Source organism: Athene noctua, chromosome 9 (assembly GCF_965140245.1).
Source record: "Athene noctua chromosome 9, bAthNoc1.hap1.1, whole genome shotgun sequence".
Lineage (NCBI taxonomy): Eukaryota > Metazoa > Chordata > Aves > Strigiformes > Strigidae > Athene > Athene noctua.
The window spans coordinates 23,872,718-23,935,678 of NC_134045.1; the positions used below are offsets into that span (position 1 = coordinate 23,872,718).

Genomic DNA, 62,961 nt, shown 5'->3' on the forward strand with positions numbered 1-62,961 from the left:
AATAATTGAAATTTTCATGCGGAATGAAAACTGTGAAAGTGAATCAAAACGAACTTTGAACATTTCCTAAACCAACCCAGGAATGCAGAATCAAAGTTGCATCCAAGGTAATGCTAATTCCTTTGAAATCAGGGCCCCTAAGATGCAGATATTACCAACAAATTTGGGGGTCTCTAGATGAGTCACTGATCAATAGTGGAAACGTTTACCATTGTACACAGGAATCAGTATTTTAGAAATCTCCATGGAGATAATTGTCATGGCAATTCAGCAATGCCTAGTATGTGAAACACATTCATATTAATACCTCTAATTTGTCTAAAACGCCCTTTTTCCATTCTTGCAATGTGCTAGAAGAAGAAAAAGATACTGCATGTTGCATTAGATTTCCAATTGCTAGCAGAATACTCGGTTGTTGACAGATACGTCTTCCTGTTGGAAATAAATGTAAACCAGAATAGAAAAGCTGAACTGATCAAACTGAGGTCTTTTCAAAGTGAAAAATAGAACAATTACCGGATGCAAGTAGATAAAAAATTTTCCTATGGGACAAAAATTGCTTGGAACATGCTGTTTTTGCAAAATTAAATCCTTCCACGGGAATGCATCAATTCAATTTAGTATTGAAAAAAAAAAAAAGATAAGTTGAATTGTTTACATTTTTTATTTGTCATTTATTACTTTTTGAAGAAATAACAATAAAAGAAATGTCACTCTTAAGGCATTATTATTATATGTCACTATTAAGAGCCAATTTCTGTGGCTTGCTTGATATATACATATGTATTGAAATCAACAAAAAACAGTTTGGTTTTGTCAAAAAAAAAATATATATTGCTTTGCTAGAAGCATCAGAACTTTTTGGTCTTCAGTTTGGAACAAAGCAAATTGGGAATTAAGGCCTTATAGAAAAACTGAAGTTGGAAGGGACCTCTGGAGGTCCAAAGCAGAGCTAATTTCTGAGTTAGATCAGGTTGCAGAGTACCTCATCCTCACAAATTTTGAAATTTTGCAAGAACTGTGCTTCCACAGCTTCTCTGGATCCCTGTTCCAGTCCTTCACTACTCTCTTTGTGGAGATTTTTCTCCCCTTAGATTTGATCAGAATTTCCTTTTTTTGTAACTTGTGACCATCTCTTCTCAAACCACAGCACAGCATCATGCCAGGAAGTTGAGCTGGAAAAGGATAAGCATGGAGGATTCTCCTGCCCAGGCATCCTGGAATTCAAATTGATGTTTATGCCCATGAAGTCAGTCAGCCATAACAGCAGGGCTGGGGAATGCAGGATGTTGTGGTGATGAGGAAGCTAATGGTGTTGATTTGCTTTTTGACTGTTTCTGTGAAGTATCATTTGAAAAAGAACCTGAAAAAGAAAAGAAAAAAAATACTTATTACACCAAAAAGTCAAAAAGGCAGGGTGAAACACAGCCCAACGTTGGAAGTGTCTCACTTGCCAAGTCCATGTTTTTCAGCTGCACTCTCTTATTCTCCCTGCCCAGTGTTCCTTCACCATCTTCACCTCCCTGATCATCGACACCTTTCAGAGTTAATCTTTATCTCAGCAGCTGTTCATCAGCGCAGATCACTTTAGAGACAGATTGTAATGTGCAGAAAACTGTAATCCAAAATGGCTTTTACCCTTCTGCCAAGGATCTGGATCAATTTTAAGTGGACAATATGAAATGTTAGGGGTTTTTATTTCCTGCAGACTTGTAGCATTCTTTCCTCCGATTTTTTTTAGCTCCGGGTGGATCTGGAAAACTCTTAACAGCCAGGGAAGTGCCTAGTGTCTGAAGATAAAGACAGAACTAAGATGGTTTCCTGAGCGCATGAGGAAAGGTGACTGTCTAACACAAGAAAAGCTGGGGAAGGACTGAGCTCTCAGATTAGTTTAGAACTGGTTGAAATGGGAGACCAGAGCACATCATAAAACGCAGACAACAGCTTGCAGGTTTCCTTGGGGGGGGTTGATGCAAAATGCAGTTGCTGCAGTTGCGCGTGCAGCCAGTGACATAACACAGCTTTCATTAAACTTGGCAAACGTATCAGCTGCAGGGTTGGGGAATGCAGCAGTCAGAAGTGGCTCGCTTTACACTGTGCAAATGTAAGGCCATACATCTGAGGAAGTCCCTTGTAAACATTGGTGAGTGTACACTAAGCACCCTGCTTCATCAAAGGTTTCACCTTGCTACACGCTTTGAGACAGCAGTGATAATTTCATTAAACAGTGAGTATTTTCTGAAACTGTGGCTGTGTTTAAAAACTTTCATCATTTCAAATGCAGTCAAATTGAAACAGAATATATGGCTTTAAACTGCAACAGGGGAGGTTTAGACTGGACATTAGGAAAAAATTTTTCACGGAAAGAGTGGTCAGACTGTGGAGTCCCCATCCCTGGGTGTGTTTAAGGGTCGTTTAGGTGAGATGTTGGGGGATGTGGGGTAGGGGAGAACTTTGTAGAGTTGGGCTGATGGTTAGACTCAATGATCCCAAAGGTCTTTTCCAGCCTGAATGATTCTGTGATATGTCCTATTACCCTGTTACCTTGGGGGTGTATGAGGGAGAAAGAGGGGGACTAAATGAATAATCTTTAAAGACGTTCAGTTCCTGTTTTCTGGCAATTTGGGCTGTCAGACAGTACATGAAACCTTGCACATTTTTCACTGTCAACTTTCCTGCTTGTGAACTGACATTGAAGTCTGAAGATTTCCTGTCTGAAACACAGATTGCTCATCTGATGGGGGAGTGATGTTTCTCCTTGATGTAGGTCACAGCTGAAGAAAGGATGGCAGAACCAAGTCTCAGGAGAGCCCAGCGTGCTGGGCTTTCCACAGGTACATATGAACACAAGTGGGATGTTAATATCACTCAAGGGCCAGAAATACCTGCCCAGACACACCTGCTGAGGGAAGGTGTCAAAATGTTTCTTCTTCATGTTTAAAAAAGAAATTCTGAAGGCTGGAGAGAACCTGCTCAGCAATTATAAGACTAAGATAGCAAATAAACAACGCAAATACCTAAGTGCCTTACATGAACAAGGACAATTCTCCATAGTACAGATTAAATGCAAGCCTGTACCATTACAGACACTGCAAACTGTTTGGCACATGCACAGTTCCATTACTAGTTCAGTTCAAAGCAAGATACTAAGACAGAAAATGCTAACTCGATCGGTTGGAGAAGTCAAGCACCACTACCATTGCCTGTGGCTGAGCAAAATTAAACCATCTGATTCTGCCAAAGCAAGACACAGATCGGAAAATTATATTATATTATATTTATATTATATTAATATTATATTATAGTCAGGCCCACTCAAGTGATAAGGATATTTGGACACATGAGGATATACCAGCAGGGAGGATTTTCTGTTAAACTGGAGCAAAGTAGGTTCCTTTGTTACTTACCCTTGGTATTACCATCAAGAGGTGCAGGAAGGCAAACATAATAGCTGTAGCACAGACCCCAGCACTTATCGTGGCCCTTTAGCAACCAAAATAAGTTGAAGCCAGCCTCAGACAGATCTGAGGAGGTGCAAGGAAATTACAGAGTCAGTGGCAATGATGTGGAACAGAATAATGGAATTTGAGGGTCTGCAGATGAGTCTCAGTGCTTGCCATGGTCATATATCACACACCACAGCTGCACCTCTGTCACTTGTGTTTTGGGCAGATAGTCTGGAGTCCTGTATCCCACAGTAATGAGAAAGGGACTAGGATGATCAAAAAGGGTTTTTCCACATCTAACTTGTCTGATGCTGTTCCTTTTGAAAAGGACTGTAGGGTATTGCATTATTTCCACCTTTGGAGAAAAATTTTATCTTAAAAAGATTCTTATTAAATAGTCTCCTGCTGGGATTGAGTTGCAGAGTTGGGTTATCTGAGCACTCCAGAGCGCTCTGAAAATAGAAGAGGGAAAATGCTTCAGTGAGGGAGAAAATGCGTGTCTGTTCATAAATGTTAATGTGAAATTTCCCAGAGTGTTGGACATGTAGAGAATTGTGGCTACTGAATTAATTTTCTTACTAAAAATATTCTAGTGAACTCCAAATAGTCTCCTCTACTCATCTGTGTTTCCAAAGGCCTTCTGAAGAATTTCTCTCTGAAAGCAACCTTCCTTTCATCTTTTGCTTTATCATCTTTGGTGATGCTTTTGGGGTCAGTTATTTTTTCTGAACACATTTCATTCCTTTGTCAGGCTGGCTCCCATGTAACCATTGTTGTGTCTTCCATTGAAAACATAAAATCACAGAATGGTTTGGGTTGGAAGGGACCTTAAAGACCATCTAGTTCCAACCCCCTGCCACAGGCAGGGACACCTTCCACTAGCCCAGGTTGCCCAAAGCCCCGTCCAACCTGGCCTTGAACACTGCCAGGGAGGAGGCAGCCACAGCTGCTCTGGGAAACCTCTGCCAGGGCCTCACCCCCCTCACAGGGAAGAATTTCTTCCTTGTATCTAATCTAAATCTACTCTCTTTCAGTTTAAAACCGTTACCCCTTGTCCTATTGCAACAGGCCCTGCTAAAAAGTTTGTCCCCACCTTTCCTGTAGCCCCTTTAAGTACTGGGAGGCCACTCTTAGGTCTCCCCGGAGCCTTCTCTTCTCCAGCTGAACCCCCCAACTCTCTCAGCCTGTCCTCACAGGGGGGCTCCAGCCCCTGAGCATCTCCGTGGCCTCCTCTGGACCCACTCGAGCAGGTCTGTGTCCTTCTGCTGTTGGTGCCCCAGAGCTGGACCCAGCCCTGCAGGGGGGGCCTCATGAGAGCAGAGTAGAGGGGCAGAATCCCCCCCTCACCCTGCTGCCCACCCTGCTCTGGGTGCAGCCCAGCACACGGTTGGAACATTGCTGGGTCAGAGTCAGTTTTCATGCATCAGTTGTGGAAGCATCCTGAAGTCTGCTCATGAGCAAGGCCTATGTGGTTTAAAGCATTGTACAGCCATAGAAAAGCAGTCCCTCTGCCAAGGAATTTGTGATCTAACCCCCAATCAGCAGTTCAATCCTCAACCTGCTCCACCCAGCCTAACCCTAACAACTTAATTTACAATATATGATGTCAGATACAAACACCTAGTGACCAGTTTCTGATTATGTAGTCACAGTCTTCCTTCGATCCAGCATGGAAGTTTCCCTTTTAAATCCAGGCTGCTGTAGATTCATGTCATACTAATGACTGAATCCTTGCCTTGGCACCTCAAAGGTATTCAAGGTGAGCTGGTAGAAGTGTCTGCATATACTGGGCAGCTGGAGTCCAAGGGCAGCTCTTGTCTACTGTGGTGATGTTGGAGAGGGTGTGCTTCTAGGAGTTTGATTTGCTTTTGTGATGATGTGCAGATGATTCTGCTATCACTGTTCTGCACCGTTTTCTTACTGGTTTGGTGTTATGAAGGGAGAGAACAACTGAGGAGACCACTAAGGACATCCCTGCTAATTGCTCAAAGTTAATCTGGAATTTAGGACAGGAGATAATGTAAGATTCTGATAAAACAGCGTATTGCTTATTGTTCCTGAAGGGAATCATTGTTTAATTTTTATGAACTGTGCTGGGAACTTTGTTTTTTTCATGTGTCTTCAACAGTTTGGGGAAATTAACTGATCCCTAGCCATATCAATGTCCAAACATATTATCCCCAACCACTGAAGTTAGAGAAAAGTTAAATGCTAATTTAGAGGTTCTAATTGTGTCCTCTGAATTCAGCTACCTCTCTCCATTGATCCATGGGTGAGCTAAAGGAAGTAAGAAGTAGAGAGGAAGGTGATCCAGTCTGCGCCATCATCTGTCCTTTGATGCACTGGGATGGATGCCCAGGTAGGATGGAAGTGTAGGAATTCTCTATGTTCCCTCCTTTATCACTGGGTAGCAAACAAATATGGAAAATATCACTCTGCCTTAGAGCCTTCATCATAGGCTTTGCAAAGATCAATGACTGAAGAAAACAATAAAAATCTTATCACTTCTACATTTGTAAGTTATCCTGAAAAACCACTTCATTGTGTAAGATACTATTCAAGGAACTACATCAAAGAGGAGATTACAGCTACCAGAGAAATCAGAGCAATGGAGATGACCCATTGTCAATATGAAACTTCTTAAGTCAATATGAAGCTGTCACACTGAATGGAAGGCGTAAAAATGCAACCATGCTGCAGTGATGAAGCTGTCAGTGTCACAGCACTATAATACATTCCTTTTAGAGATCGTTTCTTCCTGAGCTCATCAAGCAGAACATCTTGGCTCAGTGATCTTGCTGAGAAACACCATTTAAATTTAATAGATACCCAGCATGATTCCCAACCTCCAGTCATCTTTTCTGTAGCATTCACTGCTTGAAAACTAGTTCAGGACACCTGGCCCTGTGCTCTAGATTAATCTGATCTTGTTTTTAACCAGCATAGTGGGGAAGCTCTGCAGCATCGCAGATGTGTGCTTGATGCTCTGTGCGACTGATTTATGGTGAAACCAAATGTACCTTCTGGTGTGAGTGGAGGTAGAGGAAAGATAATGTTACTTCTGAATCAAATTATCCTTCTTTTTTGTACTTAATTAAGGCTGAAAAGCTTTGGCTTCGGTTTACACGGACACATTGTATCTGTCTGCCTGTCCAGATTTTTTGCCTTTACACATTACAGCAGTATCTCTGTATCTGGTCCTATAAAAATTGATGGCAAAAAGCCTATTGATTTCAGCTGAGCAGGAGCCAGTAGATGCTGATTTCACCTGGACAGTGTTCTTTAACTGATGTAGCTCAGGAATAAGTTATGTAGTTAAATCCAACATAAAACTATGAATGCACAGTAAAAAAAAAACAAAAACAAAAACAAAAAAAAAAAAAAAAAAAACAAACAAAAAAAAACCACAGTCTGTTTTTTTCCTTTCCACTTAACAGGAACAGAGAGAAGGACCAGATGACCTGTAACAAAAGGTCTTTATCATTTTTTCTGTACTTCATTGCTGAAATGAACATCACCTTTCTCTCTGAAAGAGTGAGACGGTAACACAGTACTCAATTACTATTTATAAGACATTTTCTTTGGTGATGCTTTTACCACACCACATTTGTAACTGTTGAAACATAATCTGGATCGGAAAGCCTGGTAAAGTGGAAAAGGTTGTTGTTCTGTAGAAGAGGATGCTGAGGTACAGTTTCAATTATGGGGTAACAAACAGAGCTTGTATCAGATGACACAAGGATAGGAGACATCGCTGTGACTTACTTGTGCAAAGCAATTGTGGAAGTACATTAGTTAATCACTGCAGCAACCTACAGGGTGTCCAGCCACAGGGGAGCTGTAAGTGTGTGAGCAGACAGAGAAGAGTTCATCAGTTCTGTCCTGGAAAATACTGGAGGTCTCTGGGAGAGTCTGAGTACTCTCTGGTATTTTCAGGGCTCCGTGGAGGTTTATCCTGAATCGATCTCATGCACCAGTGGATCTCGTACACTGGGCTGCTGAAGCAGGAGCTCCCTGATCCCTTCTTAATGCTCAGTCATATCTGAACATAAACTGAGGATGTATCTTTCTCCCTTCCCTTGAAATGGAGTGGAAGGTCAAATCTGGCTGTGGATTCAAATGCTGTTTCAGACCTATTTGTGATTTGTATCGGTCCATCATGCTTGTAACATGTTTAATAAGAAAGTGGACTCTGTCCCCATTCCAGCTCCCATATCCCCGATTCAATCTAAACCACATTTCCCTCACAAAGAACCTTTCAAAAGCAAAGAATTTCAAACATCACTGCTATGAGTGGTCCAAGAATCTAAATTGTAAAGAAGTCTCCAAATGATCTATCGCCATTGCAGATTTGTTTGGTAGCTTGTGTTTCTTGGTCCAGCAATGGGTCAATTTTCACACACACACAAAAAGATCTTTTGTTTTCCCAAGTATGTGTGAATCTTCTGGAATCCTTTTAGAAGAAAGCATATCTTGAGTTTCAAAGTGTAACGTACCAGAACCAGTCGCTTTGAAAACATCCTTGTCACTAACGTGTTTTTCATTAGGAAAATGTATTCCCAAACTGAAATTAGTACCAGTTTTCAGAAAAGACTCAAGTGTGTTCTTGCCTTGACATCTGTCGATATAAATAATGTAGTAAAATGTGAATTCAGAAGAATTATTTATATGTTTGAGAAGGTAACTTGTAACTGGGTAGTAATTCTGACAGCCTGCTTTTAAAGGCAGAGCTGTACTCAATTCAAATACTAAACCCTGCATAAAGAAATAATATAATTATTGCTGGATCACACTTGCAGATGGGTTTTACAAGTTGCAACCAAATAAAAGAGAGAAATTGCAGACTGGCACAGAAGTGTCACCAGGGAGCAACCTTGGGAACAGTTAAGCTTGGAAAGGAAGTTTACAGTGAAAGCTGTTTTGTTGTTGTGATTTACATTTCCAATAAAGCTAAACCGCAGGAGAATTTTGGCCTGTGTGGGGTGTTTGCAAGCTGGTGAACGCAGAATGTGGACTTTCTCCACTAACCAGATTTTAAAACTCGCCAGAATAATATCCTTGCAGAATGAAAAGCTATAGCTGTGCATTAATATTAGGGATAGTTGTATTAATAGGGCAATAATTAATTGGAAGCTGCCCTAACACCACTCTTCTGACCTCAGTTTAAGATTCAATCATTATCATTTTGCACAGGGTTTGCTATGCAAAATAACTAGTGAGCAACCTCCTCCCCTTTCCACGTTTGCTGCGTAAGGGTTTGGTAAGCAACGTTCTTTCTGCAAACAGTGAGACTGACTTGCTGGGAGCAGTTTAAATGCTTGAATGGAAAAAACCAGAAACTTGAGTATACATTTCACTGCTTTTACTTCATTTTTTTGAAGGGTCCTACTTTATGGTGCCCATAGCAAGAGTACAACCAGAACCTCTCCACCCAGCTCCACTGGCACCATTTGGGTTGCTGCTCGGTTTTGTGCCTCTGGATTAAGTGAAGTCTCTGTGTGTTCTGGCTGTTTTACCCTGTTCAGAGACTTTCAGTTTCTCTTAGTTTGCTGAGAGAGAAAAACTCAGTGATCTGCAAGCAGAGTCAGAGACGGTTGTGTGGGATGGCAGCACTTGCCAGGAGGGCAGAGCAGGCGGCGGGGGGCCAGTGACCAGTTTCATGCCTTGTTTTAATCTGCCTTTACATTTCTATTGGAGCTCTTTCCCAGCACATCACGCAGACTCTTTTCTAAATTTCAGTCCAACATGCACTAAACCCAAACTTTCTTGGTTTCTTGCCTGATTTACATTTAAGAGGATGAGCCTTGTGCTGGTTTAATTTAATTCCACATAAATTCTTAAGTTCTTTTCCTACTGGAAGGCTTCAGCTTTTTTGGCTGTGCTGAAAGTAGCATTTGGCATAAGTCATAAACCCTACTTCAGACAACTTAATCTATTCAAAATGGTGCTGAAAGCAAAAAAAGAGCACTGTTGAAAACAAAGGCTTGTGTATCCCTATCTAAGGCTGAGAACTTTTCTGCTGTGAGAGACAAGTTTTGTCTTTGGATCCAGCTGTAACACTTTAAGACATTACTATTTCAGCTGTTTGCTCTGTCCGTCTGCTCAGTCTAGAGTAGAACGGGCTCATTTATGCCTTGTGACTGCAAATGCATCTAAGCTGAGGGAAGATAACACTTTGAATTAGTTCTTATATTATTGTACCTGAGGCAGTGAAGATGCTTGGAGATCAGAAGAGAAATGAGATCAAATCTAATCATCCATGCACGGCAGACAATTGTATTTCCCCCATTTGTTGAGCCCAATAATTGGTATTTTGTTCAAGCATCTATTCCAGAAAGAGAGTGTTCTTACTTTGTGTAGTAGAAGAAATGGTGAATCAGTTAAATTCCCTTGACTGTTTCTTCCAGAGGTTAATCACCTTCTCTTACAAAAATGCATGTCTAGTTAGTTGTTTCAATTTGTCTGATTCTTGTTCTGTCATGCTGTGCTCAGCTAAAAGATATCAGTTCAGCCCCCAGCAAACATCATCATCTTCTCTCTTCATCGCCCAGCACCAGGTATTCTTGGAATATGCCATCCCATTCACTGCAATTAAATCACCAGCTCGGGCAAAAATGTGCTCAATTTATGACTGACTCCTCCGTGCACTCATGTAATAATCCTCAGATAAACTGATCAGGAGATTGTACTGCTTAAAGACAGTGTTTATCTTTCCAAGCACTTAAGGCATTAAGTATCAGTATGAAAGGAAAATGAAACGTTGGCAGAGAGTTTTCAGAAACAAACATGAACTGGAATATTAAGAGGCTTGGTTCAAGGAGGGCCATCTAGCAGATTTATGGTTTCATCTGACAGGTTCTAGCTTTTAAACAAGGAAGATGAAGGTAATAAATTTTGTAGTGTCTCTGATTTACAGCTCTGATGTAAGATATACTGCTCTGTACAGATCATGATTAAGATTCTCTATCAGATCACCCTGTATTTGCATCCATATTAACCCAGTGACAGTGTGATTCTGGAAGCTTAAAAATTCTGCAGAAAGTTTGCCTAAGTGTGTTAGAAGGAAAGATGTAGCTGGATGCAAGATGCTTCCTGGAAAACAGCTTAAAAAAGAAAGGAAGTGCTTATTTCTGACTTTTAAAGTTTTTTGTGATTCTGCCTGAAACGTTTTTTTTTGTTAACCCTGTAATTCTACCTGAACTGAAGGTGTTTGAGGGGAAAAAAATGTCAAAACATTTTCAAACAGAATACAGTATCTGGTGACAGCCAACACAAGGGTATTGAAAACAGCTGCTTGTCTAGGTAGTACTGTGAATACTGATACATTGATACGGATACTGAAACCCTTCCTCTGCAAAATAGACAAGAGTCACTTTTCATCTGCAACAGAGTAGAGTGCTTCTCTCTATTCTTACTAGTTATTTTCAAATGCTTTTAATAGCCTACAGATATCAGAATATAACTTTATAACAGGAATAAAAATTTATGATAAAGAGTTGTGATTCTTTTTCTGAAAAAAAAGCTAGTAATTTTTGTGTAAACCCTTAGGGGGTTTTCAGGATTTCTACTCTCAAGAATTGTGACAGCTTTTATTTTTATTTTGGTTTGGAACTCAGCAAAATTGAAACATTGAAATCTTAAGTGAAAGACACTTTTTGTGCTGTTTGGTATAACACACCCTTCGTTCTTATATTCTGCGTGAAAGGGAGCTGAAAATTCAGACTTTGTTACAGCACACTTAAAGTTTAATTTGGGCCCTATATTCTGTAGTGTACATTTCCTATAAATTTCCTCACATGAAACTTCTCCTTGTGTGTAGTAACCTAGAAATCAGTGTGAGAAGGCAGCATTCACACCTCTGCATAGGGATGATCTCATCACAGTTTCTTTGCTCTTAGAGTCTCGGACTCCACTGAGGACACCCCTGAGACCTGTTTGATTTCTGATTTTGGCAAAACGCTTCCTCCCGTGAAAACCAACGTCAGAGGGGACAAGATTCAACTCTTATTATTTTTAAATCATGTCACTAATATACTTATTGGAGTCTTGCCCTGGGTGTAATAAAGCCTAGTTTAAATTGCTGAAGGGTTCAGCTGCTGCCTGGAACAGCTGCATTGCTGTAATTTGCCAATAGGATGTATTACATCCTGATTACAGTTTCTGTTGAGTGATAGGCCAAAATTACAAGGCAGAAATGTGGCTAATCATGATAAAGGAGATAAGTCTATTCATCTACTGCCTGCATTTAATATTTACAGAACAGATGCTGTTTGTTCCCTTTCAGCTGCATTTACATGGAAATGTGCCTTCATTCTGAAGATGTCTTAAGGTTAATGAAAAACATTATTGGACATTTTGATGAGGGAGGGAGGGAGGGAGAAAGCTGAAATATCTTGGAAAGTTTCTCGTTGTTTCCCATCCCTGATAAACTTACACAAATCAATCAGTCGTAGTAAGATGAGCAAAGTGAGCTACTCCAGTCCAGAAACAGACGTCTGTGAAAGCTGAAGAGACCATGTTTTTAGCAGATGGATTGCCAGCATAGGTGTAAATCACACTAGGAAAGACTGTACCGCTCCAGGGGTGAAGGCCTGAGTGGGCTATGAATGGTCTTTTATTGCACTTATTCCCAGTGAGTAATAGGCAGTTCATCATGCTGCAATTAAACCATCTCTGTCGGTGTTTTGCCTCATGGGCTGTAAAGCCGAGCCTTAGATGAGGACTGCATTAACACATTGCTCCCGCTGTACACCAGAGAGGTCCCGAAAGTGTGAGATTTGGGGGCAGAGGAGGCCTCGCTTCATAGCTCAGTAAGAGATATATTCCACTTCCACAAGCCCGTGGTTCCAGTCTGGGGACATCTGTGAGAGATCCCCCAGTTCCCCGCTTTCAGCCCCCACCCAGGCACCACGGTGACTGTAAGAGGTGCAGCGCCAGGAGTAAGCGGAAACGCGTCCGCCAAGGACGAGGCAAGAAAATGAGCTGCTGTCGTCACGCCTGGAGCAGAGCTTATAGCTCATGTAGTGACGGCGATTAAACAATGTCCCTTTTTGTGCTGCATCGTGGAGCACTGAACTGAGCCAGACTCATGCTGTAACGCACTAAATATCTTGCATCTCCTCCTCACCCCTCTCTGCAGCTCCTCCAGCGCCGTGTTGTTAAATAACTGCAAGAATTCAAACTGGAGAGATTAGGTCACCCCAGGCGGTCCGTGCAGCAGGGTCTATTTAACACCAGCCAGTAATCTGGCATTATGCACAATTTGGGAGAGCAGTCTATAAAACCGTGGGGCGGTTTCCATGGGCCAGTCCATGCAGCCAGGGTTGCCTGGTTCAGTTATTTTCTATTCTGCAAAGGCCCACTTACTCCTCAGAGTGAGAATTTGCTGTTCATGTGTTGCAGCCTGCTATGACTCAGAGCAGCCTTGCTGTCCTCCCATGCTCAAACCACAACTTCGCCCCTGGGTACTGAGCCTTTTTCTCCCTGATGGCTACCATGGCCTCCTAAACACTTCTTGGGGGGTCATGCATTCACCCCATGTCTTACCACCATTTTATGCACTGCATAACACCCCCCCCCCCCCCGATCTGGGCTTGCTAAAATGAAGTCATCTGCTGTGTCTGACTCTCTGTATTAATCAAGAAGATTTTGGAGGATAATTCGCTCAGCTTTGCTGCTCCCTCCCTGCTAAAAGGGATGCTGCCTCGTATCTGCTGCGCTTGTAATGTGGAGGAATAGAAAATCCTTTGGCGATGCCAAATATAAAGCAGCCGTTGAACCGTTTCAATCTGTTCCTTGCCAGACACAGCCCCCAGCGTGCTGTCGCCGCTGCTCATGCTCTCCCTCGCTTTGTCAGAGGCAGAGCAGAGTCTCCCTGGCCCCGAGCCCCGACATACGGCGAAGCCCCCGCTGAGCTGTGGAGCGAGGGACACTGCAGGCTCCAGTGAGGCAGCCCACAAGCCTTTGTGCAGCAGCAGGTCTTTAAAACCTGATGAAAGGGCTGATAAGGCAAAACCAGGCTTTGAATACTAACTGGTCACAAAACAGGGCACCTAACTGTATAAAAAACACATTAAAAATGAAAAAGAAACCCTGTGTTTTATATGGTCATTAGCATAAATCCCAGGATGGAGCGTTCTCAGCATTGCCCTGATAAGGTGAGGAATGCATATATTAGGAGGCCAACTCCCCAGGCTGGGCTGTGGGGCCCTGTAACACATGGGCTGCTATTTCTGCTTCAATTCCATGGTAAAAGGCCCTTTTTTACACAAGGGTATTGTGCTCCAGGAAAGACAGTACAGTCTGGTTTATACTAATCTTTCTCAAACACTCTGAGACCTCCTGATGAGAAGTATTACAGGAAAAAAAAAAAAAAAAAAAGCGCTATTCTTAATTCCTTCTTTGTCTCCACCACTCCGGCTGCACAATACAGTCCATAAGAGACTCCCTAATATATCTGATCAGAGCATTAGCCACTTACAGATATTCAGCTACACTAATGTGCTGCGAAGGATAATACCAAGGAGGCCTGGAGTCTTAAAATAGAGACAGTTTCCAATTTATGTTGTGTTATTGTGATATGTCAAGCGTGAGCTCCCAAATGCATCATGAATAATTGGTTTTACCCTTTTACTCTTCATGTCCCAGTCTTTCTTCTACTCAGTTTTTGTCAATTGTTTCTTGCGTTCTTAATTATTAGCAAGGAAGGATAATGCATGCAAACACTGTGGGGTAAATATTTTCCAGCCAAGCAACAGCAGACTCCAGAGATAAATTTCAGCCCGCAGAGCAGATGATGAGTTACACCAGGCATGTTCAGCCCCTGTGCCTAGCTGAGCTGCTCCTCTTACAAACATAAAAGTTTGACATAATACCAATAAAGTCACTCTCTTGAGGAAAATGAAGACCATTTGGTAATGCTGAAGTATAATCAACATTTTAAAAACAAAGCCATTTAATTTTTAATTCAGATTACTCTTACAGGAGTGATGAGTAGAGAGGGAGGGAAGCATTGAATTCTGGAGACACATTTTGCCCCTAAGAGTTTAGGCAGCCATGTGGGATGTACATTCATCAACTTAGGCTGGGGTCAAGGCTGGGTGTGTTTCTAAGACATTCTTTGTGACAAAGATAATCTTATATTTGACTGAGGGTTTGACAAGCACGAATTTGATTAACTTGGCTGTTGCAGTGTTGTCAGAGGAACAGGACTGTACAAACAAGAACTCCCTGGTGGGTGTTTCAGACCTGACCCAACCGTGCTCCAGTGAGGCCAGAGACAGACCAGCAGCAGTGCTTTTGTACATCTCATCCTGTATTTTCCTCACAAAATTCTTCAGAGCACTAGCAAGAGGGTCTCATTAGGTGAGCAGATGAAATTGAGGCTGGAAACAAAACCAAGCCCCACTAATTCTCTCTCATTAGTATAATTCGTTAGGCTACTTTTCTTCCACAAGGATTTATCCTGATGTCTTACCACAAATGAGTAATTCCTTCTCTTCCTCATTTTTCTCATATTTATCTAATGTTGCTCATGCAATTGCTGTACTAGTGACTACAAGCTTGATACTCCTGTGGTCAAAATGGGACCACATGTGCCAGTACATCATGGAAGCGGTTCAGAGAGGGAATTCGGGATCTTTTACGTTCTGAGAACTGGACTAAGGGCAAATGAGATGGTTATCTTGTAGGAGTACTTCGGAGTCCCACTTCAAACCACTGCAGAAGTCAGGAGAAAATCCAAGCCCTCTGTGTCCCCTCCCAGTCTGCCCAGTTGCTGCTGGTGAGTCAGCCCCGGGTGCAGGGCACTGGGCCCCAACAGCGGCTGTCAGAGGGCACGGAGCAGGCATGCCTGGAGAAGTTACCTGGAGGAGACAAATATTTATAAAATATTTAGAAAATCTTTAGAAAAATACACTGTGGGAGGCATATGCTGACTGAGGATAGCAAAGCAACCAAGGATGCCAGGGTGACACCTTCACTTCCTCCATCCCTGGAGCCAGCCAGCCAGCGGCAGCACAAGTGCTCTGCTTTGTCTTGTTCAGATCCCTGAGAAAGCTGTTTTACCTCTGTGCTGAGCTCCTTCTTGATCAGTGCATCAAACCCCACATCACAGCTGGTGCTGATGAATTTTTTGTGATACTGCTACCAGGCTTCAAGACCAGACTGAGATTGTTGTCTCACTACCCCACAAGCTGTCAAATCCAAGTTTACTGTGGTCACTGACCCAGTAAGGCAAAACCTCAGAGCATCACAAGCTTTCTGCAAAGCTCTTCCCCATTAGTTACGTCTGTCCCTACTGTCAGTCCTGTAAAAAATAACCATTTCTCTCCTTTCAAGTTTTGGTAATTTCAGTCCAGAATTGTAACGCCCATGTAACCCTGTGCAGGAAGCTGCAAAACTTCACCCTGAAAGCGTCGTCTTGCTCCCAAATCTGTTCCTGACCCCTCTACATTTATTTTACGTGGGTGTGAAATTCTCTTTGACCTAATTATAATTCCCACTTGGCATTTTGGCGCTGGAAATTTAGATGTAGAGCTGCTGAATAAAAAGTGTGTCAGATGCACTGTGGTCACCTCTGCCTTTCACAGCAGAGACGAGCAGACAAGGGCTGCAGGCACTGAGATCTTTTTACATTTAAACCAGTGTTTAATGCTCGGAACAGCCCCAAGATTGCAAGAGCTCAAAGCCTTACACCCAGGAGTAAGAGACCTCTTAAATATAGGCTTGTTGTTGCAGGGAAGGTAAAAGAACGACAGAGTCACTGAGAACTGTTCCTGAAAAACATTTATTTCTGTAATGGGTTTATATCACTGACTCCCAAGCCCCAGTACAACACAGTTTCCCCCTAGACATAATTCTGGGGACAATTACCTTTGATGGGAAAAAAAGCCATACAAAGAAGCCCCCCAAACAAACCGTCTGGTACCAAACAAACTGTGCCCAGGTTATCTCTGGGCCTCTGCTGCTGAATGTTTCATCCGGACTGGGACAGAGCTTCCCTGCTCCATCCCTCAGTCACAGCTGCAGGATGGTTCAGTGCCTGAAGGCCCCAAATAACTGATGATGTTGTATTTAACTGCAAAAAAACCCAGGGGGGGACATGGGCAGAGAAGGCTGCTAGGATTCAGCGGCTGCTATTTCCGCAGACATCATTTAAAAAGGAAATCTATGCATTTCAGTTTCACCTCCTGAGCCCCAGCATTAGGAAAGTCAAATACAAACCCAGAGACCAATGTACACAAAATAGGGAACAAGTGTCCAGACATTTCTAAATCCCTCAAGTTTACTGTGCCATGATGACTCCAAAAAACCAAAATAACCCCCACATTCGGATCATGTTGGGTCTTATTTTTAAGAGGGAGGGATAGAGATGCAGCACATAGCATAGCAACTGTCAAGCAATGTTTAAGGCAAATTTATTCCCATTTATTAAGAGTTGAAGAGTTTTTTCTTTGTTCGCTTGGTTGTTTAAGCATTTAGGTGACATCTCAGCTGGATGTTTAAGCTTAGACAATTTAATCAGAGTTTGAGTGAAGTCAACTCCAGTTGATCTGAGCCTAGAACAGCAAAAATGTTATTCCCAAGAATATCACTCAGAACAAATTTTTTTTAAAAATGAAAATAATCAATGTTCAGAACTCCCCCCAAACTTTCTCCCTTCAGAGACCAGGTTGAACCCAACTAAAACACACAGACATGCACACATATGAAGAAGGACTCGATGGCAAGCCTCTACAAACACAGCGCTGAATAGGACCAAAGCAGAGCCAAACCTAAATTCCACAGATGCGAGAACATGGACAGAGTTGTAAGTAAAAAAATGGAGAAAAATAAAGAAAAACAGAACCCCAGAGAGGGATGTTTCATGAGATGGAATGGAAAATAAAAGTCCGCTGTATGCAAAGAAAGGGAGGTCTTAGGTACACACACAGAAAGCTGGGGATTTCAGTTGCCTCATCTCTCGGTTGTGTTAGTTTGTTGTGCCTTTCCCCTCCCTTTGAGATCCAGGTGATGGTGCCAGGAGGTTTGTTCGTTTACTCAGTCTGTGCATCATAATTAGCCCCTCCTGCTTTCTTCAGCTCGTTCTTGATGTAATCCTCATCCAGCTCTTTGTGGTCACTGATCACAAATTCTTTGGCAAAGTTCTGCAAGAGATAAAGAAAAAAAGCTGTTTAAAAAGGGGATACTTGTCCAAGTGCCTGAATAAAGATGGGTTATCCAGCTTCCTGGCTGTATGAGCTGCATACCCTTATCTATTTTGTTAGAAATGATAAACAGAAAGTGGTGGATGAGACAGAAGACTAGTGATGGCAAAATCCAACACTTAACCTAGAAACATTTATGCATCTACTTCTGCAGTCACTGGCTGCAAGACCCAGTCCTGCCCTATGCAACAACTCTTCCTAGTGATAAATGCACAGGCTAGGTGAGGTCAAGTTTCTGAAGTAGTCTGCTAACTAAAAAGCTCAAAACTGTTGACCTTCTAACTGCCACTGACCCTCAGCATAATCTTGGGCAATCCACTAATCCTATCTGTGCCCTCTTTAGGACCCCTTCTCCTAAAAAAAGAACAGCGCTCCACTGCAGTCCCTGACAGTATCACACCCCACCAGCTATAGGAGGATGCTTCAATTAAAGATTGAGTAACACGCAGATGGTACCTGAACAAATCAGTCTACTTCAGTAGATTTACTGACTTCTCCACTATCCAATACACATCGTGGCCAAAATCAACCGTACCAGACAGGCTGCTGGTGTCCTTAATAGGCTCCACTATGCTCTGTGGTCTAATGATCCACAGTGACCTTTAAGGACACGCTTTATTAATACACTTGTGTGTGTCAGGGCAGCTATCTTGCTGCTTGGATGCTCTTTGCAACGTAGGGGGGCTGGGCAAGGCTTAGGCAGCGTGCTGCGATGTGAGGCTGTGAACAGGGGAAACCTTTCTCCCAGCAGATCGGAGTCAATGGGATCCCAGGGTGCCTTTAGGGCTGTGTCACTGCAGTCAGGGATCTGTGCCTCTGTGGGGGCTGTCCCTCCTGCCTCACAGCAAGGGTGGCACGCACGTGTGTGCACAGACATTTCACCAAACATGCACATTTCCTTCTTGCTTTAGCATTTTATTTCCTTCCTAACCACAACTGCAAACACTGCATGTGTCTTTTTCCCTTCCCCCCAAGCCACAGAGGTTTTACACAGCATGAACAAGCACAAGCATCCATTGCACTCTGCAGGGCCAGGGCCAAACTGACAACAACCAAAAAAAAAAAAATTAAACCCAACAGCCCTGCTGCAATGTCTCAGGAAAGCTGCAGTGCCTGGGTTCCTTGGCGATGAGCGCCCCGAAAGGTGATGGAGGCTCCCTGGGAGAATGAGGAGATGCTTAGAGGGAGAAGCTGTTATCTCGTCCAGGTCTCCCCAGCACTGGAACAGCCCCGGCACAACCATGAAGAAGGATTTCTAATTGGTTTCAGACTCCAAGCTATGGGAGAGCTCTCTATTTGTCAGCATCTCGAGGGTTTCAGTTTGGTTGATCCGAGTTGGGTAAGGGAGGGGGTGGAGAAGGATTCAGCTTGAAAGAGCCTCAGCACCTCTTTCATGCGTGGAAGAAATGGAAGGGAGAGCAAACCAGCTCCCTCCCCCCCGCCAGTCTCCCAGGCTGCAGCTGATCCTGTTTCACACTGTAGGAAATCCTCACTACCAAAGAGTCGCTGGGGGGGCGGGGAGAAAAAAAGCTCATAGCAGCTATGAGAAGCCTTGCCTGCTCTGCTTTGGTTTATCAGCAGCTAGACAAAGTCTTAAGAAATAACAACGGCTTCACAGCACCGTTTGCTCCACGCTTCAGTGGTCAGCTTTTCTGGTGTGAGGACACACAGACATTACAGGCACTCATCCATGCCTTAGCAGAGTTCCTGGAAAATGGGAAAGAACTTGTTTAGAGAAACAAATCCTTTTTTTTCTTTTTTTTTTTTTTTTTTTGAGATGGGAAATGAAGAGGCAAACTGCCCAAAACATTAGATTTGGTCATGTTCACAAATGTCCTACTTCCAGATCTCCTGTGTGAGTTCTCTCCAAAAGCTCAGCTCTTGTTAAGACCAAGCAAGTGACTCTCAACTACTTGATGCTCACTGAGGTGTGCTACCTACATTATTTTTGAGCTGAGCCTTTGCATCTCTTTTCTATGTGCTAACAGGTTTAGCAAATTTTCCTCAACTCAGGAAGCAGATTGTCCAGGACTAGCCCACTTCAGTGCTAGTCTTTGCCCTGACTTTAGTGAGAACTAAGGCAGGCCCATAAAATAATTTCTGAGAGAGATTCCGTGCAAAGCGTATGTATTTTATAAATGCAGGGAAGGTTTTCTTCAGTGCCCACTTGCAGAATCCAGCTGATTCTGAAATGAAAACTGCAAGTACACTCATGCATGAACAGAGAGGAACTAAATTATATGTACCACGAAGTAATGATAATTACTCAAATGTCAACTAGACAGTTATCCGGGTGATTCCTGGGTGATGATCTGTGGGCATCAGCCCCTACTTCCTGTCAATGCCATCGAGACACCTTGCAAAGTTTGAACAGTCTACCCCTAGCAGTGGCCAGATGGATTGTGTTCCTGGCCACTTTTAAATATCCTCTTAGCTGACTGGGCTTCCTCTTGTGCCAGATTTGTACCCTCAGAGTGCAGTCTGGGTCACTGCTATTTATAACTCTTTGCTTTCTTCCTTTCTGCTGGTAGGTGCTGTCAGCAGCTTCTTTGGTTCTTCACACCGGCTTTACCCACCCAACATCTCATCCAGCCTGGCCCCAAGGGGAGAAGATGCTTCTGGTGAGTTGGCTGCCTGGAACTCCTGCCTGATTCCAATATCCTACTTGACCCTTCTTCATCCCTCAACACTCTGAATTCACTGTTTGAGCTCTTCGGGGTTGAGCTTTTGTTCAGAGTGTAAATCATAAGGGGAAGGAAGGGAGGCATATAAGTATTTTAGAGACAGTTGAAACTGCCTCCTGTGTCATCAGGGCAGAAAGACAGGAGGGACTCTGTCTCTCAGATCAGGAGACTGGGCACCCATGATCAGCAGCGGCACATTTCAGCTGAAGGCCAGCTTATTCAGAGTTCACTCTTTTTGACCCCACTGAAACTGCCAGAATGTAAAACTATTCCCAGCTGATTTAATTGGGCCTGATAGCTAGACCAGGCAATGGTCCTTGTTTGGCACGACTGTCATCTGCAATTAGAAATAACTGATCACAGCAAACCAGCTCCGCAAAGCACTGGAAAAACTCCTAGCTTCAAGTGGCTAACAGCAATGCCAACAGGCATCCTACTTCAGCCAGATTTCTGTTCTGTCACCAGATTTTCTTTCTGCCCTTAAGAGATTGGGGTGAGGAAAGTCCCTGATTTCTCTTCTCTCACACATACGAATACCCAATGCCTTTCCAGAGAATTGCAGAAGTTATAGCTGCCTAAGGCGCAGTGAATAACTCTGATGCTTGGGGCCTCGCTTTGCTGACATGCATCTTCATTTTACACCCTCCACTTCCTTTTCTCTTCTCCTCCCCCTATCCCCAAGCATTTTACAACTGCAGCAAGGCCTGCCAGTGAATTCTAGCCTTTGTATTCACCCCAGAGTCACCAGCAGCCTACAGATAACAAAAACAATGATGCCATTTATCTTTATCACTCTCATGACACAACAGTGACCACAGTCGCTTTGCTTTGCCTCTCAAATCACTGAACACAACGTAAAAAGGTTTACTCATGGTCCTTCAATACACCTATCTAGCACGTACTTCACTTTGTGCCTGATTAGCAGAGGGTCACAGTTTTGTAATTCAAACCCAATGTCAACCTCCATGCAACACTACAAAGAGAAAGGGCTCCAACCATGCAGGTCAGGCTGCAAAGAGTGAGTCTGCATCTCTCCCTGGGATGCCTGAAATTGCTACAGCAAGCTCAGTCCAGCCTTTCTCTTCCAGGCAACTTTATAGGGTGAAGAAAATAAAAGGGTGGAGTAGATTTTCTTCCTATTCCAGGCCCTAAATGTTTAGCATATGGGGCCATAAAATTTCCTTAAGCTGGCCAAGGGAAAATCTGTCTGGTGCAGATACTGTACCAAAAAGGTCTGCAGAGGTCTTTATACATCCCAGCATGGGTAGGCCTGAAGCCAGAAGGAAAATCCTTGTATCATCTACAGACACTTGGGTTCTTAGCAGCTAGGGACGGTGCCAGGTAGCTGAGCAGCTTCTTGCTGTTTTTATTTACACTGGGGCTTGCAGCAGCCTCCACTGATGTTCAGAGTCCTTAGTTCCACTGTGCTTAATGTCACCACTCCCATCCACTGGTCATCTTATTTTCAGTGCAGATGCAGCACAGAAGAGAAGACATCACCCATGTTTCTTTTCCAGCATAGTATGAGTCCTAGACCTGGGGTCATGGGGAAGAAAGGACACGTCCCATGGCTGCAGCAGAGATATTTTCTAGCAGGGCTTCTGTGAACACAAGGAGAGCTATAACAAGCACCTACAGCAAAACAGTAGCACTGCCCTCCACTCTGGCTACACCAAATCTGGTCCAGCAATCAGCTGTCAAGAGTCCAAGCTATCAGCGAAAACCCTCTCTTCAGATTTACTCCTTGCCAATTTTTACGTGGATCAGTTCCAGCCACTGGGAGAAGCCAGCCCAAACCTCTGGCAAACACATCTCTCAGTAATGGGAACTACATTTCAGCTGATCTGCAAATTCTTCCTATCTGTGCTGCATCCCACTGGAAAAGTCACGGGGCTGTGTGTCAGATGTGGGGTGATGAGAAGTTGCTTATTCTGGCCTGAAAAAGTTGCTTATAAAGTTACCACCTTCTCTAGACTGGGACTAGGAGTTCTTGTAAATCCATATCCATTTGGTATGGTCATCACAGTAAACCAGAATATGAAAAACAGTCAAAAAGAACTTTTCTGTTTGCCTTCCCAGCAGGCTCTCACTCACCCTCCTCAGAAAAACTGTCTCAAAGCCACCATGACATAGCCATTACTGCATGAGTTTGATTTTCTGACTGCCTCTAACAAAGCTATTGAACCATCTTCTGTTTAGGCCCCTGTACTACCATAGGAAACCTAATGCACATACATGGGGTTTATATGTGCTGTATCTGTCCCGAGACCAGGGACAGCAGCCCCGTAAGTGGGTCCTCCCTCATGGGTACCAGCATCAATGCCCTGAGGAATCCAGAGGAAAAGAAAAAGGTGAACAAAAAACGTTGTGGCCATGAGCACCAAAGCAGGAACTCGGTAAACTTGTTGACATCACTACAGTCAGAAAAATTCCTCACCACAAAAAATAATGAATAAAATGCCACAAATATTTGCTCACAGAAACAGAGCTGTTTTACCCTGAATATGATTTAAGCAAATAATAGAGCACATGACTTCGTGGGGGCAGGAGTGCTGAAAAAAACCAGAGAAGAGTCAAAATTCATGGAAAATAAGACTGGCAAAAAAAATAACTGGCAAAGATTGGGCAGTCCCATTGCTGAGACAGCCCTGTAGGGGAATTCAGTCCTGTCAGGAAAAAGACCTCCTCACTGCCTAAGGGTTAAAATCTCCTGGTAGGAAATGCAGTCATGAAGGGCAATGAGTTCACAGAGAGGAAGCAACACTCAGAGGGAAACCAAGTCCTGTTTTCAGTTCTTCAGCATTTACATCAAAACCAGACCACTTCAGCACCGGCCACTCCCAGCCCCACAACCATTGTGCTTGGGCTTGTCCTTACTTGAAGAAAAGCACCACAACATCATCCCTCTGCCTCTCTGCAAAGGGAAGGGGGCCATTCACTGGAAGGCCTGGCACTCCTGCACTTAAAACCCACAGCTGCCAGGTTTCACCTTGGAGGAATTTTGATGGCTGAACCCAACCTCATGCAGGCAGCCGTTCCTAGCCATGACAAGCAGCTTACAATAGCCTTGATTTCTCAGCTTAAGCTGACCGACCTGTTTCTCTTGGGCCTCTGGCATAAAAGAGGTCAAAACAACAGCCCTCAGAGCACAGAGAGTGTCCTGGACAGATTTGTCCTGAGGCTGAATGAACCACAGCTTGTGCATATAAAGGAGGTAAAAGGCAGAACCATCCTTACAGCCAAGGACATAAAACATGAGTTTAAGACAAGCTTTGGATGATTTCCTTTTTAGCCAAGTAGAAAATATGCCCAAAGCCTTTCCGTTCAGCTGGTATCTACTGCCAGCTGGGTACAACCTTGGCATGACAGCTAGTGACAGAACTACAGCTGTGCATATGCTGGGGGGTCTGCTGCGTGCGGGGCTCATCTGCCAGCTCACCCACAGCACAGGGTGAGACACGCTTCTGCTGAGGACACAGGCCGTGCCGCCTTGGAGTTTAAGTTGTCCTGGTGTACTGCTTCTTAAAGTTCCCCAGCTGTTAAGTTTAGATCACTCTAGATTTAGGTTTAGACTGTACCCCAGAAATGAACTCCCGAACATCTTAAGCAACAGTCTGCAAAGCACAGGACGTTGCATGCTACCACCCCCCACCCCGAGGTCTGTCCTTGGCCTAGACAGAAGCTTAGTGGAGAAAAGATGGGATACTGCATCACCGTACTCCACATCTCCATTTACACAGGAGTCTTCACACATTAGTACTTAGCTGTACCCTAAAGAAGATATGGATAAACACTTGTTCCCCATCCTGGACTTACTTCTAACCTGCACTCAGCTGAATTACTTGGACCAGGTCACAGACTTGATCCAAAATTTCTAGCTCAGGTAAAGGGGAAAAGATGGAAAATAAATGGCTGTGAAAAAATAAAAAGCTACTGAATGTACCTTAAATGCAGAACGAATTTTTCTTCAATCCAAAACAAATACAATAAATGCAAAACCCATTTTCCAACAGTGTGAAAGAGGTAATAAGGATAGTCCCAAATAAGCAAGAAGACCTGATTCTCAGCTAGTACAGACCAGGAGAGCTATGGATATTTGCACCAGACGAGATCCATCCCTGTAATTTTACAATTATTACAGCTAAAAATCAATTGTCCTTTCTTCTTGCGAGATCTTTTGGCAACCTCCTCCTCTGACTCTCAGCATTGCTTCCCAAGCCACCTCCCTATAGATTTCAGAGCAGCTGCTCCCCCTTCCAAGGGAGGAATACAAAAGCGAGGGCAACCCAGTTCCTCTCCTTGCTCTATAATATTTCATCCTTTTGTTCACAAACCCATAATCTACTCTTCAACAGTTAATATCCCTTGCGTTTTCCTTATGGCAGGTGCTTCTAGGAGACCATTAATAATCCCCATGTGTGGACACTCTTTATTCTACGGATGCAACGTGGTGGGTTTTGCTTGCTAGGCTGTATTCAAGCTGTCTTTCACTTTGAGTGTCTCAGCGGAAGAACAACATTTATTGGCGTTTGTTCAGCTCTGAGCAGAGCTCAACCGTAGCTCATCAGTGCATCTACGACATAGCAGTGAATATAAAGCAGGCCTCCCCTCACACTGGAGCTTTGGTCTTAAATAAAGAGCCACAGTTAGCTTTCGCAAATATTACAAGATAGTGAGAGCCCTTCAAGTCTTACTGAGGGCTTCTCAGACTGAAGAGCTGTTGTTCTGGAATCCCAACCATTCACTTCTATATATCACAAACCCAAAGCTGTTATCTGCTGTACAAAAAGCCTCCCTGTGCCACACCTCCTTGGAAGGAGAGCCACGTGGCATGGGGGAAGTGCACCTATGGGCCATGCACGCAGCTACAACTGCAGAGAGACAAACTCTACCAATAACCTAGATCCAGCATTAGTAAAGAAAAAAATTTCCACTTTAGGGGAAACTTATTCCAAATGATGAACCAACAGTGAGTCAGATTTCTCATTTATCATTACAGTAAACAACTAATTGTAATCTTCTATGTGTAACTCATCTCAATCTGTAAAAATCAGAAGCACTGGGGTGACTAGGAATGTACCTGAAGGTCAAGAGAACTAGTAAGAGTAAAATAGCTCTGGGATAAATCCCCTCCACTAAATTTCAGTTGGACTTTCTTGACCTCTTTTTTTTTTGACAGATTAATGCATAAAAAAGAAGAAAGTAGTTCTGCTTTTATCCCACTCAGAGAGACTCGGTTGCACATGTAGAACTATTCAAAATAGTTGTCAAGATAATTTCTTATGGAAAGGAGATCACCGCTGACATTCCATTGAGAGGTGCTTTGGAGAGGGCTATAGACATGGTTCCTCAATAAAAGTGTATTAAGCCCGAGTTGTATTGTTTTCATATTTTAGTACAGATAATTTGGAATGTGAAAGCTTTTAAGTAACAGCCAAGAATGGTTAATGTTCCACCAGATTATTAACTCGTACAGACTACGAATCAAAGATGAAAGAAATGAAATTGCAAATTATATGTAACAGACCTGAGGGACAGACCTTAGAACAGCATTCAGGAATGCTATTCAACTCCAGAGGAATAAATTGTCTAAACATATTTTTTAAAAAATCTTGGGCTTAGTGACTCCTATATGAGTCATTCACTCGTACTCTATAATTTCATCTTCAGCTACAATTACACAGTTTCAGCTGCTTCACATGAACAGAGATTTTCTTTCCTATCTCTCAGGTGTCATTATGGAACTTTCTTTTTCAGAACAGACCCCTCTGCATAGTTCCCATTTTGAAACATTTAGCACCAGTGCTTATCTTCCAGAAGTATATGAATCTATTACATTCTTCATGCTTCTTACCTAAAAATAATCTTCTGTATCATAAAAACTAACAATGAATTGAGAGGGACTTCATTCTCATCCTTCATATTGTCCTACTGGGAGATTTCTTTACATAGTCAAGAACACAATTATTGAGAGATTATTTCAATAACCAGCCTGTTCTCCAAGCACATAAGAAAGACCATTTCTCAGGCATTGGAGAGCTGGCCCTAAGATTAGATGAAAAAGATAATCTTGCTTTAAATACTTCTTCAGAGGAAACTTGCTAAACATTAGCATCTTTTCCATTAAAGTCAGCTTTTTGGCAGCAGTTCTTTGCAGCCTTCCCCAATTCTCTCATGGCTATTTTTTGTTTTCACTCACTTGGATTGAGCTTGGAGCCCAACAGAGCAAGTCTGGCTCAGAGTGTGCTGGGAGGCCTTGGCTGAGTCAAACGGTAAGCTCAGTTGGGGCAGACAAATTCAAGTGAAGCCCTTCCAAGGTGTGTACCAAACACATTTCTCTTTTTCCCTGACACGCCAAGGACAAACATAAGACTATTCAAATCTAGTTATCTATTAAGAGCTGTTAGTTAATTGGTACTGATAGGAACCTCAGACTTCAGTTGACTAGGTCCACGAATTCACTGTGCAGAGACAAAAGGCCTCAAGAGAAGTTTAAATAAGGGCGTGGGGTTTTCTGTTTAATTTTACCTGCTTAATACTGCCTTGTTCTCTGCTATTCAATATTATATTATTTCCATCTCAAGGAAGGAGATGAGAAACATCTTAGTGGTGACAAGGAGGGGAGTGCATATATTCCCTCCTCATGAAATAGTTAAGAGAGCCTTAAGCTCAAATGTGCTTCTTTATGCCTGAGTGCTCAAAGGGCAGATGTTAAGTCTTCCTAGTAGGAAGACAGGCAATAGGAAACTGTCTTCTTGTTAAAGGATTAACTACTAAATTGAGGGATGATCCAATCCTTCCCCCTCTCTCCTGCTGGTGTCTGTAGAGCTAAAAGTGCTGAGAACTGGCGATTAGAAGCAGAAGGAAGAGGTTACCTGTACTACTTCTTTGACCAGAGTCTTGTCGGTCCCAGTTTTGGCTCTCTGCAGGCCACTGACATCCTCTCCAATCCAAGTGATGAGGGCAAACTTGACTCGCTTGCTCATGGCATCACCGGTGGTGAATCGGACAAAGCCAAACAATCGAACATCATCTGGAGAGACAAAGCAAAAAGGATAAAATGATTAAAACCAGAAACATCCCTGCCTTGCCATTGTTCAGGGTGAGACTATTGCTCACAACTTAAAGACCAAGCCAAGGCTCGGATCCTGTGTTATAACACCAGTGTTCAGCATTAACAGGGCAGTACAGGGGCGCTGCTTAAATGCCCTTTGCTTGCAAGGTGTGCTTTGCCAGTGTTTGGCCCGCTTCTTCCTGGGGTGCTCTCAGTTACTGGGAGGAAACTGGCTGTGCTGGCCAGTCCATGCTACATTAGTGTGCTGCTAGTGAGTTTGGAAATGGCTAAAATACAGTCAACGGGCACTTCAAGAGCACAGAGCTAACCCCCGTTACACCTTCAGGCAGATCAGCCACCTGCAGGTTACTGGTCAAGAAGAGAAGAAAGGATTTCCCAGTGTCTCTTTCTTAAGGGACAGCAGGATTAGGGTCATATCTTATAACATATACCCAGAAACTGGCCATTGTGCAAATCTGATCCTCTCCCCTCCTTCCCTTCAGCAACGTTTCTGGCTCACCTGTAGTTTGAGTTTATAAGAAGGAGGGGAGAAGAAGGAGCAAAAGAAAAATCTGCAATTACTTCCCCAGATGTGTTTTTCTATTTCTTCCAAAGCCCTGTAGAGAAATGCCTTGGATTTTAGAACAGTTCTGATCTTTGTTTCACAGCTGGTTTCTGCTATATCACACCAGACTACTTATTTAGTCTGGCCATATGCATAAAAACCTTGTAAACTCCTTGTCTCGAAGAGTTCGTTCCTTCATTGCAGGGTGACTCATCAACCGAGGCAGTTGGACGCCTTCATGATCACAGGCACTTAGAAAGCGTGTGATACCATCCACTCATATCCCCAGCCTCGGTGGCATGCACGATGCTGGAGCCTTCAACCAGGATTGTGCAGAAAAGCAGAGCAGATGGGCAGTTGTGCAATCGTGGAATATACCTAATCATAGCTACTTCATCTGTTACAGGTCACTCAAGACCTTTTAAACGAAATGAGATGACTCAAAACGAAAGAACAAACTTGCTGTTTGAAAAGAATCATGTTAATCCTCGTTACACTTGTTGTGACCAGTTCAACATGTTTTATAGTTATTCACCGTCTTGACTACTGCCAGGTGAAAACGCAGGCTCCAGGTGTAGTAACGTTTGCCAACATCCCCAGCCCTGGATCCGTTACAGCACGCTCCATGAACGGTCAGGACAGCCCCAGGAGCTCTGGGGACGGTGGAGAAGTGCTTCTAAATTGCTCATCCCCAGAAAATAAGCTGCTAGGAATCAGTGCAAAAAAAAGTGGGATTTCTCTGAAAGCTGACAGATCTCAGAGCTCCTTTAACACTTTGTTTTGCTGAAGTGTGAGTAAAGACAACGTCCCCTTACAAAAGATAAGTTTTAAAGTCTGAAAAAAAACCACCCATGCTCTCCCTATTTTGTTCTCTATGTACTTTTTTGCCACTGACAGAAGACTACTAGGGAAAAATGGAAAAAGGATAGAGGGAGGTGTGTGAGCCAGTACAGCATTTGAACCAAACTCCTCTAAAGGTTTCAAATTTGAAACAGAGAAAGAGATCTTACTCAGAAGAAAAATCCATGTGGACCTTTGGAAGGAGAATAAGAGTTGTGTATCAACAGTGCAGGCAAACAAAATTCTCTCAGATACCCTATTACTGGCAAGTACAAGAAATGCACAGAGAGACTCCTGTTTCTGACAGTAAATCCTCTTCCCAAGATTGATTAGAACCATAAATGAACCGACAGCCAGGAAATACCCAAGGTGAAGAGAGACAGTAAATCCCCTAACGTTACTATTAACAGTGCAATGAAAAAAAACTTGCTTTCCCAGATCTGACAAGAAAGGAGGCCACACTCCGCTAAGAATTGTACTGTGGTTCCTATGGGAACACAGTGCTGGAAGGCACTTTAATGTCATCAAGTCCTGGCCCCTACTACACTGTAACCGTGTCTCAGCCTTTCCCATGGACCCATCACTTTCCACCTTGAGTACGTAGGTTTGTCATCCCTGCCCCTTCTACCAAACGCTGCCACTGATCCTGAAGACTGCTTTGGAATATGCCCATTTATAATAAAAATAACAAAAAAATATAATGAATGTGAAGAATTACAAGTTTTTCTGCAGTGCTTTTTCATAGCAATGTAGAAAGCAGGTTCTGTGGCATGAACTTTAATTTGACATGAACCCACAGATCACCGGCAGCAGCAGGATTTGCTTCTCAGCAGAAAGGTTGGGAGTGTTTTCCCATCCTGTCTGAAAGCAGCTTGATCAGTGGCACTGAAGAGAGCCAAACCCAGCAATTCCATGTGGGCTTTTATCTATTAGATCACCTACGACTCAGTGACTATGAGCAACTCTTACTTCATCATGTCAGGTCTCAGTAAGTTTAATGAGCAACTGAGGTTGGATGTGGGGCTCTGAGTCACCATCTTGAGCAGAATTTACCTGGGGCTGGTTTACTTGTGGGGGCTTGAACGGTTACACCCCAGCTGCGTGCTCCCTCCTCCTCTCTCCCCACGGAGGTTGTATCCCCACAGTAGGCAGAACAGGCGCTCCAGCTGCCACAATTTTTGGTCCAGTGTATTTCATATAAACTACCCATACGTGAGGCTTTAACTTGATGTGCCAGTCTGTGAACTGCAGCAGCTGAGGAGCATTTCAGCAGCTGCAGAAAAAGCCAAGAGGGAATGTGAATTGGAGCCCTGAGCAATTAACATGTCTCCTTTCCTAAAAGGGCAACAGGGACAGATGTGGAGGTTTTTAGCACTAGTTCAGCCTGGGTAGGATCCCCTCCAAGTGCAGGTCAAAATCCCTGAGCAGAAGTAGTTGAGTTTCACAATTAGTCTGAAGCATGTTCGGAGTGATAATGGGATCAAAACGCAAGTTCTTTTATACTCCCAGATTTCCTGTTCCACAGTTAATCAGTTCTCCCCTGCCAGATCACCTCGCTGTGCTATAAGTCATCAATGCCAGCACTGCCAACTCCCCTAGAAATCTCAGAGCATTAATATTTACCCCCCACCCCCTGCCTCTTCACACTTACAGTGGGTTTAGGAATTTGCTGGGTGTGTGGGAGAGTGTAACAAATCAGAGAGAGACAGTAGATTTCCTCTGAAAGAGGAAATCCTGCCTAGCTCTATGCAACCACCTTCCTAGTCACTAAGCCATGAGTTTCGGGGCAGAGAGAAGCAAATAATAGATCTGGGTAGAAGGGAAATAGCAGCCTTATTTGAGATCTCACAAGTTACAAACAGCAGAAATTAACATTAATCCCTACTAATATCACTGCTCCTTTAAGTATGCTCGTACAGCATGACAACAGGGCTATACAAACAATTAAAAGTACAATGAATGCCTTAATGAGCATCACTTAGTATTTTTCTCCAAACCCCTTACTTATCAGTAGGCAGGATTTTCCAAATATAATGATTAAGCTGCCCTTGGCTGTCAACAAAGCTCGATGCCAAGCTGCAGAGATTTCCTTGATGGCATTCCCCTGTTTTTCATCCACTCAAACCCTTTGGTTCAGCTGTACTAAAAAATTCCCCATTAGGTTAAAATGCACTGAGTCATCAGTAAAAGATAATAGCTGCAGGAACGAAATACACTGTGAAAAGCATCACGGTTCTGAGTCTTTCAGCTCTGAATGGCCAAGCCAAGATAAGGCCACTGCTCCCAGCTTCACCTGCCTGCTGAATCAAGGTCACATACAGCTGATGGAATGATCTGCTTTTGTGTTGGCCAACAAGAAATTATTGATGGCATGTGACAGGTTTCATGAAGGATTTATTTTGTTTCAGTTGGATTAATTTTAGATTAATTTGTCAATTTTCCACCTCCTCAGTCACCCCTGTAGTCACGTGGCTAGAAGTGCAGACAGAAAACACTGGTTTTTCCCTCTTTAACCCTGTACTGAAGCCCTGATATATCTGATGCAGTGCTACCTTGCACCACGCAGACATGGTCATTAAGTCCTCTAAGACAAATACAAAAAGTTTGGCCCCCAGGGCATACTATAGTGGGGTACCAAACATTCTCCGTGTGACCCAGGATGGCTGACACTGGTACAGGGTACTCAGGACACAAGTGCATGGGGACAATGACCCCACGCTGACTTCTCCAGCTTGCCCATGTCCAGTGAAACCACCGGCAGCGTTTCATCAGGATGAGTTGCTCCTACCCCAGTGACTGGTCCTGTAGTGGTCTCTCTCCTGACCTGGTTATAGACTGGAGGGCAGAGTGGGAGAAAACAGGGGATCCATCTTTGTTCCCCTTTCCTGAAGAAAGGAACAGTTGCGTTTGTCAGCCAGAAGGATGGGCCAGGCAGGCCCCAAATCAAAGGCCATGCAAAAACACTCTTCTTTACCTGCTCTTATGCCTAGCAGAAGATGGTAAGATGCAGGGCCCACAGCCATGCTATTTTAATTAAGCACTACAAAACTAAACTGAATGCAAAGAGTTACTATTTCAGTGCAGAACTCAACCTGACGAGTTACTCCCACAAAAATGAATGAGGATATTGCCTAAAACAACCTCCTGTGCGCTGCAAGGGACAGTCTAAGCCACAGCTCCAGCTGGCAGCCGGGAGATCGCTGTCAAACACACGCCACTTCAGCTGACCCTCCCACGAGCAGGACTTTCACAGCAAGCAGGGAGGGCCCAGGAGCAGGAAAATGCTGCAAAGACAGTGCGAAATTCCCATAAGCCACCCATGGCCCCGGGTCTTCCTTTAAGTAGATATTAAGGGAAAGCAGGCAAGCCGAACCAACATTAGAGAAGGAAAACAAAAGCAGTAGGAGACTGATTTACAAAGCCCATTTTAGCAACCTAAGATGTAGTCAAATACAGATAAGCACCTATCTCATTATATGTCCTCGTGCATTTTTACAAATCTTTCCTACAACTTCAGGTGCCAACATATTCTTGGTGATCACTCAACTCTTAGCTCCTAAGGCCAGGCTTTATAGGACAGTTGTCGTAAGCCCAGAAGAGCTTGCATTTGTCTTAGGAGCCAATTCTATCTCTATTTCCTTCCTATTGTTTTATGTCAACCAGAAATTATTTTATAGGGTATTCATTTCAGACCAAAGATTTTCAGTTCTTCCTCGTGCTGAATGCACAGAATGGTTTTGGTTTGATCTTTGCAGACACATGAATAACTATCCCATTTCATGCTGTCACTGCAATTATTTATCTGGACTAGGGCTTTCCAAATAAAAGGCTCATTATTTCTTTTGTCAGAGATGCACTGAAAAACAACTGTTCACATGTGGCATGGGGGGAAATACAGTCTCCCGACCTCTCTGTTACTTAATGGCAGAATACATACTTTAAAAAACATTAAACCACAGACAGAGACAATGCAATGCTCTGCTGCTTCGTAGTACAGAAACTGAGGCAAACTGTCTGCTACAGTCAGGTATCACCCAAAAGTTTAAGTGGATGCTTCTGACCAGACTTTCAGTTCAGTCTCTCAGTTGTATGTCATTCTACTCTTCTCAGCAACAGTATCACCAGCCCAGTTATGAGACTTTGAAATTAAAAACAACAATTAAATAAAAGAGTCTTCACATCCTTCCATACAATAACCTTCAACTCTTATTTGTTTCTGGCTTCAAATCCACCAGCTCAGCTGTTTTTTTTTTTTTAAAAGTGTGCTGATGGCACGTACTACTAAACAACAAATTAATGCTACGTCTGGACTCATGCCATCTGCAGAGGGAAGAGCTGTAACTGTGAAGTAAAATGGATCAAAAGCCTTGAATTAAGTCCTTGTTTAATGCAGACATAATCTGTGCTGTTAAGCCCAACCAAAACAGTCCTTAGCCAGAAGACACGGGGGGTGTCTACACTGTGTGTTTAATGACCCTGATACAATTAATGTCCTCAACTTTGGTCTCCAGACTCTTTGGATCAGACAAAGGCCAATGCAGCCCCGTATGTCGGTCATTACGCAGGACTGCAAGAGGAAGTGCCACCAGCAGCCACCTCTAATCGTGTAAGGACTTGACTGTGCCAGTGGTTGAAACCAACCTCTTGACTTTACTTTGGGATAGGCTGGAGGAGAGGTGTTCACACATCTGAGGGACAGAGAATACTACTGCCTGAGACTAAAGCAGAGTCTACAACCTCTCAGCCAAAGTGTCTGAGTCGTCTTGTGGCCTGACACAGACCTTGACAGCAAGATACGCAAAAGTCCAGGGTTCAGGCTGCTCTTGCAGCATAACCCTGGGCCCCTGAACAAAAGGGCACCGGAGCTTTTCTTACCATGTTGTCTTCCTCGAAGAGTGCCAAATGCTGTTCCCAAACAGTGGGATGGGAAAAGGGTGATAGTTTGATTATGCAGTTCCTCAAACTCTTCTGCTAGTACACAAAGCTTAGTAAAGAGCTTAGGAAGGAAAAGCCTCCACCCCAGGATATGTGACATACAGGTCTGATGTGCAATGTGTATCTGAGAGTAGAGCAGTGCGAGTAATGAAACCCACACAAGGTAGAGGGGCTGCAGAGCAGCTCCTGGCTCAGAGCACGGCCCTTGCCTGCCCCAGGAGCTCAGCACCCCGCTCTGTCGTCCGTTCCTTCAAGAGCAGCCCACAGAGCCTTGCTGGAGCTTTGCAGAGAGCTGGTTTCTAACACGGTCTTTTTGAACCCCTACTGCCATTAAAAGAAGCAATTTCAGTTCCTTGCTATTCCCTTTGTCCTCAGCCACTCTCGTTCCCCGAGGAGGCTGGCAGAATCAGGAAAGGGTTGGGCCATGGTGTGCATGAAAAGAGTTATGTATGGGGGGGAAAGAAAAAGCAAAAATACAACCATGCTACCAACAACCCCCTCCAGCCCTTCCTAACCCCTGTCGTTGCATAAGGCAGGATATCCACCACAGGCAAATGTCTTCCAAACTGGCACAAAAGACCTTCTTGGTCTCAGAGCCACATGAATTAGCACACACTGACACCGCCCGCTCTGTAATTTAATGCCCTGGAGGGAAGCAATATGTACCGCATGCCAAAGGTGCTTTTAATAAGACTGGTTATTAAAGAAAGCGGGGAACGCAGACGTTTGCTACTCAGAACAGCACTGAAATAGATGGTGCAGAAAGTAGAACAGAGCGAGCTCTGACAGAGGGGCTTGGTGATGCTTTGCATGCTGAGGTTTTCAATTCCAGCTCCCGCTCTCACCTTCAACCACCAAATTATGCTCAGCTTCTACCAGAGGCAGCTGCAGTACTTTGTGGCTTTCGGGGCAGAGTTTTTCACAAAACAGGAATTCAAAACAAGGAAGGAAGTTTATTCTGATGCTGTTATTTTAACCTTTTAATCACATTTTCTGAAGCTGTTTGCATTAATAGTGGCTCTTCTCCCCTCCTGCAAAATGTAGAAGGAGATGGCATGTGGACCATGAGGGAAGACGTAGCAACAGGAAGGAATAATATTTAGCAGTTCTTCCCATCCCTTCCCATTCTTTTTTACTGACTTTCAGTAGAAATATTCCAACCACCTCTACTTCATAGTAACATTTGGCACCTTTCTTCCAGATAGGCAGGAAAGCTCTAACTTCACTGCTGGCACGAGCCTTGTTTTCTGACTACGTCTAGTGGTCCAGGCGAAGGGTTGCTGCACAGATGGAGGCACTGAAACTTGCCTCTCTTGCTTTCCCAACTGCTGCACTGTAATTCGTGGGTGGAGGAAAATCCTTTCTAGCACTTAGCCAAGAACCTGGTACCTGAATTTCACTAGTTCTTTAAGCCTCCAACAACTGTGCTCCAGAGGTGGATTTGAGGAGCAGCCCCGTAGCAGGTGCACGGGAAGGAAGAGGAAGAGAAGAAAGAGGGAAAGGGAGCAATGGAGCAGCTATAAGGGATTTAGCTCCACATTAAGGGCTAACAATAGGCCACAGTCTGCCCCACAGATGCCCTTTATTTAACTCTCCCCTTACCATGCTTATGCCTAAAATATGCAAAATTTCCTTTTTGCTGTAAAAATGCTTCAGTATTGGAGCCAGCTTGGCAGTTTGCTGATATAAAACAAGGTTTCCTTAAACTCTGTTTATTTTAATGCCCTGTTTATATATAAGGGTTTGGCACATGAAAATGATGGCAAGAAAACAAAACTGGCCATGTTCCAAAGTGCAATATGTTCCTCCATTAGTTGTTATACCCATCCTACCGAGCCCAACCCCGTGCCTGCTCTCTGCCAAAGACTCTCTGCCTGCTTAGCCACTGGCTAAAAGTACTGTCTTTTCTACAGAAGGGAAGATAGGAACTGTTCTTGAGAGGGTGCCACTCCAGACAAAGCAGTAAAAATCAGTTCAGATAAAATAAGACATTGACTCCTTAAAAACAAGGAGAAAAAAATGAATGGGGAGGGTTCCTCTGCAAGCCCTAGATGTCTGGAGACCCTGGAGATGCTCAGTTATCTTGGCCACCAGAGGAGACAGGGAACATGGCATTCAGATACTGAAGCCGTTGACCTTCCAAGAAAACTACTAACCCTTCAGATAACGTTGGCATGAACTTCAAAAGTACTGAGCCCTGGGTTCCCCCATGTGCCAGATAATCGCTTTTTTCCTTACGTCGCCCATTAAGAAGATTTGAGCAGGAAGGAATTCTTGCAGTACAGGACATCAGCTCTTCTGACATCACCTACAAGAGGATCCTTTGCAGTTTTGAGAATTTTCCCATGCGAAGGTCTCAAGAACAGCTGGAAATGAGTAGCTCTGTTACATCTAGCAAATGTCATAGCAGAGCACTCTGAACCATCTTGATTCAGTGGCTACCTTCCAAGGGCTAAAACATATTTTTCTCCTATGATACTTATTGACCAATAAATATCAGTCTGGTCCTGCCCTCCTTTAAGTTACTGGAAATCCTCCCCTCCAGCTCAGTAAAATACAGCCAAGCCCTAGGGCTTGACAGACCAATCTGGGCAGGCACTGGCGTTTCAATAGCTGTGGGACTCTGACCACAGCGCCTCGGGACGCGCCCCACCTGCAGAGGGGAGCGACTGCTCAGCACACAATTCCTGCACAGTCCAGATACCGAATTCTAAAAGTACAGGTTAACCATCATACCTGATCGTAGAGTAACTAGGCGAGGAAGACTTTGTTATAGTCCAGTATTAGTTACAAATGCTTCATACCTCATGTCACTTGGTGGCATTGTTAAATAGCAGCCAAGACAGGAGGAGAAGCTATACAATTCCCCCCTTGGAGTTATTTTGAGAAAAATCAAAGCCCACATTTCTAAAACACATCAAAAGTTAAGATCCGATGAAGTTAAATATTCCTCCATTTATTTTCATTTTCCCCAGGCTTTGTTTCTCCTGTTAATGTTCTACAACAAACTGTTCAACAACCAACTGCCACGTTTAAACCCAGAGCTGCAACTGTTGCGGTTGTGCAACACCACATATATGATTGTTTTCTGTGCTGTATTATTCAAGCCGATCTCTGGCATAACCACTCTCTTCTCGGGTTTCCCGTTCTTAAAAAATCCGAGCAAGCCTTCTAACTGCAGCCGCTTCAGCGCTATGAATACGACTGATAGAATTTTATTGCAAAATGATCTGTACGACTGCATCTTTTAAGCTGCAAAAATTTTTGAGTCTTTTTTGCTTTGAAACTGCAGTACTAAACAAGGAGACCATCGCTAATGAAGCGTTTTATCTTGTTTATAACCGAGAAGCAATGAAAAATTATGCAAAGGGGGGGGGGGGGGAAAGCCCAAAGGACCTTAAGTCTAAGGGTGAGACAAAGGACCAGCTGGACTATGGACTTCGGGGACTTGCACTCTGGAGGCTGGAAACCTGATCATGCAGGACCGGGCAGATGCGGGGAAGCTGCAGCACTAATTCCAGTTTACCCAAGTTTTCTCCCATCCTTTTCCCCCCCCTTGCACCGAGCAGCAAGAAACACGGCAAAGTGCCAAAGCAAGACGGAGCTTACCTGTGCACTTCCTTTTAAAGGTTTCATAGTCTACCCCTTGGTCTCCAGGGACGATTGTAGAGCCATTGTATTTAAAAGTCACCCTTTGGGAGGGGAAAGAGAGAAGGGGAAGAGTATATATAAAAGTCGTCCTTTGGGAAGGGGAAACGAGAAGGGGAAGAATATATTTAAAAGTCGCCCTTGGGGAGGGGGAAAAGGGATAGAATATATTTAAAAGTCGCCCTTTGGGATGGAGGAAAGGGAAGGCGAATAATATATTGAACAATCAGCCTTTAGGAAAGGGAAAAAAAGAAGATGGGGAAGAATATATTGTCAGAAAACATCCTTTAGGGGGAGGAGGGGAGAGCAGAAGGAGAATAAGGTCTATAAAAGTCACCCTGTCGGGAGGGGGGAGAGAAGGGCGATCACAGAGCACCGGTGCCTGTCCGGGAGATGCCGGGGGCCACCTACCAGTTCACCTCGGTGGCATCGTCCCTGACGAGGTTGTACGCCTCCCTGCACGCCTCCTTGTCGATTTTGGTGGCCATGGGGGCGGCCGCGCCGGGGAAGGGGGGGGTGGGGGGGTGGGGAGCGCGGAGCGGCGCGGAGCTGGGATGGGGGGGGACACCACCACCACCACCGCCGCCGGGGCTGCTGCCGCTGCTGCTGCCGCTGCTGCCGCCCCGCACCGCGCAGCGCCGCGCAGTGCCGCGCAGTGTCGAGCCCGCTGCCGCCCGCGGCCCGCGGCCCGCCTCCGCCCCGGGCTGCCAATGGCTCCGCGGCGGGCGCTGGGCCGGCCCCCCCCGCCCCGCCCGGCCCCGGCGCGGGGGTTTCGGGGTGATGCAATAGCCCGGGAACGGCGGGGGGGGGGGGGCGATGGGGGGGCGCCTGTGTTGAGGATGCGGAGCCGGGGCGCTGCCCGGGCAGGGGGGCGAGGGGCTCGTCCCGGCGCGGAGGACCCCCCGCAGTGATGCGGGTTTTGGTTTCTTTTTTTTTTTTTTTTTTTTTCCGGCCGGTGATATTTTTTCAGCGCCCCCCCCCGATGTTTTTCCAGCCCCTGACGGCCGGGAGGAGGAAGGAGGGAGAAGAGATGCGCAAGATGGAGCAGCCGCTGCCCTGCGCGGCGGGGCCGGGAGCCGGGCCCGGAGCACGGGAGGGAGCCGGGCAGGACTGAGAGCAGGTAGGGGGGGGCTGGCGGGGGCTGGCGAGGGGTCAGGGGACTGGCCAGGGGCTGGCGAGGGCTGGCGAGGGGCGGTCAGGGGGCTGGCGAGGGCTGGAGGAAGGCGAGGGGCCGGCTCCGACCGCTGCTCGGGAGCCTGCCGACGGGGAGCATCGCTCCGCAGAGCCGCGGGCGGGAGCTGGGCTCCGCTCCCGACTCCATCCAGCGCTCTCGGGGGGAAAGGGGGGGCTCTGGGAGGGTGACTGGGAGTCGGTGAGAGCTCGGTGCTGCTTCAGGGGTGTCTGCGGGCGCGGGGCGCCCGGGGGCGTGTGCGGGAGCGTGTTTTACCCCGTTTCGGATGGAGCGATCTCCCTCTACCGGGCTGTGCCGCGGCGCTGCCGGCTCAGAACGGAGCCTAAGCCAAGGCCATGCGCCGGGGAGAGCTGCTGGGCTTTAGGCCAAAGGGTGAGGGTTGTCTCTAAGGCCGCACCTGAGTCCTGTGCCCACGGAAATAGAGACAGGTCCTCTGCTTTGCTGCTTGAAATTAATGTCACCAGCTGTTGTGCCCAAGGACCAGAGTTTTAAAAAAACCAGCCCTTGTCCGTGTTAGTGGGTTTCTACCCTAAACCTGGGGGGCCTGGATATTGCAAATGTAATAAAAACTACATTCCGTGCTAAAAAGTATCACAGTTTGTTTCTTTTAAAGTTTGCAGTGGCATGTCTGTAGTTTATTTCACGCTAAAATATTGTAAATGTGAAGTCTGAAACCTCATTACCACACAGTTACCGAGTCTTTTCCGACATCTCAAGGAACAAGATCACCAGAGCATGTGCTAATTTTACGATACATCATTTGCTGCTGTACAATATGAAGCCCTAATCCCGCATGCAGCTTCTTCCAGAGAGACCCCCGAGTGACGTGAGGTTCCCTGTAGCATCAGGGCCTGAAACGCCGCGAGCGTGTTGCTGCAGTGCATCTCCGTGGTGTAGATGAGGTCATAGGGAAGAGAGAAATATTTTTGAAGTCAGTCCAAGTGTCGGACATAGCATCTGGGTCAATCACGCTCAGTAGACTGCAGGCTCTAGACGATAACATAATCACACATTAATAGTTCTGAATTCCTATTGATTTTCTTTTGGAACTGTTTTAGGAACTTTTTTTCTTTTTCAAAAGCTTTTATGCTGACCATTATCTACTCAGAAACATTTTTTTTAAAATAGTCTGCATTTATCATCCTTTGGCACTACCCTGCTGTTTATACCTGTAACAGCTGCTGGTTGTCCTTGTTTCTTCAAGATTGTTCCTCAGCTTCTGATGTCTCCTAGGGCAGAGGCGGGTGGTTGAGATGTCATTTCCCTTAGAGGGAGAAAATCTCAACCTTGTTTCCGACTCTGACCCAATGGCTGAAGTGTTTGAATTATATTCATTAGGAAGTTTTAAGGAACACTTTTAAGTGCCAGATTCAAATCCCAGAAAAACATGCCGCCTTCTCTTTGCTTCTCTTCCTTGTCTTTGACATATTTTCATGGATTTTTTTTTTTTTTTTTTTTATAACGCATGGAGGAATAAATATTGTGATCAGCTTTATCCGGCTGTAATTGGAGAGGGGAAAATACCTACTTGTCTGGCTTTGGTGATTTCTGATTTGCTTTTCATATGGGAGTTTTGAGACCTCCATCATCCACACATGGGATTTCATCCTGTGCAGGAAGATGACACTGGCCTGGCAGAAGTGTCTGTCCATCTCACAGGAGTCCTCACAGAGGAAGTGCAGAACAGGGAAAGTGAAAGGTCTTAAAGAGGACTTACGGACTTCCTCAATAAAATGTCTCTGGCAAGTGTGAAGTCCTGGATATCTGGATTGACCTTCAGCTCTCTCGACTATACTAATGAAGTTCAAGAAGGGCCTCAGAATGGGCAGAGGGAGTGGAGCAAACAGGATGGCTCTGAAGAGTGATGGTCCCACAGGAGGCTTAGCTCTTCTAAAATGTATCACTAGTGCCTTGCTCCTGTGACTCTTTGCTGTCACATCTTTTTGCTTCTTTTCTGATCTTTCTATGTGGCTGTCCCCAATTCTGCTTCTCCATCTCTTGTATTTTCCATGCAAGAGCGGAAACAGTAATGGAGAGAATAATATCCTCTCTCAGGAAAAGGCTGCTGTGAATTTGCAGATCACAGTTACCATTAGGATTATCGCCTAAGTAGGTTTTTACACAGTCCAGGAATGGCAGGTCTTTATCCTGGGTCCCCATGGTCACAAGGGCTACAGAAGAGACTGAAGCTAGCAAAAACTGCTTCTCATCTTTGGACTCAATGATCAATTAGATTAGTGGATTAGTCATCATCCCTGACTTCTTTGGGGTGGCTGGTGAAGACCAGCCCTGCGGAGAAGGACTTGGAGGTACTGGTGGATGAAAAAGCTGGACATGAGCCAGCATTGTGTGCTGACAGCCCAGAAAGCCAACCGTGTCCTGGGCTGCACCCAGAGCAGGGTGGGCAGCAGGGCGAGGGGGGGATTCTCCCCCTCTGCTCCACTCTCGTGAGACCCCCCTGCAGGGCTGGGTCCAGCTCTGGGGCACCAACAGCAGAAGGACACGGACCTGCTCGAGCAGGTCCAGAGGAGGCCACGGAGATGCTCAGGGGCTGGATCCCCCCTGTGAGGACAGGCTGAGAGAGTTGGGGGGTTCAGCTGGAGAAGAGAAGGCTCCGGGGAGACCTTAGAGCAGCCTCCCAGTACTTAAAGGGGCTACAGGAAAGATGGGGACAAACCTTTTAGCAGGGCTTGTTGCAGTGGGACAAGGGGTAACAGTTTTAAACTGAAAGAGAGTAGATTTAGATTAGATACAAGGAAGAAATTTTTATGATGCAGATGGTGAAACACTGGAACAGGTCGCCCAGGGAGGTGGTAGATGTCCCCTCCCTGGAATCATTCAAGGCCAGGTCGGATGGGGCTCTGAGCAGCTGGATTGAGTTAAAGGTGTCCCTGCTCACTGCAGAGGGGTTGGACTAGATGGCCTCTAAAGGTCCTTCCAACCCAAACCGTTCTGTGATTCTATGAAGAACAGACACAGCTGCCCAGATGCTACTGCCCCAGTGCTGGAGCCGTGACCTGCAGCGGAGGGCCGGACATCAGCTGGGGTAGGTGACGGTGCCAACATCCCAGGCAGCCCTGGCACACTCCCCGTGTTTAAAACACGGCTGCTCCACGCTCTACACATCATCTTCTGCCAGCAACAACCGCCCCGCCACCGCCTAGGACACGTGTCCTGGCTGGACTGTCCTCGGTGAGAGCAGATGGAGCTGGGACACACGCACAATCTTGCTGGCTTGTGCTGTCCTGACGCTAACCCCTGGAGGACACCCAGGAGCGCTGGATGAACAAAGGGTTCTCTCAGTGAAGCCCACCGCACCGGAACAGAGCTCGGCAGGGTCCACGGACAAAGTCTTTGCTTCTTACTTCACAAGCTGAAGGAGGGGTCCTCTCAGCCCTGCTGTTCACCGCGGTGGTTTTCATTAACTTTTAAAGCCTCCTGGGCCTAATCAATGAGAAGAAGCCCCCCAGCAGCGTGGCTGAAGAGGTGCCAGTAGCAGGCTGGGCGGTTTTGAGGTCAGATAGTTTCCCGTTGCGGTCAGGAAGGTGAGATGGTGACCGGGCTTCTCGCTGTACCTTAATGCCCACCCCCACCGCCCCGCTCCGCAGAGTTCATCGCGGTTTTACAGAATAACTCCGCTAAGAACCCGGCGCTCGCTGTAACGAACACCCGGCCGCGGCCGCACTGCCACGGCTGCCAGGCCCCGGCGCCCCCCGGCCAGGCCGCGGCCGCCATTTCCTCCCGGCGAGGTCAGCGGAGGGCGCCCCGGCCCTGCCCCGCGGCGCCTCCCCCGGCCCCGCCGCTTGCCCGGCGCCGGGTCCCGCCCCGCCTCGGTCCCTCCCCGCTCCCTCCCGCCGGCATTGCCCGGGCCGGCCATGGCGGCCGCGGGGCCTGCGGGGAGGCCGCCCGCCGCCCGCAGGGAGCCCGCGCTGCGGTAACTCCGCGCTCCCGCCGCGGGGGACGGGACGGGGCGGGCGCCTCCCCGCCTCCTGGGATTTGTTGTCGCTTTGCGGTTTTTCCCCCTTTTTTTTTTTTTTTTTTTTTTTTTGGTTTGTTTTCCGGCTAAATAACCGCTGTGGGAAAGCGCAGCCGATGTAGCTCCCGGAGGACGGGCCAAGCGGCGGGCGGAGGATGAGCCGCCGCCGGAGCGCAGCCGGGCCCGGGGCCCCCGGGGGTTTGGGGCCCGGAGCGCGGCGACAAGGACATGACTTTACCCCCGGCCGCGGTAGCGAGGACTAGCAGTAAGTAAATCCCTTGCCGTCAGTAATACACGCGCTAGTGTGGGCTTATACCTGACTTGTTGACACAACCAGGCATTAACAGCATGAGAAACCAACATCAGGAAGCGAAAAAAAAAAGAGATAAATTTAACTTTGACATTTTCAAGCATGTGCAGGTCTTCGTAATTGTGTTATTTATTCAGCACAATATGGTTTTCCGCACTCTGAAAGGATTGGTATGCTGCTAACATCTTTGCTTTTGTTCTAGAAGTACTGCGGATCAGCCGGTCATGGAGGGGACCAGGCAAACCAGGATTTGTCGTCCACACAAGATAAGTGAATCCTCAAAGGTTTGTGCATTTTGTGTTGCTTACCAAAAAAAGCAAGTTATGGAAATAACAAAAGGGGGGGGGGAGGAAGGAAAGGCTGTCATTTGGATGGACTGTTTTGAAGGAATGTGAATATTCTGAGCTTTTAAAAAGAGGTATGAAAACGGTGGTCTACCTGCTCAAATATTTTTGATATAAGAAGTTGCTAGTGATTTAAAAAAAAAAAGCAGCAGCAAATGGGCATCTGCTCGTCGTGACTCATAACTTAAAAAAGAAACCCACATCATCACAGCACAGTATTCTCTCTACATCAAAAATACAGTCATTAAATGCTATGTGTTTATTTTGGGAATTTTTCGTACTGATCTGTCTTGTAAAATTCAAGCTAATTGCAGAAGTAAAGCTGAGATTTCTTTTTAGATTTGGTCTTTGTTTTGTACAAGCTGGGAGTCTTGATCCTGTGAGTTATTATTAACGGTAGTTATTCCAGTGAACTCGAGATGTTTTCTTAGGTTTGTGAGGTTAATTCTCTTTGTGTGGAATCTCTGTCTGCACACATACGTTGATTTTAGTTGGGAATCCACTGAAGTCCGTCTTAGGTGGCTCTTTATGCAGCTCATCAGGATGATGACCTAAGATTTATAAGATGTTAATACCAGCTGCAGTTGGTACGTTCACTTTGTTTCATACCAGTGAAAACTGCTTTTCTGTTCTAGTGCAAGAACTAGGTTACAGATGCTGCAGAGCAAGTGCCTTGTACTACCAACAACAGCTAGAAAAGAGCAACTTTTCAGTGCCTATATCTGTGTTTTCAAAGTTGAACGAGACAGATCCCATTTTCTTTTGTATCATTGACAAGTAGTGGTACTGCATTAACAATCTGAAAGAAATTAGATCTTTGAATCCAGAGTAATATAAAATACTGCTCTAATACCATTGATAAAAGGTAAATAGGACTAATTTTTAAATGCGTCCCTACCAATATAATCTTTCCCTGAGTGCTGATCCTGTCTGCCATTTAAATGGTTTAGTCTGAATGTAATAATAATTCATCACATTAAAAATTAATTAACTTGACAGCATTGTTTTATTTTCTTGCTTAGACAGCAGCTGTCACTATCTGTTAAACTTAGAATTACTAGATAATGCTAAAGCTGTTCTACAGAATATAAATAGCTTGAGAAAGATGTTCGTGTTTAGTATAAAATTTGTCTTGGTTTTGAAATGTGCAGCTATCAGCTTCTGTTATTGGCTCACTGAGCGAATGAATTTGCTAAGTGGCTGAAATATGTTAATATATTCTGAGTCCATCCAATGCCATATGTAATGATTTTATGCTTGATTTCTGAAGTAGCAGCAGTTCTACATGGCAACAAGGATTTTAGGAGTGTGAGTTGTCAGGCGTATTTGCGGTCAGGATTATGCTGCTGACTCGACAGCCAGCTAAGTAAATAGGGATCTTTGGCAAATCTTATATTCTGGTGTAATCTTGTTATGCGCAATGGTGGTATTAGAGAATATTAGAGAGAAATGATCAGCTAATTTACGGAGACAAGAGGCAATGTGTTTTTGCTTTAATCCAATAACTGACCCCCATGAGTCGGATTCAGAAGAGGGTGCTGTAAGATGTTATCGTCTCTTCATCCACTGCGCTTTAGCACAGTTGCCACAAATGTGGGGCTTGTCCTTTGCCGTATTTATTCTTTTTCCTCCATCCCCTGGTATCTGCTTGGGCTCCTGTATGATATCAACATTTCTCAACCTCAGAAAAACTTCACAGTCCTTAAACCCCACATTTTTTTCTGTTACAGATCTCTGGCAGTTCTGTTCCTCAGTGGAAGTTACTTTGTTGTCTATGCCATAGATCCCTTTTCAAGTTCAGAGATATGATGAGGCAATAAGGCAAATTAAAGCGTTTTGGCCTCGAAAACTTGTAATTATTGAAGCCTCTTCACTTAGATTGGTTTAACTCCTTACACTTGTATGTACAAAGTTACTCCAACAGAAGGCTTTTTGGCAGCTTAGTCTCCATTGTTTAGAAAAGAGGGTAAGTGAAACTAAAGAGAAACCACTGGGATATCGCGCTAAGAGCAGCGCATTTAGTTATTAATTTGGGTCTCATCTTTGGCAGCCTGCCTGTTGCTATACCACTGACTGCTAAAAGGCAGATGTGGGAGGTCAGGCTCCCAAGGTTGGCCTGAGCTCAGGATGATTGGCTGCCATCACGTCTGGACAGTGGTGAGCTGCGTGCGTTAATCCTGGTTATCTCATCGTAGAGAAGTACAATTACCAAATTATGTACACAGCGTGCATGTCTAGGGTGAGGGTTGCACGTGGGGGAAAAAACTTGGCTCTAGGTCTTGAACCTTTCCCATCCAGGTGGGTAGAAAGGTTGTCTCACCACGATTAAACCAACTCATTCATGGCTTAGCCAGACAGTAATAATCATGTGCTTTCTGTTGGGGAAAGCAGGAAAGCCACAGACAGGATTTCTAGGAGAAGCAACAGCTTGGTGAAGGAAAGGTTTGAATGCTTGAGAGGCCTCAAGAGACCTCAGGTCATCTGTGTGACTGTTCTCAATGTAGATACAGACTGAGACACCTTTTCAGGGTGTCAGGGAATGCGGTCTGAGGGCGTAGAACTGGGCAAGACCCAGGGTCCTACAGCCAGAACCGTTCAGAGCTAGCTTAGGTACAATACAAAGATGTGCTTCCTCCCCACCTCCTTTCACTTCTCTTACATGTTCTTACAGGCTCTGCAACTCTGTCTGTTTTGGATTTGGTAATTAAAGTTATGTATTTGCATTTAACTTAACCTGGCTTCTATTAAGAGAGATCACAAGGTAACTGTACCATCAAGCATTCCATTCCTCCAGAAGGATGGTCCTAAAAGCTGCATCGCTTGGGGTGACCAGCCCCTTCAGTATGTGTCTGCAGGACATTCAAGGGGCAACAAAATGTTTCCATTTTGATTCTTCTTGAGACTGGTAATGTGAGTCTGTGAGAAAGAGGCAACCAAGTGTTTGCCTGAAAAGCTCTGTGGCACGTACAGAGCTGGTGGGAAGAATGTCTGGACCAGAGGGATCCCAGAAGGGCACTTAATGGTCATGTTCTGAGGGCATTTTCCCCTTTCTTTAAAAGAAAAATAGTCATATTCATTAAAACAAAAACTACCTCGGCTTCTGGAAGCAAGTTGAAGTCTTAGGGGAGTAAGTTATCCACATGTGTGGCTTTGCACATAAATAAACAGCTCTTATTTTTGAATGCAGTGTGTGTGCCTGGAATAATATGGAAAGAAAGAGAGGGATTTTACCCTAACGAGCTTAGAGTCCTGAAAAGATTTAAGAGGGGGTAGCTGTCAAGTAAGCACTAACCTAAACAATACATGGGCTGAATGAAAATTTGGCATACTGCTGCATGTCTGTCTCCCACTACCAAATATTTAGTGAGTAGCTTAGTTGAGAAGAACTCTGTAAGGAGTCATTTGGGGGACAAGTAAGTAAGGAAATGTCAGCAAGATTTCTCGAAGACAAAGAGTGGAAGAGTTTCAGAAAATCGTGCCTGTATAAATCATGAGGCTGGAGGTTTGGATGCAGCATTGTGAAGGGGGTAGGAGTGAATTATAAAAAAGCGGATGGGGAAGCAGTAAGAGTCTGCACAGGCCTCTCAAAGTGAAGGCGAGGAGCTTGGGCTCATACTATGTTGCTTACCAGCTGTTTCAGGTCAGAATTGATTACAGATGTGCAATAAAAGTAAGTGTTCTTTCTCTCGTGTATGACTACATCCAATGGGAAAACACTTTGTGCACACTGAAATTTGCCGTGGTGAAGACAACATCTGCCTGATAGTGTTTGTTTGTTCCAGGTGTACAGGTGGGACGACCACTCTAGCCTCGTTCTTCAGAGCCTGAATGAGCAGAGGCACCGAGGCCTCTTCTGTGACATTGTCCTCGTGGTGGATGAACAGAGAGTCCCTGCCCATCGGAACCTCCTGGCTGTTTGCAGTGACTATTTCAACTCGATGTTCACCATTGGTATGCGAGAAGCCCACCAAAAGGAGGTTGAACTTTTTGGAGCCTCTTACATCGGTCTCAAGGCTGTGGTGGATTTCCTGTATGGCAGTGAGCTGTCTTTAGATGGAGGCAATATCGACTACGTGCTCGAAACTGCTCACCTGCTGCAGATCTGGAAGGTGGTCGACTTCTGTTGTGAGTACCTGGAGAACGAAGTCAGCGAGGAGAATTATTTGTACCTGCAAGAGCTTGCCTCTATTTACAACCTGAAGCGCCTTGACTCCTACATTGATTCTTTCATCTTGCAGAACTTCGGCACGCTCTCTTTCACCCCGGATTTCCTGCAGAACATTTCCTTGCAGAAGTTGTGCCAATACCTGGACAGCAGCAACGTGCAGCAGGAGTGTGAGCACGACTTGCTGCAGGCTGCCTTGCAGTGGCTTACCCAGTATCCAGAAAGGGAGAACGAGGCTTACCAGGTTCTGGACAACATTCATTTTCCCTTGATACCTAAAAGTGATCTCCTCCATCGAGTCAAGCCCGCTGTCTGCTCTCTTCTTCCCAAAGAAGCAAACTGTGAGGGGTTTATAGAGGAGGCGGTGAACTATCATAATAATGTCACGGCTCAGCCAGTGCTGCAAAACAAACGGACGGCCCTGCGGACCTGCGAGGAAAGGCTCCTCTTTGTGGGCGGGGAGGTGTCCGAACGGTGCCTGGAACTGAGCGATGATACCTGCTTCTTGGACATCAGGAAGGGGCAGTGGGTAGCAGAAACCCCTCTCCCAGCCAGACGAAGTCACCACTGTGTTGCAGTCTTGGGAGGCTTCATCTTCATAGCTGGAGGCAGCTTTTCAAGAGACAATGGAGGGGATGCAGCTTCAAATCTCCTATATAGGTATGATCCCCGCTGTAACCAGTGGATAAAGGTGAGACTTAAGCTGTATTATTTCTCTGTTTAAAGTCCTTAATGTTTAGAGTGTTTTCTTCATTTCGGTGGAAGGACAGGGCTCATGAGACTAGCCAGTATAGCACCACTCAGAAATGGAAATTCAAGTTATTTAAGTTGAAAAAGCAGCTACTCGAATCCTTTATGGGAATGCTTAAGTTACACACGCAGCAAAAGAGTCTGGGGCGGATTTTCGACTTCAAGTGGGATTTGGACAGCTCATCTATGAAATTCCTGGTCAGCATCCACCTGCAACTCTTTAGATTACTTTTGGGAATAATGTTAGAATGGACTTACAGAGGTGATTGCTTAGTTCATCTTTCTCAAGCAGTGGCGCCTATAACTAAATAAAAAATGAGTCTGATGTAAAAAGCAAATGTCTCTGACACTCGTGAAACGTCTCTGTGCTAAATGTCTCTTAGAACAAGCTATTCACTTCCAGTCCTGCTGTAAAACCCTGCGGCAGTGCAGGTTCCTATAGGAACCAATCATCCCGTGTGGTTCAGTTGTGGTTTTCAGTGATTCCAATATATGTTTCTTGCAGAGTTTTGGAAGGAGGCCCATGTAACACAAACATTTATAGAAGAACCTGTCTCTTAGATACTTTCTGTTGTCCCCTTTTTTGAAAATGAATGCTATGTAACATGCTACTGCAGGAAAACAAAAGTACTTTATGAATATATAATGGTCAAAACCAGTAGCTCTCCTTTCCAAATAAATGGCAAGAAGCAACTTTTTTTTTTATCCTCAGACATAAATATACCTGAAGTCAGCTTGCTTACCAGATGTTTGAAGATGTCAGCATGTTATTTTTTTTTGACAGGTTGCCTCCATGAGACAACGCCGTGTAGATTTCTACCTGGGAGCTATTACTGACATGCTGGTAGCTGTTGGTGGCAGGAATGAAAATGGGGCACTTTCTTCAGTGGAGACCTACAGTCCTCAGAAGGATTCCTGGTCCTATATAGCAGGCTTGCCCAGGTAACGGAGATGTTTGGAAAGTTACCCTGTGTTTGAAGAATGGTAGTAGAGGGAACTTGTGTGACCGTAGCTGATGAATGGGTATCCCTAGAAGGGAGGCAGGGGGGTGTATAACCAACATGCTATCAGCGAGTAACTAACAAACCGTATCAGCGTTTGGTATTTGAGCAGTTCTCTCTTCCAGGTAGTGTGCCTCATGTCAGCTTGACTGGTTTGAATTTTTGTCCTGAGGTACATCTGAAGGATGGGAGTGAGACCTCTTACAATTTCACTCAGCTATTCTTAAAATATTTTACCTGAGGTCACTTGGAGTAGAACCTTTTCAGAGGCACTGTTTAGATCTTGATCAAAGGCTTCTATAATTTATTTGGCCTTACTTTGGTGTGATTTGTTTTCCTCATAAGGTGTTTCTCTCTGGCTGCTCAGGTTAGCTGTTGCAGATAAACCACGTTTACCTGCATTGCAAATAGATAACCCTGGCAAATGTGACCCCTCTTTCTCTCAATCTGAGTTAAAATTTAGCTGCTCTACTTTTGAGAGGCTTTAGTACTGCAGCTGCTCTTGTAACAGCAGCACAAGACATCGCTAGTATTTTGAATCAATGTTTGGGTGGTGACATAGTAAGAACTGTACAATAGCATTTCATTTGCAAACAGCTATTCAGATTTAGTTAAATTTGACATTCGTGGGGGTATTGGCTATATGGATGGTATTTTCATGATGTCTGAAACCTGCAACTTCAGCAGCAGCACTTGCTTTCTTACTGGCATCACAAACAAGATACTCGCAATTTGATTTGAGAGTTCAGCTTTTTTTTCCCCTTATTCCCTTAGCTGCAGAGCTATAGGCAGCCAGTGAAGGCACAGAAGCCTCTTGCCCGATTCTATTTTGGGCAGGTGCTGCAATGCGAGTCTGATCCAGGCTAACAGCTGGGCTCGAGTGCTCTTCAGAAGCAGGATGCTTTTTTCCATTTTATTTCTGCTCACATAGGCAGATCTAACAGTTGAGGCTGAACACCACAGTCTTTCCTGGGAAGCTGTGTAGGAGAGTATCTTTAGTTCATAAGCCTTTCTGTTAATTGGGGTGACCTGTGAGATCCCAGTAACATCTCAAAGGAATTGTAGCAGAGCTTTCCTTCTTTTCAAAACATTTTTTAAAGAAACATAGATGTGACCTGACTGCCTTGTGTGTTCTTAGGAAAACACTCCCCTTAGAACCAGTATGGCTATGTTTTTCCCAGCATGTCCGTGGTCCTGGGGAAGCTTGCCGGCTGTAAGCTGTCTGAAAAGGGGCAGTTTTTCTGCACGTCCCTGCTGCTACCTGTGTGTTGGCTTTGGGAATTTTGCAGCTGCCAAAGTGAACTTTGACGTGGAGGGTGTTAATTTTTTATTAGATTGCCTCGCTGATCTGCCTGGACTAGGCAAAAGCCCCCCCCTTATGGGATAGACCCTGCTTACACTGACTTAGCTGGTTGCCAAGCTGCAGGGTTAGGCTGTAGTACAGAGACTATTTTAAGTTATTGCTGTATCCCCGAAAAATAATTCTGCATCCTGTCTTCCTGCCTGCTCTGTCCTTGTCCCATGATAACTGTCCCTTATGCCAGCTCGGGTGTTTGTGCAGCTGTGTAGTGAACTAGATATTTTCCCACTTTTCCATGTAGCTGCTCTCATGCATGTTAATATGTCATTAGTTAGATCTTAATGGACACTTAGTACCTGCAGCTTTTCTGCCTTTTCAGCCCTCTTTCTCCTCTTGGAGAACTTCTGCTTTGGGCAGTATAGCAGTATATTGTTTGCAAGAACCACTTTTCTGCACAGAAGGAATAAAGTTAAGAGCTTTAGGCAGGTTGCAAAAGGCAAAACTCAGCACAGAGCTGGACTGCAGGAAGAAACCTGGGTGCAGGGACAAGGGAATGCTGCTAGAGCCCAGAGGGACGTATGTGGCTCTGTCAGGTGTGGGTGGCTGCTGGAAGGGACGCAGGCAGTCCTTTCCTGATGTACTTCAGATGGATTTGCTGGCAGCAGAGGAAGGATGAGAGAGGATTTTGTCATTTATTCAAGACAAGAAGAAAGCGTGCTAGCTACAGTTCCTTCTGTGTACTCCTATCTTCCCTTCAGCATACTCTGATGTGATCTGTTTTCCTCCCCACCGCATGCTTTTGTTTCTCAAACTGATTATAGTTACTGTTTTTACCCAGCTAACATCTTCCCCAGCCCTATTCTAACAGCTACTCTTTTTTTCCTTGTGAAGAGGAAATCAGAAGCTCCAAGCCTCTGCTTCCTGATTGCCTGATGAGGCAACGCATCCCAACGTAGCTGCCTTGTTCCCTGCGTTTTTCTGTCGTCTTCCCTCTGAAGAGAAAATGGGCAGGTTCTTTTGTCCTCTTGGGTGCACGGCCACCAGAAGCAGGCTCCCTGCCCGCAGCTCTGGTGTTGTTTCCGACTGCTCTAAGCCAGCAGCTGCCTGGAAGACTATTCCCTGGAGTGATAGGCCCATGATGAGGTCATTCGGGGGTGTAGGCTTGTGTAGTTCAGTTTGAGCTGCATGGGGTTGGACTCTCAGAAATTACATTTGTTAAAGCTTCTACTCTGAACATGCAGAAAATGTTTTGTGGTTGTTTTTTTTTTTTTTTCTCAAGGGTTCTAGCTTGCCGTGTGTGGACATTTTCAGGGGAAAGGCAATGGTTGTGTCCTTGTATACACATGTCTCCTGTCCGCTGCCAAATCCTGTGTCCCTGTTGCTGTACACAGGCACAGTCATGCTCCTCTGAGGAAGAACTTTGCAAGCTCTTTTTTTCTTCCTTCACCCCAACGTGGTCAAAACAACACGTTGTTTTCCCTAACCACTTTCTTGGAAGGAACTGAACTGTTTTGACTGAAATAATGCTGTTTTACTGAAGAAGCAAACACAGCCTCTTGAGGCAGATGCTTAACATGGAAAACTTCAGCCAAGCTATCTAAAGGGTGGACCTGGTCCAAGTCTGCTACAAGTGAATTTTGCCTGACTCTCAGTCAGGTCCTTGGTTGTGGGATACCCTTTCCCATTCTTCAGAGAGGTCCTTTATTTTTTTTTCCCCCTTTTTCCCAGGCTCTCGGGGAGCAGTTCCTGCCATAGTTTCTAGCCCGGAAGGGAACAGCAGTAGCTGACAAGCTTGGCAGAGCAGAAGTTGGTGCAATGTGTTCTCATCGTGAATAGAGCGTGAAAAAGTCTGCTGCAGACATCAGTGAAATTAATTGAGTGGCCCTAGGTTAAAATTTGGCAGAACAACTGAAAGCAGTTGTATAAGGGAATGCGTTGGAACAGGCTAACGAATGATGTTATCTGCTCTGCTAGTTGTGTCATGAATGATCTTGCAGGGTTTGCAGCAGGTGGACACTGAGATTCAGAGCAACCACAGCTCACCTGGACTTTGGTTGGAGCAGGGGATTCCCAAAGCTTTCTCGAGTTAGGCCAAGTCTTCTGTTTAAGAAAATAAATGGTAGATTTTCTACCATTTGTTGAATGGTGTTACTGTGTCAAAAACTCTCATTTTTGCAGCATTGTATCTAGGTAAGTTCTTCAGAATCAGCAACTGGCTCTGGCAGATGTTCTGCCTCAAAACTTCTAACTTCTTTCACCTTAATGCCTCTATCTTTTTCTGGGCACTCTTACAGATAACACTGCCAAAACACTTGATGTTTTCTGTTGGAGGATGTCTGGACCCACTGTATTGAAGTGTCCTGTTCTGTTGCCTATTTAAAAATGCCTCTATTTAAACCATAGGGCTTGCAGAAAGGATTCTTATTGATTGTTTTCAATTTGTGCATTGGATTGCAGGCAGTTTTCTATTAATGGGAAGCTGGGTATGTGCAATTTTGGATGAACTCTTCTGAAGTCAGGCAGAGTGAAACACCTCTAGCGTATTTCAACGGGTAATCTTCCTATATTGAAAAATAACTAATTGATGGTCGATTTGGTGCTTCAGATACGATTGCCTCTTTCAGATTACTTCTGTAGCTGTTGCTATTCACTAGATATAGCCATTGATTGAGGCAAAAAGAAAAGCATCAGTGCTTTTTCTGTGGCTGTCTACGCTAGACTGCATGTGTGTGCTTGAGAGAAAATATTTATTGCTTGCTTACCTGTACAGAATTCCATTTTCCAGTTAGTGTAGGAAAACATTTAACCTACTTCTCCAAAGGTCACTCAAGTTTTTCGTAACTTAGTCTTTTTTTTTTTTTTTTTTTTCATTCCAAATGCTGAATGTAATGGGATTGCTATCAGCAGTACAATAACCCTGAGCTTTGTGTTGGATTCAATGTCATTGCACTCTTCTGACTCCTCACAACTGTTACCTGACGCTACCTCCACAGTGGAGTGCCCTGCACGTCCTCCAGGTAGCTTGCTGGTTAGATGTGGGTTTAAAATCCAGTGCAGTTTGAGAAAGGAAATGGATTCAAGTTGTCCATCCAACTTTCCAGATAGGGACTCTACATTTTAAGACCCATTCCTCTGTATACAGAGAAGCAAAGACTCTAGCAGCCAGACTGGGTGCCACTGGAGGGATACACGCCTGGTTCTTGTCTGTGTAAGAGACCACAAAGAAGGTGGAGCAGCACCTGCACACACTACACCTGCCGTAGTGTTTCTGGCAGGTGTGAAAACCAGAGTGCCTGTGCTCAGGGGGTTTCATGTCAAACAGAAGCACTGAGCGTGAGTTACGTGCTTCCATGGTTAGGCAGATTGTGAGCTGTGGAATTTCTGAGTTGCCTTTTTGGATAAAGTTTCATAGCTGTGCCTTAGCCCTCTCTTCTTCCTTTCTTTCTTTTTCCTGAGTGGCTAAGAAGCAGTAGAGTTCTGAAGTCATCTCTGCAGGGTCTCCAGGGAGGGTGCTTCGGCCCCTGCAAGTTAAAAGGTCTCTCCTGGTCACTCAGCATTCTTAGGCCGTGTCAAGGATTTTTCTGTTTCTTGTAGCAGGAGCCTGTTAAAATATCTGATTCAGACACTGGTCAGGGATCAGAAGCTTCAGTAGGCATCTAGACTAATAAACATCTAGCTTTTCTCAGAAGTGTTGTGCTTTCGGGGTAAATGTGGGTTTTCTTTTCTATTCCACCTATTCCCTTGGCACAAAAGTGTTTGGCACTTTGGTGTGTGGAAGAAGTTACCATACCATTTGTGTAGCTGAGAGAAACTATTACCATGCGAAATCAAAACAGCTCAAGGTTCTATCCACATTGAGATTTGAGCGTGTTCAGGCACGGTTCAAAAGCATTCCAGGCTAAAGTAATGCTAACGTAGGTTTGTCTGCCGTAGAGGTTGAGTTGTCTTGTGTCCTTGACTACAAAGGATGGTAGTAGAGGCTCGTGAGTGCAGCATGGTGAGTATATTGCTCTGCAGCCCTATGGGTATTAAATTGTTCGGGCTTTTTGTATCAGTGTGTGAGCCAGTTTGCTGCCACAGCTACACCTTTTGACACCCCACACACCTGAAAAAAGAAAGACAGGTGTGTGCAGGAAGTATATGTTCAAAGAAACCGAGGCTGTCCCTTGCCTTAGCATGCCACTTCTAAGAGCTCAAAGGGGTTTGGTCAGGAATATCCTAGTGTGAAGTTAAGAACAGCCTCAAGAATTAGGTTAGTAGTGGCTTTGTTATAGCTGATCAAAGGGGTTTTCTCTCTGCCCTGTGGAAGCAGCATGCGTGGTGTTTGTTCTTCCATCTCATTTTGTCTTATTTCAAACATGGACTCTGATCTGTGATTGACTGAGGTCTGTTGCCTTGTCTTGGGGCGACCAAAGAAGTTACCTCCTGTGTAGCAGAAGTGGTGGAGCAGGTGGATATCTTGTGAAAAAAACATTATGTGTATCATGACTGCAAATAAGCTGGGCTGTGAGCACGAGTGGGTAAGAAACGTGATTCATGATCCCGAAGCTGTGGAAGGGGAAGGCAGCGGTAGTGTTCTTGTTTTTTCTTGGTTAATCACTGCTGGAAGTCTGAGAGGTATCATGATTATTTCCTCTTTCTGTCATAGAAACCCTTGCTGAGATGTGGATTTTTTCCTCTCTGGCCCTCTCAGACTGATCCAACCCAAGCAGTGGAGTAGGAAAATGGGAGTGAAGGCCATGCCAGCTAGAGCAGGATGGGTTACTTCTGTTGTATGACACACTGTAGAGGATGCCTTAAAAAGTGATTGTCATAGATACCTTAGTGCTCTGTAGCGACCAGGTATGAAAAGGATGCCTTAAAAAGTGATTGTTGTACCTTAGCACTCTGCAGCGCAGGGTGAAGCGGTATGAATAGGAATAGTTACTGGGTAACTAACAGGATTAGGGATTTTTCTGTCTTTAGTTACTGTTGATTTTCTTCTTTAGTACCAGTCCTTGTTAAACGCTTGTGTATCTTGATAAAATCCCTAAGTACTAAGTCGGATCTTTTTTGTTTGCCTGTCCTAGGTTTACCTACGGCCACGCTGGAACAGTCTACAAGGAATTTGTGTACATTTCAGGAGGGCACGATTACCAAATTGGTCCCTACAGAAAAAACCTGCTGTGTTACGATTACCGCACAGATGTTTGGGAAGAGAAGAGGCCAATGATCACTGCCCGAGGGTGGCACAGCATGTGCACCTTACAGGACAACATCTACTCCATTGGGGGCAGCGATGACAACATCGAAACCATGGCTCGGTTTGACATTCTGAGTGTGGAGTCGTACAGCCCCCAGTGTAACCAGTGGACCAGAGTTGCTCCTCTCTTGCAGGCAAACAGTGAGTCAGGGGTGGCAGTTTGGGAAGGCAAGATTTATATCCTTGGAGGCTACAGCTGGGAAGAAACAGTCTTCTCCAAAACAGTCCAAGTTTATGATAAGGAGAAGAATAAGTGGTACAAAGGAACTGACTTGCCCAAAGCGATCGCTGGTGTGTCTGCATGTGTCTGTGCATTGAAACCCAAAACAGAGGACAAAAAGAAAAAGACGAAAACAAAAAAACATCAAGATCGAGGAAGATGACTACTTCTGGATAACCACCCTTTCATGGTGGACTCTAAAAGAACCTTGTGTTTAATCATTTCTATCTAATCTTGATTCGTTCCTTTTTTTTTTTTTTTTTTTTTAAATGGGGGGGAGGCATCTTCTGAAGTCTCAGAAAATATACAGTTGAATGTGGGTTTTGGATTAAGCTCATGTTTAAGGTAAAAACAACAAAAGAAACCAAAAAACCCCCCTCCTACTATATAAGGGGAGATAAAGCAAGAGAGGTCATGCTGCTCTCCTGAATGTAAGGCTTAGTCTTCTGTGGTTCATGGCATTTCCACATACATCGTATTATATTGACGTTTTTAAAATAAAGTTGAATTTGTGGCCGAGATGATAATGTCAAGGGGGAGGAGGCAGAGTAGTAAGTGTCTGGTTTGAAGTTATAGAGCAGTTCAAAGGAGTTCAGAAGCAACTGCTGAGAAAAAATGAAATGAATGTTCAGTGTTGTAAATCTTGAATTTTTGTAACGTTAAATTTCATTTACAGTACGTCCTTGAGTTGTTAGTATCAGATTTCTGGAATACGTGAGTGTTCAAAGAGAATACTGCTTGTGGTGAATGCAGGTCAGATCAGCTTGGAGAACAAATAACTCCACAGTACTCTTAAGCTTAAGAAGACCTTACTGTGTGGCTAAAGAATAGATGGGATTGACTTGGGCTTGGATTGATAGTGTGACCTTCGAAATCTGGGAAAGGCAAGATGACTTCTGCATCCCTTGTTGTGGTGCTTTTCATATTTAAACACAATAGCAAGTTTTTCTTGGGTTTTAAAAACGTGCCCCAGAATGAGGAAAAAAATCTGTCAAAAAAAACTCGAAAGATTTGAGGATTTGGATGGAAACTGTACAATTTGCCTTGGGCTTCAAAGCAGATGCAACTGATAGAGCTCACTGCAAGTTTGGGGTTTGCTGGACAGAGGAACGGTGAGGAGAGATGGCAGGAGGATCCTTCGGGTGACCTGGAAGCAAGAAGATGTCCCTCAGCAGCCCTACCAGGCTGTAAAAACTGGGATCCACTTCGCTGAACTCCAGCCTCACCGTGGTCACAGCAGTAGCCCGTGTGAGCAGGGGCCCGTACTGGACTTGTCTGCTGTCAAAATGCTGATTAACCCACAATGATTAACTGGGGTTCAGTAATCCTGATGAACAGCAACTTGGGTTTTTACCTGAGCTAATAGGTAAACTTTCCTCTTGGGTTTTGTTTTTTGGGGCTTTTTTTTAAGATCAAAATGTCTTTTCGTGAGAATGGCCTTTTCTGATGGATTTGGCAGGGATTGAAGCCACGGCTTATCAGGCATGAAACTGAACACCTTCCCCAGCGAGACGGGTTCAAAAGGAAGAAACCCAAAATACCAACGCTCAGGGCTGCGTTTGGGATGCAGACAGTGGGACCGAACTGAAAATTGTCTGTTAGATCCTCTGTGTCACGTTATTCTCTGCATACCAAGTAAAGAGATTTCCGACCCAAGTGTTAGTCCACCCTCTACAAACACAGCTGATTCTGCTGCAGATATTAAAATTCCCCGACTGTCTGGCCAGCTTTCAGGCATTCACCCTGGGGCATTTTACAAATGCACCTCTGATTTGCAAGAAGTCGATCACCAGCAATCTGATACAACCATTTCAGTTATTGTAGTAATGCCAGGCCGCAGATTAATATTCCTCCTTCCCAAAAGAAGACATTTTTAGAAAGTTTTTAAGAACAACTTTTATACTTTTTTATAACACATTTTGCTAACTCAGTCTGTTTGCCATATATTATATTATTTACTATAGAAGCTGCTGCTCTGTAATTGTGACCCCGTTGTTGCTGTCAGGAACTCATCCTTGGGTGGATCGTTCAGTCTCTGTGTGGTTGGTGGGGATGTGATGCAGCTGTTGGAGCAGCGTTTACATTCTCAGCATTGTCAGGCAGTCAGCTCTAACTGTGACTATTGTACGGCCTCTTCCCTGATAGTCCAGCTCGCCAGACATGCTAATAAACATGCTTTATTGTCAGCTACAGGTCATCTGCTGAGTGGATTTCAAGGGCTTTGCTTTAAAGTTCTGCTGGGGAACTGTTGATTGTAGCTGTTATTTCTTCCGCAGTCCTTTCACATCTCCCTTGTGCACCATATCCATATATTTCAGATTTGCCTTTTTTTTTTTTTCCTTTATCTGGTATATGTACAGTTGATATCCTGCTACCTGCCTTTTTTTTTTTTTTTCCCCCCCCAACTATTTACCTCAGTAATTGGAAAACACTAAGAAAACATTTTTTGCACCTAATTTCATTTGAAGCTCTTGTAAATGAAAGAACGCTTAGATACATTACAAGAACATATTTGTATTGAGAGAGGTACCTTTGAATAAACTTCTGGAGTGCAAGGAAGTTACAGGTTTCTTCTTCAGTACTAAGAAAGGATTTAAGAAAACTAGTTGAAATTTATTTTGTGAAACTCCTTGAGGTTTTTTTGGTCTTAAAAAAAAAAAAAAAAGCCTCAGGAGTTAGTCTTTTATTTGCATTAATGGATTTATTTTAAAGCCTTTGTACACTGCATGAGGTAATGGTTATTCTTTTTTATCCTAAAAATAAACAAAAAACCAACAAAAACACAACCAAACCAAACATTTTGGTTATGACAAACTCATTAATGAGTTGTTCGGGTTTTTTTATATCTGAAATCCTTGCTATGTTGACTGACAACTACTTAACTTTTTGGGACATTTTCATGTGTAAGTATAGAAGAAAAATTTCAAAGACTTCCTTTGTTTCTGTAATGGGTTGTTTGTTACTATATCCCCCTTTTAATGTGTTTATGTATTACATTAATGTCTGGAAACAATAAATCCAGTTTAGAATATTGTATTCATCACAGTCTGACTTGTGTATTGATTGGATTGAGGTTTTCCTTTTTGACAAATTGGAAAGAAGTAATTTTGTAATTATTTTAGGGGGCGTTGATAATGGTAGAAACATTTTAATAGGCAGAAGCTAAACGTAACAATATGAAGCAGAAATATAACTGAGTTGGCTAATCCACCTTTTCAGCATCATGCTGTCAGTCAGAAATTACTTTTCACATTTTTTTGCTGCTGTGACAAAAGATCCAATCCAGTTTATATAGTGGTTTCAAAGACGGTATTTAATGGGGAGTAGATAAACACAGTTACGACTTCATAATGTTAAACTTAATTGCGTAGGCAAAATAGAACCTCAGTACTCATCGAAGTCAGCTTTATTTCTCCTGGTCCATTTATTACCTCCTCCAAATCAGAGGCTACAGGTTGAGTATGGGCCATATCTCATGTTACTAGAGGTCACTGGGGTATCGTACCTGTTGTTGCCAGGAGCATTTTTCTATTATTAAAAGAAGAAATGGTACCATTTGCACCTCGGAGCCCCGTGGTATAAGCACTGCTAAAAGCACAGTCTGGCAGAGAGGGTGTGCCTTTATATTTTGGGTATTGTGTACCCAGATCTGGCTTATCATTACTTGGGATGTGTTAGTGAAAAGTGCATGAGGCTTGAAAATGACCTGAGCTTCCCACTGTGGAACTGCTGTCTGAAATGGGTGTGCTGGAATTCTGCAAAAATGAACGGGAGAACACGATTTGCAAGGTTTGGGCAGCCCCCTCAGTGAGTAATTAAGGTAGAGAAAAGGGGTATCGTCCTGGTCTGTGCTCGTAGGGAATCAGCCTGGTTCCTGCACCTGTACGTGCCACTGCCTTCATCTCTAAGCCTTGTAAAACATTTTAATTCTTGTCAGGAAGCATGGTTTTCTTCCTGCCCTGGGGAAAAATAACTACTGCTCTACCTCATTTTTAAAAAGGCTCCCGTTGCCAAATTCTGAGGAAAGCTCGTTTTACCTGACACAAAACAGCTACCAAAAAACCTCCTTCCCACACTTCCATGCCTGTATCTTGGCATCAGCATGTCAAGGAACTGCTGCCTGTAACGCTGACGTTAGATAACACAAATCCCTCGAGATACCCTGCGGAAAAATTACACTGTGGTATGAGATGCAGTTGTTTTGAAGGCTTGAGAAAGAAGCTGGAAATATTTTTGTTCTCAAGTTGAAACCTTAATTTGAGAAAGATGTGCCTGAGTGTCTGTCTTCCTCTATAAGACATCAGACTGCTTTTTTCCAAATACTGGTGATTTTCTGTGCGCTGTTAGGATTCAGTATTCTGAAGTGGCAGCAAGAAAGTGTCTCGTGTCTAGGGACTTTAAAGAAATAGTTTAAACTTTAGTGCTCTTTCTGAGAAGCATTTTAACTCTCAGAAAAAAATTCTAGATACTAATTGTGATTCTTTCCTTGCTGATAGATTTTAATGAAGCTCTGACCAGCAAGAATTTCTATGGAAAAAACCCCCCAAGCTTTATATATTAATTTATTTCAGTTTCTTGTCATATTTCAGTTCTCATGAATAATAGAGAGAAGCTAATTACACCTTCATGAACTTACGGCTTTGAGTTGTCTTAGGGCCCAGGTCAGGGCAGATGCACCCCTGGTCCAGATGGAGACGTTCTGTCACTGCGTGCTGCGAGGCAGAGCATGGACGAGCTCCAGCTACTTGCAGTTTCCTTCTCCTTCCTGATAACTCTGCTACTAAGTGAGAGACATCCATCCCAGCAGCGGGTTTGTTGATACCACACGCATTTTTTAGCATCACGTAGGCTCTTTCTGCAACTCGGAGTAGCTTTGGGAAAAAAATGTGCCTTTGTTTTTATCATGATGGGTTCGGTGACAGAACATGAAAGGAAGGTGAGATAGAGACTTGCAGGTTCTTTTGAGACTGAAGTCCTAAAATAGATTGCATGAGAAGAGAGGAGGCTCATATTTAAGATAAGGATGAGTAAGTCACAAATAATTCAGCCAAAAGGTCCGCACAGATAACTGAAAGGGAACACTGAGTCAAGTATCCACGTGATCTACTAAAGGCTTGTCCAGCCTTCAAATTTGTTTCAGGTTAACTTGAACTAGTCCACGCTTAAGTTCCTTACATCGACAAACTAAATGTATTTGTTACAAATTTTCAGCAAATTTAGGAATACAGAGTTTGAAGTCAAGCTTGCATTAATGCCTTTTCAGAACGAAACCCCTCCTGTGTCCTGTGCCGCTCGGCTCATTGCTTCCACCTGCACCACCCTTCCTGCACTGCTGCTGTCTCGACTTCCCTTTGCAGGCGCTGGGATGGCTCTTGCTGACCTGTGCAATCGAGGCCACAGAAAGTTCCAAACTCGTTCTGCAGGCTTGTTTCAGCACTCAGGGTACTCTGAAGTACGAGGCTTTGGGAAAACCTCAGGAGTGACTCTCCAGCAGGAACAGCTGTCCACAACAGAGGTTCGACAAGAAGCAAGTTCTACAAAAGGAAGGAGAAGTACTTTATTGGGGTAGTAAAAATGTTTTTTATAACCATGAGCAGCAAAAAAGGACCTCCAGCAGTGACTTCTGTTCCTTCTCCATGGGCACCACATCACCCGAAGCTTTCATGCCCCCACGCCCACTGTGAAAACAGCTCGATTCACCTCTGGCGAAGTTCACGGCGTGTGTGGACCTCACGCGGGAGGAGCGGTCGCAGCTGCCTGAGCTCACCTCTGCCAGTGGCATCTCTGGGCACGCTGGCCTACAGCAGGGCGGTTTTCTATCGAAAACTTCAAACGCAAGGAGCCAACTGACCTGACCCAGGAGCAGAAACCCCTCCCTGAGATCCAACCAGGGAAGATGGCTGCTGCTTGTCAGTGCTTTATGGTAGGCAACGCTGCGGGTGGAGTGACCTGAGCTCCCTCCCCAGCACTATTTCTCTGCCACTATGGGCACAAGGCTGGTACTGCTATGGTCCCTTAGGCTCCTGCTGCTTTAAAAAATCTTTGTTTTTTTCTCTACACAGCAGCCACCTTAGCTTTGTGTCTTGGTCCTCCCAAAAGACAGTATAGTGCTGTTTGTTTTGTTTTGTTTTGTTTTTTTCCAGTTGAATCTCATTATCAGAGTGGCTGGAGAAGTAGCAAAGCCCTTATTGTACCTAGAAACTATCAACAAGTTTTGCATAAAAGTCTTCAGAGCTCCTAAAGCTCTTAGCACTAGGAGGAAGCTTTACATGGACAGCAGTAACCTCCCGCAGACATCAAACAGTTCTTGCAACATTACAAGAAGATATTCCCTTCTGCCCCTCAAAGAATGGATGTGCAGGTCTCAGTTGCTTCAAGAAAGTCCCAGGTATAAATCGGTCACCTCCTGGGCACTGTCATGAGCACAGGTCTTATGATCTAGTGCAATCATGAGGACTGTGGTGTGGGAGGGTGAGCTCTTCCCAAGCACTTTGCATTTACGGTAGGATAAGAGCAATTACAGTAGTTACTGGGAGGCAGCTAACTTGGGAGTAGTTTATTCAGCTCAGTAGCTAATGTCAGACAATCCTTTATTTCCATAGGCATGGACCTCATTTGTTGGTGATCAATTCACAAAATAATTGAGTCATGTTGCTAGAAACATCACTTGACTTCATGAATCTTAAGAACATGGATACGCAGAAAGAAAAATACATCACCATTTTTCTGAAGTTGGAAAAGCAACATGTTGTCTGGGAGCTATCATTCACGGCCACTGGCATAAAGGATAGAAGAAAATAAAATTGATTTGTGCAGTGCAGCAAGCACTAATGCAGTAAGAGACCACTAAAAATGGCAAAAATGAATGACAGAACTGAGGTGGAAACTTTCCAGCAGGTAAGTTTCTTCAAAGCATGCTATGAGAGTAAAGCTGACAAAACTTCTATTATTACAAAATATTGTGGTGAAACGTTAACAGACTTTACAATGAAACTGTATTAAGATGGGATACAACTGAAGGTGTTTTAAATGTTGCTGAATGTCAAGACAGAGACAACCTTCCTGCCCACATCAATTTTCAC

The 62,961-nt window shown here is 44.5% G+C and overlaps 2 protein-coding genes across 6 annotated transcripts; one reads left to right on the forward strand and one right to left on the reverse strand.

Annotated features, from left to right (window-relative positions):
- Window positions 1-16,214: 16,214 nt before the first annotated feature.
- COTL1 (coactosin like F-actin binding protein 1) lies at window positions 16,215-37,984 on the reverse strand. The gene is made up of 4 exons (XM_074913189.1): window positions 37,791-37,984; window positions 37,341-37,423; window positions 27,213-27,370; window positions 16,215-17,593 (listed from the first exon to the last, which is right to left on the reverse strand). Exons 1-4 carry the CDS (start codon window positions 37,865-37,867, stop codon window positions 17,483-17,485), a joined length of 429 nt encoding a protein of 142 aa, XP_074769290.1. The 5' UTR covers window positions 37,868-37,984; the 3' UTR covers window positions 16,215-17,482.
- Window positions 37,985-38,418: 434 nt separating this feature from the next.
- Window positions 38,419-58,913, forward strand: KLHL36 (kelch like family member 36). 5 transcript variants are annotated; one of them, XM_074913410.1, is made up of 5 exons: window positions 38,419-38,499; window positions 43,060-43,141; window positions 46,984-48,057; window positions 48,901-49,058; window positions 55,487-58,913. In XM_074913410.1, the coding sequence occupies exons 2-5, from the start codon at window positions 43,082-43,084 to the stop codon at window positions 56,040-56,042; spliced, it is 1,848 nt and encodes a 615-aa protein (XP_074769511.1). In that variant the 5' UTR covers window positions 38,419-38,499; window positions 43,060-43,081; the 3' UTR covers window positions 56,043-58,913. The 5 variants fall into 5 exon arrangements, with proteins under 5 accessions (XP_074769511.1, XP_074769513.1, XP_074769510.1 ...); XM_074913412.1 differs by having other exon boundaries at window positions 38,432-38,499; window positions 43,063-43,141; XM_074913409.1 differs by lacking the exon at window positions 38,419-38,499 and adding an exon at window positions 42,660-42,812.
- Window positions 58,914-62,961: the final 4,048 nt, after the last annotated feature.

Bases quoted from the DNA above. Each gene is read 5' to 3' on its own strand.
- COTL1 (XM_074913189.1), bottom strand. From the start codon at position 37,867: ATGGCCACCAAAATCGACAAGGAGGCGTGCAGGGAGGCGTACAACCTC. The intron at 27,371-37,340 runs GTAAGCTCCGTC...TTGTCTCTCCAG, and splicing joins CTTTAAAAGGAAGTGCACAG to ATGATGTTCGATTGTTTGGC. The intron at 17,594-27,212 runs GTAACCTCTTCC...TATCTCTTGCAG, and splicing joins TGGTCAAAGAAGTAGTACAG to AACTTTGCCAAAGAATTTGT.
- KLHL36 (XM_074913410.1), top strand. From the start codon at position 43,082: ATGGAGGGGACCAGGCAAACCAGGATTTGTCGTCCACACAAGATAAGT. The intron at 43,142-46,983 runs GTTTGTGCATTT...TGTTTGTTCCAG, and splicing joins AGATAAGTGAATCCTCAAAG to GTGTACAGGTGGGACGACCA. The intron at 49,059-55,486 runs GTAACGGAGATG...TGCCTGTCCTAG, and splicing joins TATATAGCAGGCTTGCCCAG to GTTTACCTACGGCCACGCTG.